Source organism: Dermacentor silvarum, chromosome 4 (assembly GCF_013339745.2).
Source record: "Dermacentor silvarum isolate Dsil-2018 chromosome 4, BIME_Dsil_1.4, whole genome shotgun sequence".
NCBI lineage: Eukaryota > Metazoa > Arthropoda > Arachnida > Ixodida > Ixodidae > Dermacentor > Dermacentor silvarum.
In genome coordinates, this window is record NC_051157.2 from 12,668,422 (window position 1) to 12,721,083 (window position 52,662).

Consider the following 52,662-nt stretch of genomic DNA (forward strand, 5'->3'; position numbering starts at 1 on the left):
ATAATAAAATTTGATACGGCCGTTAACTCCTCAAAATTCACACGGCATCCAATACGTACAAAAGTGTCGCAACAAGCACCGAGATGGAGCAAGACACGCATGTATACACGCCGCCAAACCACGTGAACAGCCGCGGACAGTGCTTCGCCGCCCCGTCCCCGCCGTGCTCACCAAGCAAAGTGCGACAGCAGCGCCTCGAGATGCGAGAATCGGTGGCGGGTCTACGCAGTCACAAGGCAGGAGAGGCCTCGCCCAAATGACCGAAGCGTGGCAGCCGATTGCATCCGCGACCTAAAGAAATAATCGCCGCTGACGCGACTCGGCTCAGCTCGCAGCGCGGGCTGCATGTTCTCGGTCGGCAGGGTCACCGGCCGTCCGACTCATGATGGCAGTCTAGAGTGCGCGCCCATTGAAAATTTTTATCCTCATGCAAGCAGTTTACTTGGGTTAATAACAGTTCGTCTTCGTTATCTGACGTTACTTCTGGTGTTCCTCAAGGCAACGTCCTGGGTCCTTTATTATTTCCCATCTACATTAATGACCTTCCATCTCATATAACATCCAGCATCCGTTTGTTTGCCGACGTTTGCATAATATACCGTAAAATTGTGATACACGCCGATCATCTGGTACTACAACAGGATCTTGACAAAATCACATTCTAGTGCTCGATAGTGGAAAATGACCGTTAATACTGATAAATGCAATGTAATGACGTTCAGCCGAAAGCAGTCAAACTCAACTTACACGTACTCTCTGAACAATAATTCTATATTGGTAACGCCCCAACTACAAGTACCTTGGCATTAACTTCACGTTCCTGGTCAACATACATTGAAAAAATTATTGCCACGTCATCACGCACATTATGATACCTGAAACGTAATCTTCATGCGCACCTTCCATAATACGTAAACTAGCATACCAGACATTTGTTCGTCCACAACTCGAATATGCATCATCCATCTGGTCACCTCACCAAGTCAATCTAATCAACTTACTGGAATCTGTGCAAAACCGCGCTGCAAGTTTCATCGTTGTGGACAGGAAGCCGAGCATTTAGGCCTGAAATTTAGCGTTAAAAATTGTGGTTATGGTATTCAATGAAACAGTGATCAGACAGTGTCATTACAGGGCCAGAAAATACCTCGGGTAGAAGAATATAAATACCTTGGTATATGAATAAACGAAGGCAATAGATATATGAAAACACAGGAAAAAGACAACAGCAAAGGGGAAAAGAAATGCGGCCATAACGAAACACAGAGCGCTATGGGGATACAATAGGTATGAGGCCCTCCGAGGTATGTGGAAAGGTGTAATGGTTCCAGCACTTACATTTGGAAATACGGTTGTTTGCTCGAAGTCAGGGTTAAAATCAGGACTCGATGGCAACCAAAGGTCAGTAGGACGCCTCGCATCGGGCACTCACGGGAAGACTACATATGAAGCTGTGAAGGGTGATATGGGCCGGACAAATTTTGAAGGGAGGGAAGCTCATAGTAAAATTGATTGTGACGAACGACTGAGAAATATGGAAGAAAGTAAACGGGCTGGGAGAGTGTTCAGATATTTATACAGGATAACATTGATTCACAGTGGAGGAAAAGAACTAGCAAGCTTACCAGCAAGTATGCGACCGGTATGGTGAGCAATAGGGCAACAAAGAACGTCAAGCGTAAAGTCAGAGAGACTGAGATAATCTCATGGGTGGCGGCAATGGAAAATAAACCTGCTATGAGTAGCTACTTAAGAGGAAAAAAAAAAACGAAATCAGGAAAGAAACAATTTATGAAAACTCAAAGGGGAAGCTCTTTAGTTTTCGAAGCGAGATCAGCATGCCTTAGAACATGCACTTATAAAGCGAGAAATAACAAGGAAGAACCATGTGCTTGCTGCGGTAAAGCTAGAGAAACCATGGTGCATGTTTTATTAGAATGTGAATATATCTGCCCAGTGGTCGATTTAGGCTCTTCTGGCCTCCTTGAAGCTCTTGGGCTCATCGATAGAAGAGGGAAAGTAAACATGGCCGCAATAGGGACTATAGAGGAGATTGGAAGATTGGTGGAAGAAAAGTAGGGAAACGACAAACAACGGAGGCTCCCAATAGGAGTTCCCAAACAAGGTTCCAAATAGGAGTTCAGAAAGTTTGGTGTGGACATTAGCCAATATAATAACAAGAGCTTGGTGGGGAGAACCACCACCCCGTTCCAAAGGGGACGCTCCTAGCATCCATCCATCCTAAGCGCGAGAGAGGCGCGGCTGCAGTACACGGCTCATACATGGCACGTTTCGGCGGTGGCAATACGGTGTTTTGTTACAGTGCCTGAATGCTAATCGCATTGATGTCGATAGCCACCGTGAGATTTTTTTCTTCGCACTATGTGGAGGATGAAAGTGAGGGGAAGGAGGTTGACAACGAACGACGACGCGACAACGATGGCGACGGCGTAACGGAAAGGACGGACTACAATGTAATCCCACTTTTGAACTTTCAAATGCTGCCGTAGTGCAAATGGAATGAATGCCTTTCTGAGTCGATATCGAACTTTCAAATGCTGCCGTAGTGCAAACGGAATGAATGCCTTTCTAAGTCGATTTCTAGAAGTGCATTCTTAAGGGTATTTTTTGTTAGCCATAGTGCTACACATTTTACAGAATACCATGCCGAATAAAGACATTTATATCTGCACCTGACGCCATCCTTCGAACTTTTATGCTGACAGTGCCACTAAATGCCAACAGAGTTCGCCAAAGACAGACTTCAACGAGCCCCGGTATTCTGCCCTTGGTCATCTACTGCATCAATAACTTTGCATTTTGCTTGGGAAAAGCAATACAAAAGAATATTTTATGCAAAGGCCTGCACATATGTGGATGTCTGATGGTGTGTGTCTTTTGCTGAGACCAAAACGTCGCCTCATGTACTGATGTAGTTTAACGAAACCTTAGAGTGCGAGAATTTGTGCCTCGTGATAGCTTAACCTCTGAGTATTGAAAGAATGTTTGGCGACAAAATTTGCTGCTCCTGCAGGGAGGTATATTCACTACAATTTGAGCGAGGTGCGAATGTGGATTTTTAAGGAGCATAATTAAAGTAGTAGAACTACAAATTTTTAAGGTCTTGTCTAAATTCTGTAATTATAAAACGATTATAAATGTAAAATGACATTTTTGGTCTCAATGGTGGTCTCAATCATACTGCATTAAACATAATTTTGTAGTTGTCAGACTGAGATTCTGCGATTTGATATTGCGTCTTACAAAGCAGTTTCTTGCAGGATGTGTATTTTACAATTGTGGATTATTTTCAGTTCCTTCATTATAGTGACTGCTTAAATAACTTTCGTTGGAATTTTAAAATAAATTATTCTCTGTGCTGCTGAATAGTAATTTTTGATTGTGCGGAATGCTAATGTAATGTTATAGTAATAAAGGTTAGGAGGAAGCGGTATGAATTTTTTTTAGCACAACTTATCAGCGCCCAATGTGGATAGTTGCGCTACAGTTTGTGATGAGCTGTAGCGGTTAACGTTCAAGGACACCCGTGAAATGCACGAAGCGTCATGCCCATCACGGGCCACCTGTATTTACAAGCAATATGCATGTATGGAGATGTGAACATTATCGAAATTGGAAAACGCCATGCTGAAAATGTTATCCTCACTAATTCAAGTGTTGTTGCACAACAGCTGTACACCTTCTGAGTAATATTGTGCACTTTGAGCACATCCGACAGAAAATCTGCTTATTTCCTTTACTGAACACACGTTGTCTAGAATTTTCGTAAGGCTCCATAAATACCGCGCTTTACATAATATGCCCAACTTTGTCTGTAATGTTGTTCGCTACATATTTACTCCCACATACATTGCTTATCACTTGTATTTGTAAAGAACATACGGGACTTTCGTCACACTTCGTTGTCGTGCTGCGCGATGAGAAAACGAAGGCAAGGAAAACAGTCGAACTCATGAAGAAAACCAAACTGCATTTATGAAAACTAAAAAAAAAAAAAAAAAAAAAAACTACAACCGTAAAACACGTTAAGGCACATGATATGATACACATACTAGGCTAGAAATACTAAAGTTGTCGTGAGTCCAAGAAACAAACAGTTCGAAACAGCTCACGGTACAGCGGACAGGAGACGATAGTTTGCCGAAATGAGGGGCGATGACGTCATGACGTAGAGCATGCCTCGATGTTGGACGGTATGAAGGAGAAGATGTCTCTTGACAAACCGGGGACGACCGCTGAGCAGTCAGCCTGCATTCGAGCCGCAATGCACGTTGCAGGAATGGTCAGCCTGACCAGCGGACGGCTTTTCCCGTGAGCCGTCGGTTGCGCACAGCGCGCTCTGCGTTCCTACATTTAGTGCCTTCTACTGTTCATACTTGCTCATTATCCTTCAAGACACATATATTTATTCTACACTGAGCAACGTGCTCCACGTTGACCCCTATACAGTATACCTTTTCGTGTCCATACCTTTGATATTCCAATTTTGTTTAAGCACAAAATCTGTTTGTACCAATTATATTCTTTCTTATCATCGTGTTCGGAACACAACTGTGTAGCATCCTGCACACAACCTGCAGGCAAGATTTTCCCGGGCTCGCTGGCACCATTTCCGCATGACTGTAGGCATTTGCTTGAGCCTACACGGAAGCTCGTAAACTTCTCATAACCACTCCTTCGGAGGTGTTACCTTGTGCAATGACCTTAAGTTCCGAGGCATGATTCTTGGCTCTAAGTCAATCTTCTGTGCTGTTTGATGCTCGAAACAGCACCAGCCAGAACAATCAGTGTTAAGGCTATCAGCGCAGCATATACGCTCACGTTTATGGTAGAGAACCTGACTACAGTCCGCTTTGGATATCATCCTACTATGGGTTTAGCTACCTTCCTTAAGTCTTCAGCGAGGCTAACTTTAGCAAGACCGGTTGACTTGATAGCATTTTACCGGTAAGCATTGTGCAATGGTGCCGACGCGAACTCTATCTTCATATTGCACGTTTTCAAAACGTCCCCAGCAGCCATCCACGTGACTACATCTGTGTAGCGCGGACTTTAAATTGTCAAGCCCCGTTTGGTTGACGACGTCACAACGGCTGACACCGCAATCGAGCAGCCCAACTGTCGGCATTTTTCCGAGCCCCGCGTAGTCATCGTCCTCCTCCGCTAATCCAGCATTGCCTATAGCTCTTGTGAAGCGAGTGTGCGTGATTGCTGCTGTACTAATCGCAGCGAGAGCTCACGTACTGAATCCCCAGTCTTATTCAATCTTTGTGCACGGGCGTGCTGCTCTCGCGCTACATTTTTACCATGCTCAAGTGAACGCGACTCTCGCAACGCTTTGTCTCCAGTTATTTGTCGTAGCTTAGCTCATCTTGAAACCAATTCAGAAATTCATCAAGAGGCATGCTAAGCTCCTAGCTCAAAGCTCCTCACTAAGTGAAACTAACTTTTACGGGTTCATTCCTTAGCCACGACACACAAACAAGGTGGAACTCTTAATTATTATAAAGAAGATAGCTTAGTCCTGTCATGGACGCCAGAAATGTAAAGAAATAATGGGACTTTCGTTACACTTGGTTGTTGGGTCGCGCCATTATAAAAGGAGGCAACATGAGCAGTCAAACTCATGATGAAAACCAAACTTCATTTATGAAAACTATAAAACCAAACTACAACCGCACAGAAAGTTAAGGAACGTGACATGGCACACATACTAAGGGTGCCGTGAGTCCGAGAAACAAACATTTCGAAACAGCTCACGGTACAGTGGACAGGAGATGAGGTTGCCGAAGTGAGGGGGATGACGTCACGACGTAGAACACGCCGCCATGCTGGACGGTGTGGAGAAGATGGCGGTTGACGAACCTCAGCAGTCAGCTTGCATCTGAGCCGCAGTGCACGTCGGAGGAATGGTTAGCCTGCCCAGCCGACAGCTTGCGCGCGAGCCGCAGTGCTCGGCGCATATGCGGCGATTAGCCAGGCAATGATCGGTGCTCCGCTGCACAGAAAACCGAGGAGATACCTTGCCCGCGATCCGCAGTGCTTGCGGCAAGTGGTTGCACAGCAGGCCAAACCACGCTCTGAGCTGCGGTACTCGTGCTGGCGAACGCCTTGGCCAAGGGCAACGGTCGGGTAGCAGGTCCATGGACGGCCGCGTGACCTGGAGCCTTGATCGCCGGCGTCCGACACTTCGGCCTGCTGTCTTCCGTCTCCCGCTGACTATGCGCGTGTCTCGCCACGAAGCATTTCGCCACCCTGTGTTATTTGGCATTTCGCCAAATAACACAGGGTCATCGCTGATATCACGTGCATGCGTGGTCCGATGGCGAAGGAACCTGTGCGCACTTCGTCGTTGTCGGCATCCCTTTCTTTCACTTATCACGCTATTCCAATAAATTCACATCGAACTTGGTGTATTTAAATGTGATGTTTCATTTGAGGTATACAGTAAGTATTGCAACTATACCGCGTCTTCAGTGAAGGCTATGCAATTTTGAAATCAGTGGAGTGCTGGGCCGCGATTTTGTAGCGATGCCTTATGACTTATTCTATACTAGTCTTATCATCCCCCGCTCACGGCCGGCTGATCCCGTTGATAACACGAGCGGACCGTCGCTCCGACCACTGACAAAGCGCGACAAGCGCGAAAAGGCATTATTACCGGAAAGGCATCGCTACAAAATACGGGCCCTGATGCGTACTTTTTTCAGCAAACCGCAACACAGTTGTCCTCAATTGAGAATAACGAGAAATCTGTTTCGTGAGCAGAATTTACTACATTATACGTAAATAACTTGGCGTACATAATGAAATTTCAGATTCCAAGCCAGTGAGAGCCTATGACACTTGACGAGCAGAATTTACTACATTATACGTAAATAACTTGGCGTACATAATGAAATTTCAACCCGCCGTGGTTGCTCAGTGGCTATGGTGTTGGGCTGCTGAGCACGAGGTCGCGGGATCGAATCCCGGCCACGGCGGCCGCATTTCGATGGGGGTGAAATGCGAAAACACCCGTGTACTAAGATTTAAGTGCACGTTAAAGAACCCCAGGTGGTCAAAATTTCCGGAGTCCCCCACTACGGCGTGCCTCATAATCAGAAAGTGGTTTTGGCACGTAAAACCCCATAATTTAATTTTAATAATGAAATTTCAGATTCCAAGCCAGTGAGAGCCTATGACACTTGACTGGGAGTGCTTTGGTTAAGCACCGAGTTCAAGCTGTGTGGGTCCCCAAATTTTCTTTTGAATCAGTCATTTAGAAGGCATCAATCACTGCGGCACACTATACATAGGTTGCACGGACGTCATCGCGGACGCCTTATTTGGGTACCAGCAGGTCGAGAAGGGGCGTAAGCAAAGAACATGACAGCAATAAAAAGCGCGTCTTGCGTCGAACGTCAGAGTGATAACAATGATAAACCAGTGAAACAGCAACAAAAAGCGCGTCTTGCGTCGAACATCAGAGCGATAACAATGATAAACCGGTGAAGAACAATCGCCGTGAAAAAGCAAAACAGTTTGCGCGTGATAATACGTTGCAATGACGTCATCGTAGTGGCCATCTTAGGGTACCAGTGCGGTGAGATATGGCTGCGTAACGTCACATGAATACTATCTATTGATAGTGTTCATGTGACGTCACGCAGCCATATCTCACATATAGATAGTATTCATGCGACGCCACGCAGCCATATCTCACCGCGCTGGTACCCTAAGATGGCCACTACGATGACGTCAGTGCAACGTATTATCACGCGCAAACTGTTTTGCTTTTTCACGGTGATTGTTCTTCACCGGTTTATCATTGTTATCGCTCTGACGTTCGACGCAAGACACGCTTTTTGTTGCTGTTTCACCGGTTTATCATTGTTATCGCTCTGACGTTCGACGCAAGACGGGATTTTTGTTGCTGTCATACTGTCATGTTCCTTGCTTACGCCCATGGAGGAAGGAAACAAAACAGGAGAGGCCCTGACGTCACTTTTTTGAAGCCGGAAGTGCAGCCATCTTGGTGTGCCACCTCTCTTCGCGCCTCCAATCAGAGGTTCTGCAGCTCGCTGGAGCAGATGGGCGCGAACTTTGAACTTGCATCGTTACGAGCCGCCGGAAGTGTGTGCTGCCGACGCGCGTCAAAACAAAGCCTACAAAACTTCTGTAGCAGTTTTAGTGAAGCAGACGCGCTCCTGTGTTTTTTCGTGGCACGTTGAAGAAGACGACGAAGACCCGCGCCGTGATTGCTTCAGTGTATCTGTTGCTGGCCGACACTCACACTCACGGACCCAAAACACAACTTTCAAGCTTACACACAACACTCCAAAGTCAGCTTTTCTCGCGAACAAAATGTGCTGCGGGAAAGACACCGGCGGAAAAATCTTATCTCACTTTTCAGAGACCGAGAGCAGCAGCGAAGCTTCAGGAGCGCGGTTGTCATGACAACGTTGACACTTGGGGTACCCGTCCCAGTGCTCCTTTGCGAAAAACAGCACGTGACTTCCGCCACACCTTCTCCAATACGCTCTTGCTGGCCAGGGCCTCTCCTGGGGTTTCCTTCCTCCATGCTTACGCCCCTTCTCGACCTGCTGGTACCCCAATATGGCGTCCGCGATGACGTCCGTGCAACCTATGTATAATGTGCAAGCTCAGTGTATTTCATGTTTCTTGGCCATGCAATTAAACTGGTGAGGCTCTCTGGATTATGGCTAATGAATACATTTCGAATGCTGAAAAGCTTGAATTCTCTAAACAAACCTCGTGAGCCATTGCACGTGTGGAGGTAGCACTCCACATTATTTGTTATGCTTTATTTGCAGGCATGGCGAGTACGTGTACAGCAAGTAACATCACCAGAACTGAAATGTTACTTGTAGATTTCCAGCAATTCTCAGATAATTGTATACATCTATTAAACGGTATGTATAGACCTTTTCATCAGGCGAGGAGGAAAGGGCGCGCGACGAGCCTTTCTTCCTCTCTGACTTGTGCGAGCCGGCGCGGCGCGGCTTGAATGTGTTGCCGGTCGCGAGCCGCGGAACGATTCGGAGGTGTTTTAGCTAGTCCTGAGTGCAAGTTACGGGATGTCAGTTCTTCGAACAACCACTGTGTAGCCTTTAGGTGCAGCAGTAGCTACAGTATCTGGAAATTTCTCTTGGATGTGCAAAAATGCGATGCGCATCAACAGCCGCGGTGTGTGTATCTGTTGTTATGTTGGATGTATCGGTTTTCACTCGACGAAGATTTATAAAATATTTGCATCAGCCACTGGCATCGTTCTCACGCCTTTTAAGTCTAGTAGACTTCAAATCACTATGTCTACGTTTGCCTCCTGCAAGAGGCCGAAGGTTTTGCTCAACACAGTGAGCACTGCGGTTGGCAAAACAACATGATACACACAATGCTTTGTGCTTAGATCGACATTGCCTTTTTGCCCTGTAAGGCAGAATATACAAAGGGGATCGCATAATGAGCATCCAACAGCTATTTGTAAGGCCAATTTCCGTAACATGGGTGAATGCGTCGTAAATGACTCAACTTACGAGACTGAAAAAAAAAAATCATTCATATCTCCTCCTCTTGCGACAAAATAAACCAGAACACGGGATAACGACGCAATAAGACTCCGCATGGACATGCCGCATGCTTGGACCACTTGGACCATACGCTATATAGAACAAACAGATCTATACCACAGTATTTAGTACTGCCTCGGGTGCTCGCACAGTCTGCAGCTGGTCGTTCGACCACTCGAAAAGTGTGATTCACACTGTACGGTATGCGGTTATTACAGTATTAACCAAACCATTTTATTTGTGGGCGGCAACCTTGCCCAGCAAACAAGGCAGTCGCCCAGTGTACGCATCTACACTTAACAACTTGAACGCTTGTCCAAGTAAACAGCACGAATTATTCTCCAGCAGAACGGTACCCACGCTGTTAGGATCGTCAAATGTTTCGTAACTACTCGTTGCACCTAAACCGGAGCTTAGAATTACAGTGCTGAGAATGCTGCAGTAAGGTAACATTCGTGAAATGAATTTTCAGAAATACTAACTGATATCCGAGGCTGATTGTAAGCTCAAACAAACGCGCACACCTCGCGCTGGGTGCTCCGTCCGCCTTAACACCAGCAATTACTCCAGCCGCTTAATTACTTCAGACTTAAATTCCTTCACTACGCCTCACAGGACTATTCCCCACGTAGAAGACGCCATTTCATGCTAAATACACCGAGCGAGTGCGAAAAAATCCACCAGAAACTGCCATCGAGCGTATACCACAGCATACAACACAGGCGTTTGCCCAAGCCAGCATGCCAACTGCCCATAGATGGCGCCACTGCCTACGCAATGGCGGCGCCCATGAAAAAACGGTCTATACGTATACAAAATTGTGAAAATGCGCACTTCTATTATAAGATAGTCTGTTAGAGTATACTTCTAAATTATTAGCGCTTATCTGAGGGAAATATGTACTTCTATAAACCGCACATTCCTTAAGGATGTGCGGGTCCCGGAACAGGGCTAGTTTTTCGCCAACTTCGAGCTTTTCTTCCTGAGAAAACTGCATGGGTTTCCTTTGTAGCTTCATGCTACAATTCTGGTGGATAACAACTTTTCACTTTCATTCTTTAAGGATGCAACTTCTATTTATATGTATACAAATTTGTGAAAATGCGCACATATTATAAGTCACCGTGTACCATGAAGTGTGCCATATACACTAGAGCCAGAGTTCCGTCTAGTGATTTTTCCAAGAAGCTCTATGTTCTGTGCACAGCCTCCGAGATCGCGCTCACTCGCAAGGTGCGAGCGCGTGCAGTCTCGGAGGCTATGTTCCGTGGCGTCCGTTGAAGCTAGTAACGGTACAGGCGTTCTTGCACTTCCACAGGTCAGTGTGTGGAGTTGCAGCTCTCACCGTGTGCAGTATGAGGACGTACTGGAGGAGCGCGGCGATGATGAAGCAACGGCAGATGAGGTACCAGACGTCGATGGAGCGCAGCTGGTGGTCCTGCGCCCTGCTGGCAAAGTGGCTCACCTGCTGGTGCTCGAGAATCACGAACGAGAGCGCCATGAGCGCCGCGCGAGGCACGGGGCGCCTCGGGTCGAGCCAGAAGCCAGTCCATGACAGGAGCACTGGAAACAGGCTCGGCCCCAGCGGGTCGATCAGCACCGCGAGGAGCTGGCGACGGAACGCGGCGCGCAACACGAGCCGCGTGCGCCTGCGGCCTGCGCAATTTGATCGGCTGTTTTGATTGATTGATTGAGCTTAACATTTCAAAGCAACGCCTGGGCTATGGGAGATGCCTTAGTGGAAGGCCTCGGAATAATTTTGTATCCTATGCTGACGAGCGTTTTTTGAATTCTCGTCCCATTGGTCGCATCCAGCGGGCATACCGGATCATTGGCATTGGGGCTCCGGCAGCCAGCATCACTTGTCAGGGAAGCTGATGCCAAGCCTTTCTACAGGCCCGTTACCACGACGCCGAGGTGCCATGGGGCTGGCGTGCGCGGAAGGTGGTGGCCTCTTTTCGCTTCGCCCTCGTTTTTCGCTTTTTGTGCCTGTGCCTGTACTGCTTTTTTTCCAGACGCAAAACTGTATAGATCCATAACTAGCCGTTCGCTAAGACTGTAGACGTTAATTACTAAAATATTGTATGATGTGACCCACACCCCCCCCCCCCCCCCAAAAAAAAAAAAAGACATGCCGCCCCCATCGGAATACGGTCACTGCGGTCGGGAATCGAACACATGACCACGCACTCACCAGCTCCTTGAACACTATAGCCGCGAACGATGCACCGTCTGGGGGTAGACATTAACAGGTACTCCTTCGGCAACCTGAACGTTTATGACAATGTCCCGTTAAAGTGACCCCGGAGACTTATTAGAAGAGATCCAGGACATATGTACCGGCATATTTTCAACTTGAAGGCTGGGAAGCCAACCAACTATCATTCAATATACTGACGAAGAAACTAGTATTCACCATTGGTAACCAGCTAATGGTTATAAATAGAGTACCTAACACATTCATTTAGGCAAGATAGTAATGAGGGAGGGGGTGTTATTGAGAAGGAAATCGGAAGATTGAAAAAAAAAAAATGTTCGAATGCATTTGGCCGACGCTCCTTAGTCACGAACGGCAGCTTACCAATATCATTGGAAATAAATATATTTAGTCATGATAATCTGCCAGTAAAATTAATGACCATGCATATAAAACTGGACAAAGAAAACTGACGCAAGCAAAGGACTCTGCAAAGAGCGATGAAAAAGAAGGTAATAAGTATAGCATGATCATAATCCAGAGATGGGAGCTCTGCCCAAGCCGCGATACAGTGACTTTTTCCCCCATCTCCTCAGCCATGTGACGCAGCACATGTCTGCAACAAATAAAATACTAAAAAAATATGGATAAAAGATCAAATGCGAGTTAGTTGGGCAAGTTGTGTTATGCATATATCAAATGACCATAGGGATATTATAGTGATATATTAAGCGCCATGGTAAGTGTAGCGTTGTCGATGGCGACGGTAGATTAAGTGACAAGGTTAGGAAATGAGCCTGTTTAATGTGCTGCGTTGACGCTAGCAGAGGATAATTGGTGAACTCTGGGAGAAGCCTGTGTCCTACAATGGGCCTAATTAAATTGATGATAATCCCTGTTGTCTCTTTTTTTTTCGTTGGAGAAGATCGATATGTCAATGACACTTGAACTATGTCTTTTCTCCGTCATTAGTTAATACGTAGACGGTAGTGAAAATTAAGAACACTAACATGCTAATGAAATTGTAGAAGACACTAACGACCAGCATAGAGAAATGGCGTAGACATCGCGCACGCGCGCACGCGCGCACGTACCCACCCACCCAACTACACCCCCCCCCCCCCACACACACACAGAGAGAGAGAGAGAGAGAAAGAGAGAGAACGGGTGCCAATTACCAAACATAATATTGCAATAGCAATTATATGAGCACTCCAGGTGAATTTCCGTCGCCGGCGTCGTCGTAGCCGTGATATTCTGTATAAAGCGCAAGTGCGATAACATCGCGGCTGCGGGTCGTATGCTGTAGCTGCGAGCGAAAACTTGCAAGGGTGAGCCGATATGTATAGTGACTTGATGCGGCGTTTTCCTCTCGCCTTCGCAAGGGAGGAAGGAGGGCAGGATGCGCGCCGTCTTCTCACGCGCGCAAGAGGGGAAGCGGGGAGACGTGCCAAGGCCTATGCACTTTCCTCCTTCCCGACTCTGACGTCACCTCACTTTTACCGATGGAGTTGTCCGGGGCATTGATCAGCAGGCCACGCTTGGTTAGGGCCGGCTTGGCCGAGCCTGCTTAGAGCTGTTTTGGGCCAGTGTGGGGTGCCACTTCAGACAGGAATGTGGAGACAGGCCTCGTGCGTGCGCTTTTGCAGATTGCGCACGATGTCTCGCTGTTTTCTCGTTTGCGTGCTGTGCTGGAAGTGAAGCTTTGTGACGCGAAACTACCAGCAACACATGATATGTCACTGCGGCGTGCCGAACTGTTGTGGCAACTACAACAAAGGGACAGAAGTCCGAGTTTTAGAGCACAGCTCTTATGTGCCCGTTCCTGCGGCGAGCGTCGGCGTTCCCGCCGTAACCGTGCGAACGAGCAAAGCGAAAGAGGAGAGCGAACGGCGGCGCGCAGCGGGCGATTAAAGAAAGACGGCGAGAGCGAAGAGGCGCAAGGAGGAAAGCGGAGAGGAGGGTGCAGCGGGGCCATGAGGTGGAAAGCGGAGAAAGCGTGAGAAAAAAACCTAGTGCGGCGACTATGGCTACGAGATGGCGCCGGAGTGGCGCGCGTCGTCGGGGTGGTCCGTCGGCGGTGGCTCCTGTGAATCGCGCCCACGCGCTATCTCTCGCGATCTCCAGATTAGCGAGGTAGTCGAGCCACACTTCGCTCCGTTTGCAACGTGCCGCACGAGACCGATCGATCCGCGCCAGCCAATATATCGCGAAATGAAAACACGCATGGAGCAGAGCCTCAAATTTCGCATTAGGGAGTATCGTAATCGTCGGTGAATTGTTTTTCTTTCCAAATGACGATGACCATAGAACGAAGTGGGAACGATCAATCCGCCGAGATGACACAGGCATCCGTATGCTACGGGATCGCAAGGCTTGTCATCGCAGTCTTCTCGCTATTCACGATTCTCACAAGACGCGCACCTTGCGATCGGCTCCGGTAGCTGGGCTGTGGCGTGAACGACGCGTCGATATTGCAATTCTGTATCGTCCACAAATTATTGTTTGGGTGCTACTAATAGCAGTGAATTTGATGATGTGGGATCACGAAATATGATTCGGACGATGGAGACCCGCAAAACCAGCCTGCACAGTCGTCAGTTGTTTGGTCTTAAATTTTTCCATGGTGAGAAACGAGTTTACGACCCAGACGCCCTGTTACATGCCGCAGCTGGAAATGACCTAATCCCAGCTTAGCTACTGCACATTTTGGTGAAGTTTACACTTCTGTCATAACATGCAAAACACGTGGATGTTGACAGCTTCGTACGTTTAACTTCGCATTGATTTTTGTATTCTGTGATCACATCGTAGTACCTAACTTTTGATATAATCGAACCTTGCGGCCTACTATCTGTTCATGATTGTTCCGATACTTCTTATGCTGTTGCAGGTGTGCGAGCTTCACTTCAAGCTGATATATCTAGGAACCACCAGTACATACACTAATGTTACCTACAAAATTGCTAACCTCCTTAGAAATAAACCAGTCGTTATGAATATGATTGTTGATAACATGTAGATTCACAATTTCAAAAAATAAAATATGGCCATGTATTTATTTTCTGTCCCTCCGCATTTGAGCATCAGTAGGAGCCGTTTTGTGCCAATGTCAAGTGTTTTATTGATTTTTCTGCTTTTTAAAATATATATTTGAATATTTGAATTTTATTGTATGAACAGTATTCCTTCTGCGTATTGCTATCTTGAGTTTATTTGATAATGTGGTTAAAAATGAAATACATGTATGTGAAACTCATTTTTATAGTTGCACCCTGTTGCATATTGTATGTATACATCTATATGTGTCTTTTTCATTTCTGTGTTGTTGTTTTTTTGCCCCTAGAAAAAAAAAACGTATTTGTGTTCAAATTAAACTTGTAGTGCAACTGAGCAAAACATCTGCAAACGAACATTCTCACATCAATAAAATAACCATTGTGTTTATTATAATAATCTCTAGTGCTAATTTTGACTGTTAAGAAATGACTGCTGTAAGAAAAGTCGGGCACATTTAAGCCCTGGTATATTGGTTTTGTCTAACTATATACGCGTATGAATACTCTCTAGTACAAGTGCTGCATCTTTCCACATTAAACGTTGGTAAACGATACCGCACTCCTAATAATGTGCCAGTGTGCCATACTCATAGGTCAAAGGCGCACCTCGAATATATTTGTCGTGAGCTACCCCGCCCTTTTTTTTCTGTAGTCTTAAACAAAGCTAAAAAAAAAAAAAAAAACGGAATAAGAAAACATACACCGTCGGTTACATACTCAGTAATGCGAAATTTGAGCGCAGCTCTATACGTGTTTTCATTTCGCGATATATTTATTGGCTGGCGCGGACAATCTGTTTCGTGCGGCACATTGCAAACGGAGCGAAGTGTGGCGCGACTACTTCGCTAATCTGGAGATACCGAGAGCCAGCACGTGGAGCCAGCGCGTGGGCGATGCGTGGGCGCGATTGACAGTAGCATGCTACAGACAGACCTCCCAGACGACGCGCGCTACTCTGGCGCCATCTCGTAGCCATCGTCGCCGCACTGCGCTTTTCTTCTCGAGCTTTCGCCACACCCTCCTCCGCTTTCCGCCTCTTTGTTCAGCTGCACTCATCTCTCCGCTTTCTCCTCGCGTCTTTCCCTCCCCTGCTGCGCTGCGCGTTCGCTTTCATCTCTCGCTGTGGTCGTTCGCTCGGTTACAAGCGACGACGCCAACGCCGACGTTCGAGTTGCGCTCTAAAGAAATTGTCGGTCACACACTGCAGGCGAAGCTTCCGCTCTCCGAAGCCGTGATTGAGTGCCTCCGTCGCAACGTCGGGCAAGGTCTGTGACGTCAGCGGTGGAGTGAACACGCCTTACTTTGTTGTAGGGGGACGTGCGCGCGCTGAGAGACGGGGGGAGGGAGCGGGGCAGGTTAGTGCCCATCTCTTCTACTCCAGCTGCGGCCCCTGAGCGTGGCCGCGCGCGTTCTATCTCGGAGGCAATCTGCGCTGGGGTCTAAGGCTAGCTAGCCGGATATATATCTGACGGCTTCATGTGCGCTGCGTTCTCGGGCTCATAGTTTGCGTTGAAGCGAGAGAGAGCACGAAGGGGAATTCGCTGGCCGCTGCCGCCGCTTTTCACCACGCCAGCGTTCTGACAGAGCCTGTCCGCGATCATTAAGTGAGATTTGTTCGTGTTTGCCTGTGCGCGTGTGGCAGCGTGCTTGTTAATTTAGTTTGTAAGCGAATGTTTAGAGCCCTTTATTCAGCTGATAAAACAACGAACCTTATTTCGTATAGCTGTATAATAATTTGCTATCGCAATCAATGTTCCGCCTGTCGGGCGAAACTGACTTCTTTTTTCTATTAGGAAATTCAATTCAATTCAAGTTTATTTGTCCTGAATTCTTACAGGATCTTACGAATTCTTACGAAATGATCATGTATAACGACAATCATTATAATTACTACATGCGACACTAACAACACTAGAAAAATATACCTCTCGGTAATGCGCACGTCAAAATGTCGGTAAATGACTTATCAAAAACCATACCTTGTCGAAAAGTGACAGCGACAAAGGCAATCAGAACAATGTAGTGCCGAAAAATCATTCCTGCTCTTCTGAACTTTTTGATTCTCGTCTTGAAGGCGCACGCTAGGTCACCGACCTGTTTGCACCACACACTGTTGACTACATGAGAGGGGTACGTTATACACAACATTCTTACAGCAGTCAACGAAGGCGTTCCTATGTTTGACGTAGCAAAATCGCGTGCTTTTTTACTAGATTTTTTTTTTGCTTGGACAACTCATTCGGAGCACGAAAGGGAAGGTTAACAGCCGCTCACTGGCCTATCTTTCTTAATCGATGCGATACATGGTGCAGGTACGGTATCACAACAACTTTCCTGCATGGTTCGGCACCGCTTCTTACCTCCGGGCAAGTCGTCCACCACGAATAACGGCAGGAGGCCGAGAAAATTGAAGGTGCCCTCGCCGAAGTCGCTCGCAAAGTGGATGCTCTTCTCGGAAACGCGGAATGGGCTCTGCTCGTCTCCTATCCAACGCAGAATCGATTGATGGTCATCGCTGTCCACTGCGAGCCGACATGGGGGCGGTGAACGTACGTTTGATAGCAAAGCCCAATACCTTTTTACAGCTGCGACACCGTGCGGTCAAGTTCTTGACAAAATACCGTCCGGTGTTCGAGCAGCATTTTAAACAAAGATAACTATTAGGAAAATTAGCCGCTCCTCCACCAGGAGACGCCCCGTGAGCTTTATTTACGAAATTCCCCGCGATGACGCAGGCATTGACGCAAGCTAAGTCGAGTTAAAGTATAAAGAGTTGACAGTCAGTTTAGCATACGCTAAAGAGGATGAAGGCTAGAGCCTGCGCGCTCGCGAGACATTCAATAAATTACTTTGACATTCACCAACGCCTCCTATAAAGACTTTTATAGGAGGCGTTGCATTCACATTCGAATGCGTTGTTACTTCCTATTACTTGTTTTCTCTTTACTTGTTTTCTCTTTACTTATTTACCTCTTTTTCGGTCGCCTAGACATCACCACTGGTTCTGCGTGGTAACTGCACGTTAGAACGGTCATGGCTTTCTCTTTCTTTTTTGTTCATCTACTTTCTTGTAGCGCAGGCAGAATGACAGGGACACGGAAAGGCACATTAGACAAACACACATCGCTAACTTTCAATCGCAGATTTATTTACAATTCTCGCAGGCGTAATTATGCTCCTCAAAACGTCATGAGTACACCCGTGAGCAAAAGTACCTACGGACCGTAGGGTCGCCGAAAAAACTGAATTTCTTCGTAATTAACACGTATAAACTGAAATTGACGAGTGCACTGCAAAGTTTGCGATGCCAAGTTCGTGCTGCAGTCGTCAATTTCAAGTTGCATTCGCAGGCGGTTGAAAAAATCAGGCTTCATCACGCAATCCCTGGTCTGTATACTTTTGCTCACGGGTGTACATTGCTCGGCAAATATGAACAAAACCGGAAATCCACACGCAGGCATTTTTGTGGCCAAACTTATTACTTAGTAGGGTGTCCGTGCAACGCGAACAGAGGTAATCGAGCACTTTTATTGATAAAGAAATTGATGGCTTACTGGCGCATGCGTCACCAAATGTGGCTATGTTCGTAGCTTCCGTAGTCATTTCTAACTTGCTTCTACTCATGATAAAAGTTTCTTTGATTTGTCTGAGACGTCACCTGAGACGTCAGATCCATGTGTACTGACCATGATTCTCCTAATGGCTGAACGATCGCCGTGCCGGAGTTCCCGCCACGCGTAAAATATACAGGAGATGACAGCGTTCCCTTTTTGAGCCCGCATCGCGCTGGTTCGCCACTTCTTGCACAGACGGCGACACTCCTAGGTACTGCGCCAGAGCCGCTAGATTTGGCACGTTTAGGTGCGAAGCAGGTTATGCGCTCGGGCTGTCGGCGTCTCCTGTAGTCGTCGTCACGGTAAATCACGCGCAATCACGTGGTGGGAGGCGCAATCATGCGCTCTGCGCTCGGGATGTCGGCGTCTACTGTCGTCGTCGTCACGGTAAAGCAAGCGTGAGCAAACGGCTCGTGCTCGCGCTCGGCACGCGCTCGTGCCACTGCTCCCACGTTCGTCGTCGTCGTCGTCGTCGTCTTCCATAGCTGGATGCGTTGCCGCTCATCATTCCAGCGTAGAATTTCACTTCTCTTCTGTCGTCGTAATGGGAAGGCCGCGTTTACGGGGTTATGAGCAATTGTTTAAGGCAGTATGGACCCATTAACGGTGCATAACTGCATGCTTCGCACCTCCCCAGGTTTCACGTCAGTGGATCTGCATTTCGCTCAATGGGTCATTTTGCACTTACACATAAAATTTAATTCACCGCTCAAACCGAGCCTATGACTTTACTGCGCTAACTGTAATAACTAATAAAAACTAAAACAGTGCACCAAAGTGCAGCGTCGTGGCAATGAAGCGCTAACGAGGCACTTGCTTGCTTGCTTTTTATTTTGCTGCTGTGTCGGCACCTGTGGTCGCCGCGTTTATAAAAGAAAAGCTCCATATCTTGTAATATAGGATGCGTTGAAGGCGTATAAATAGCTATTTAATTGCAATGTTTGCTTCCCCAAGACAACCGCAGCAAATGACCACTACCAACTCTCGTCCTCATCCGTTCCTTTCTGCCGTCTGCACCCGCTCCGATACAAACGCTTGCGCTTTATGTCACTTTCCGAATGGCAGCATGCATCAATGTTTGTCGTCTGCCTCGGCTGCGCTGCAGGCGCCCACGGGTTGACGCTCGCTTGCCCCCATCACCCATTACATTTTAATCCATGCAAACTACTCACATAAATATTATCTCCACCCTACGGCCCGTTTACACTATTAGTAGCAAACAAGCCATCGCGGATATCAAAGACCTAGGCATTTTCTCGAATTTGCGCGTGCATATCAGGACACAAAGCTTATTTGATGAAAAAAAAAAGATGAACGATTAACGTCACAGGAACCATCAATAAAATAGATAACAAACGGGTCCACAAGAACGCTAAGAACGAAAACCAAACCTTCAACAACTGCACTCTGTTTCGCAGCTATATTACGATCTTTTCTATTTACTGAAAGGATTCGCATTGCTCACTGGTTAGGGGACTTAAGCTTATGCAGTATGCTCCATGGCGTGTTCTTAATCGAAAGACAAGAGTACGTCGAGTTACGCACCAGCCGGCGAACACCTGTGTTGGTATATATTGTTAGATCACGCTGGACCTGCGAGGATAGGAGCTCGAGGCATGAGACGTGTACGAGGCTTTGTTTCAGTTCTCTCGTACGTGCGTGGTTGGATTTCTAAATTCAGATAAATTATCATAGTTAATGTAATACGCAGCCAAGCGGGCGTTTATTTTAAGTTATGAAGTGATTGGCTGATTTTTTCTTTGGTCTAGACTTCTTCTGTGCAGTGCTGATTTCTTGTAGGAAAAACTCCTCCATTCGCATGCGTATACGCAGTATACAGGGTGTCTCAACTATCATGCACCAATACTTAAATATCTGAAAATGCCACGTAGCTGGACAGAACCAAGGTAATGTTTGCTGTCGCTTGGAGACAGTCAGATTATTTCTTGCATTCCGCATAATTACATAATTAGTCTTAATAATTAATCAGCGTCTCAAATATCACAACTAGATGAAAAATGTCAATGAGAAAATTGTAGAGCAACGTGAAAAACTCTCGATATAGCTTTCTGTTGCTCAATACATGCTACATAAAAGTGTTTTTTTTTTTTTGAGCGTGAAAGAAGCCCGCGAATACACGCAAACTGCCTCGAGCGGTCAGTCGCGCGATAATTCTGCATACATTCGCAGGCTAATCAGGTTTATTGGCGCAAAAGCAACTTAGGCTAGGCTGCGCCAGCCACAAGGTGACAAATAACAGTAAAATACATATGTGAATATATTTATATATATATTTATTTCATACATATACATATATGAAATAAATATAAATAGTTCAGTATTGTCTCCCTGGTTATCACAAGTGCTTGCTGCAAGAATACCGATGCCTTAAACCGGTGTTAACGATGAATAAAGTTTTACCATTTACGATGGACATGTCGCAGACGTGAACGTCGAAGGGATAATAGATGAAGTCAATGTTGCAGCACAAAGCAAAGTTCAGTCTGAAATGCAAACAAAATCGGAAGCAGAGTATAAGTATTTGTCGTTGTCGAATTCGCCTGGAATGTGAGTTCCCATCTGTGCGAGAACGATCAGTCAAAAGCGGTAACTTGAACTCCTCGCGGAAGTCCGAGACTGGTGGTCACCTAAACAAACAAAATGCATGGTTCCACAACGCAACATTTCTAGGAAGACGTGACAGTCCTCGTCACTTGCTTATCACTCGTTTATCGCTACCCCTGTCATTAGAATTTTGATTGGTTTGTGAGGCTCAAGTTGCACGTTTAGAACTCTTAAAAGCTCGCTGTCACACTCTTCTGATGTGGAAGGTATCTGCGTAAAAGAATGCACACTTCGTCAGCCTGTGATGTGTTAGCCATGCTCTTTGTTTCGTAGTTTTACGTTTATGTTGAACTGTTTATGTCTACTTGAGCATGTGCGTGCTTAGTCTCATTTTTTTTAATAGAAAGCTTTAATTCGCACTGTCCGCGTCAACCTTGAAGCGGCCGTTTACTCAGAAATTCATCGAAGAATTTTGTGTCTTACTCTATGCTTTTGTTTCACGGGATGGCTCTCGAGAGGAATATAAATGCGTTGCTTTTGTCGTCTCGTATAAGTCGATTCCACACTCTTTAAGTTTGAGGCATAACTTGCTGCTGTAAACGGTGCTGTGACATTTACGTGATCAAACTGCCCCAGTTTTTTTTTTTTTTTTTTTTTTTGTGAATAGACGCAATAACACTACATGTGGTACAATATAGCAGCATTCTGCGGAACTGAGCTTCCCTCAGTGCGGAAGCCCCTCCTAATTGATGATTTGCAAAAAAGTTGCTGCGCGTGCGTGAGCAATGACATTTCTAGCCAAGTGACCTCCACCACAGACTAGCAGAACGAACTGTGTTGTTCCCGTTCAACCACCGGCGAACCGTGCACTCGCATCTACTCTGCCAGAGCTTGTGGGTGTGGGGTGACTTTGAGAACCTGGAATTTTCGCAGTTATTTTTGGAAATACTTTGTGCTCGCTCTTCGCTCCTGGAAGAGAAGGTAAGGGGGAGGGAGGGGCGCACTTAGAGGGAGAAATGTAGTCTGTGAACGATAAGGTGGTTAGAAAACACCAGGTGGAGCTCACAATTTTACAAATCGTCAATTAGAAGCGAACTTTCTCAAATGAATGAGCTTGCTTGACGAAAGTCACGGTTCAGGATGGTGATATGTACATAGATAGCACTAGGAAGTATGAGATACGCTTGATGAGAAATCTGGCAAAGCGATTTTTTTTTGTGCTTTTGGTTTTGATACTCCACGATAGCTGAAGATGCGGATCACGAACAGCCACTGATGTGCGAATCGAAAAAACTAGTGTTAAATTGGGTTTCACGCGAAAGATGTAGAATCTCCGCGTGCGATTAACGGGAGAGATCATATAGGCGCCTTCTTCGATAGCACAAGTTTAATAAAATCAAGAGTTTGATTTGATGACACTTGGTTTGATCCCTCGTCCATCTTTCGTCCTTTCCTAGAGCACAGAGCTCCCGTGGAGCGGTAGCCGAGACGTCTTTGTATTTTCTTTTACGTGGTTGGTGTCTTGCTTTTTGGCAGATAGACTACAAGTTTATTATAAGGCAAAATCGACATTTGGAAAGCGTCGTGTTAAAATTGGTTTTGTTGCCTTACAATACACTAGGATTGGAGGAACCTGATCAGTAAGGGCACGACGTTTTATATATTGTTCGAGGCGTGCGTGAGAAGTGATGGTTGTTTTCGTTCTCTTCAGTGCCGCCGTAGTTCAGCAGGGTGATAAATGCGCATAATGTTATGGTGGTGTAATGAGCAGAAAAAAAAAAACGCGCAGAAAAAAATTCAGTTACTTGTACCAGAATGACCTAGAATTGGTTTACTTTTACGGTCACTTGTAATTACTTTTGTGCACAGTCATAAGTGCACAATATCTACGAGCAGTGAAAAAGACACGGAGAATTGCCAAGAAATACGAGGATAAAATTTTAGATTTCAAAGTGCTAGCCTGCAATGCTTGTTGTTCGATAACAAGTTTTGTTCCTTGTCCATTGAGCGCCCTTTTCGCTTATGGTAGCATTTCTTGGCCATCTATATCAGCGTTCGAATGACGATATCATCATCATCATCATCATCATCATCATCATCATCATCATCATCATCAGCCTATATTTATGTCATCATCATCATCATCAGCCTATATTTATGTCATCATCATCATCATCATCAGCCTATATTTATGTCCACTGCAGGATGAAGGCCTCTCCCTGACATCTCCAATTACCCCTGTCTTGCGCTAGCATATTCCCATAGCATAGGTATACCCAAACGCAATAGATATACGAGGCGCATGTAATCTCTCAATGACACGATTTTTTTAACGTTGTCCGAGTGACACCTGCTCTAAGGCCACGTGCTCTAATACCACGATCGGTGTGGTATACTGGCTGGGCACCGACTGACAAGGTCCTTATGTCAGGTCGTTCACAGCGAAGCAGACAACCATGTTTATATAACGTGTCATGTCCCTGCAGACGCAGGTGAGCGAGTCGATTTGTTTGTATGCGTGTGCGTTACGTTCATGGAGGCCAACATATGTCTGCGCAGCGAAGCATCGGTTCTTTCTTTCTTTCTTTCTTTCTTCTTTCTTTCTTCTTTCTTTCTTTCTTCTTTCTTTCTTTCTTTCTTTCTTTCTTTCTTTCTTTCTTTCTTGTAATGCTCGCGAAACAAGAAGTCAAACAGAACCGCAAGTCGTTCCTGATCACTGGAGACATTAAGAATGGAAAGCTGCCCATAAAGGTTATACGACCCCTGCAGCCGCCGTCGCTTGGGTTAGCTTTGCCTTTCCGGAAAATCTCGCTGTCAAGCTGCCTGGGCTGACTGCCGTAATGTTTACTGTGTAGCTGACACTCACATCGCTTTGAAGGGCGAATGAGCAGTCGGTGGCCAAGAAAGAGCATTGACATTTTGTTATATTGGCGTTCTGGGAAGGCGCCGCCCCACGCTTATATGCTCGCTCGTTATAAATACCGCGCTGAAAACCCCGCCAGAGCAAGCAGGGTATAGGGAACGGAGTGCTCGCTTTATTTATCGAGGTGGCCGTAGCTTACCATTCAAGATACAATGCCGCACGTCACGCGATCATCGAAAGCGGACTGTGTTAGTATACGGAGAAGTTAACATGCAGATGAATGCGTAGAACAAAATTAAAGTTGCGGGATTTTCAAGGCCCACCATGGTTCCAGCTCTACGGCTGGATCAAGTTTAAAACTGGGCTGTGAAAATAAAAATGAATAAATTGTGGTGTTTAACGTTCCGTAACTGCACAGTCAGTGGGGATGGACGCCGCAGTGGAGGGCTATTAATTTTTGACCACCTGCAGTTATTTAACGTGTGCCCAGATCTAAGTACACGAGCGTTCTTGCATTTAGCGCCCATCGAAATGCGGTCGCCACCGCGTCCGGGAGTCGAGCCCGCGATCTCGTGCTCAGCAGGAGAGCGCCATGGCCACTGAGCGTCCGCGGTGGACGAAATGCTGTGCAAAAGGAACAAGCCGACATAATTAATGAGGGCAAAGAACAAACACGTCACGAAAGAAAAAGGAGCTGGATACGGGACAAGCGCTACTAGTCTAACTTTTCGAATAGTCTGACTTTTCTATTTCTGTTCTTTCATTAACGCATCTGCGCATGCGCGTATGTGTACTATACAGGGTGTTTGACTTAAGTTGGGCCAAACTTTAAAGATACGCAAATAACTACATAGCTGGTAAGATTGCTTGCCGTCGCTTGAAGATACTCAGACTATTTTCTGCATTACGCCTAATATGATAACTAGTCTTAATCATTTATTCAACTTCTCAAATATTATAATTTGATGAAAAGTGTGAATGAGAAAATTGTAGAACATGAAAAACGTCCGATACAGCTTTCTGTTGCTCAATATGTGCTACACAAAAGTATTTATCCGAGCGTGAAAGAAGCCCGCGAATTCACGCAAAGTGCCTCGAGCAGCCAGTCACTCGAGGCACTTTGCGTGTATTCGCGGGCTTCTTTTACGCTCGAAAAAAACACTTTTATATGTATACGCATACGTCGCGTCGTATGCGTGGAGATTAGCAAGTGGAACAATGCATACGCATACGTAGAAGACTCTAGTGGAGTTCCTGCATAATTTTTTTGCACTCATTGTGTCAAGTATCCTCCAACTAGGCCTTCAGCAAGTACTTTTAAGCAAAGAGTTCGTTGTACTGAAATAGGCTGAAGGGAGCAGGCACGCGATGCTCTGGAAGACGTCGACCACAAGAAAGAAAGTTCTAATCTAATCTTTTAATGAAGGACAGCGTAAGCTGTGAAGAGCGAGCTCCGAAGTACCCTCGGCGATTCAGGAGTGTTTAGCTAATGCTGTAGTTTTCACAGCGATCACTCAAGTGTTGGAAAGTTTACGTGAGGATCACGGGAAATTTTGAGAAGGTTTTCTGCCAACTGACATTGTGTTCACACGCTCACCCAAGCTTCATTGTATTGTTGTTAGTTAATTAAACGCCTTAGAATTTTACCAGACACGCTTTAACGAACTCACTAAGTATCCACACGTTGGTATACGCACTATCCGCTAAGTTTCACCTCGATACCCCTATACTTTCTTGCCTCTGAGGATCAGGCGTGAATCCAGGGTATCCTCAAGAAAGTTGGCGAGAGGGGTGGGGCGGGGGGCAGTGTTTAGTAAAGAAGCTTACGAACGCAACCTCCCTTGACGCTTGCAGTAAGACGTCACAGAGTGATGCACGTATGTTCGTCCGGGCCGAGCGTGCACCAGAGAGAAAAAGAACAGGACGGACGCGGCAAGGTGCACTGGAGTGGTCTCGTACACACTGAACGCTGTAGAAGGAAGAAGTCTCTGGTGCTGTAAAAAAGTCGTTACCTCCGGCTGGCCACGATCCGGTTGTCAGGTGCGACGCGGAACCTCAAGTGCTGATCGGCTTGCGAGTCGAGCGGATCAAGCGTTGTGACTGGCGAGAAGGCGAGCCGGGGCCTCCAGAGGCGGTCCGGCAGGCCTTCGGGCAGGGGCGCCGTCCGCTGGCCGTCCACCAGGAGACTCAGGTTGAGACGCGCGTCCAGCCACGAGTATTCCATCTGGCTCGCGAACGTCAGCTGCTGCGTGGTCCGTACGCGAGTTGTGCCGTATGGGAGAGGTCGGCACAAAGACGTCCATATTGCAGAGTTCACTTGAAAGTGAACAACGGCGAAAACTCGATTGACAGAATGCTTCGCCTGAGCAGTGTATTTGGCATTTCGGGATAGCAGGCCCTAAAGAAGCCTACCTTACCATTTCCTTATGTATTTAAAAGAAATAAATAGAATGCGTTGACGATGACAGCGACGACGTTGACAGTGAAGACAACACCAACACACACGGCTTCCCATGAATGTTAAAAAATTCGGACAGTCTGAATCATCCTGCTATATGCTTGTATTTTAACATTGCTTCAAGAATTAGTTGTTGACAATGGGATGAAAGACAATTAGGGTTTGCGTTCGACAGGCGCCGGAGCCATAGCATGTTCAAGTGCCCCCTTCTGGCGCCTTCACTAGATCAAACTCTTTCTGCAATGCAGGTTGTTTCATGAGGTTTAACACTCCATAGCAACAGTGTAGCTATGAGAGACGCCGTGGTGGTTGGGCTCTGGATTAATTTTAACCATGTCAGCTGCTCCAAAGTGTACCCATAACCAAGTACCCGAGCGTTTTCTTCCCCTTTAAGATGCAGCCTCCACGGTCCTGAATCGAACCCACCACCTCGTGCTTAGCAGCAGAACCCGGCACCCACCGATCCCCGACGGCGGGTCTACATTGCATCCGCTTCAATAGGATAGAATGACTCCTTCAACCCTTGGGAGTGCAGGCGTAGCGCGGGCGGCCTTGCTCGCTCATCGGGAGTGATGAAAGGTACATTGTCGTGCTTACCTGATTTACGGGACAGACGTCAAATGGGCTTTGGATGAATAGTTGGAAATATACGACTGTTGGTTCGCCTGCAAGGTACACAGCAAGTACGTGTCCAGTATTACTAAACGCAAAACACTCTAAGTGCGCACCTAATAAATGACATATCTCCAGAACTATCTTTCAAGTAAACTTTCTTCAGTGTTTAATTTTATGTCAACCACTTTACTGTGCTTTTATATTTTCGGTATAGTAGCACTTGCGCGTGGGAAACAGTTATTTCTCGTCCACCGACCGACAGGGCTATATTACAGGGCTCAAGGAAAGTGAAGCTTCGCAGTTATGGTGGCTTTCAAACAAGTTTCCACGCTATAATCTAACCGACGCTGAGTACCAGCTATGGTTGGATGAAGCAGATGTAATAGATACCACTTCAGCTTCCTTGTATTCTCATTTCTTGAAGATGGCTGCGCCTTAGCTTCTACAAAATAGCCCCCCCCCCCCCCCCTCACACACACACACACACACACACACATGCGCATACATGGCGCAATGCACTTGTGAGATATAACAGCGTAAATCTTCACATTCGGAAAATAGCCCACGTTAGTTAAGTGGGCGTAGCTGATGACTTGACGTAGCCCATTAGTTGCCGTTGAAGCCCGTAGCCAGAATAAAGTTACAAACACTGAACGTTGTGTGGCACTCCTGTTGCAAAGCAATGGTGTGCTGCTTCCACCATATTGCGAAAGCTAGGAATTCAGTTAGGAGACGGCGTGTATGGCGCTGAGAGGCAACGAAGTGGGCATTGCGTTATACGCTTCTGCCGAGCGGAAACAGGCCAGTATAGGGTAAGCGGGTGTTTTCTTCTCGTTCGTTCGTTTTGCGGGCCCTTCGTAACGTCCAGCACTTTCCCAACTTCGTTTCTTTTCCCCGCTACTTTGGATGTAGCGAGCATTTTTCTGCGATGGTTTGATAAAAAACGGCCTTCAATTAAAAAACCAAGGAGCTCCACCATGTAGAAACAGACGGCAAGATTGCGCACACAGCGGGGGAAAAAAAAAGAGAAGAACTCGCGTTTTAACTAAAAGCATGCCCGTGATTCGAGAGTTGTCAAAGTAAAGTTAGAAGAAATGAATAGGGAATCAAACTTTTTTGGAATTATTCAGGTGAAGAAAAGAGGAATTGCTGAAAGAGAGAAACTGGCTTCGGGAAAACAGGCTTATTTGTTAACTCTACTCTACTGCGTGCGCGTCTACGCACAGAAGCACAGACGCACACGTCTGGTTTCTGTTGAATGGCTCTTTCTTTAGTCGTCAAACATGTGTGCATGCGTGTGCGCGTGTGTTGTCTAACACCACCACGCCGTGTGTGTTCGCATGCGGTGTGTACGCGCACATACTAGAGTGACGGCTTTAAGTGTCCGTCCAATTACCCCTGTCTTACGCTAGCTCATCCCAACTTGTGCCTGCAGATTTCCTAACTTCATCACCCCACCTAGTTTTTTGCCATCCTCGACTGCGCTTGCCTTCTCTTGGTGTCCATTCTGTAACTCTAATGGTCCACCGGTTTTCCATCCTACAGATTACAGGGCCTGCCCAGCTCCGTTTTTTCTTCTTAATGTCAACTAGAATATCGACTCTCCCCATTTGCTATCTGATCCACACCGCTCTCTTCCTGCCTCTTAAGATTAGGCCTAACACTTTTCGTCCCATCGCTCTTTGTGCCGTCCTTAACTTATTCTCGAGCTTCTTTGTCAACCTTCAAGTTTCTGCCCCATATGTTAGCACTGGTAGAATGCAATGATTGTACACTTTTCTTTTCAACCGCAGTGGTAAGCTCTCAGTCAGGATTTGGTAATGCCTGCCGTATGCACTCCAACCCAATTTTATTCTTCTGTAAATTTATTTTTCATGATCTGGGACACCTGTGAGTAATTGGCCTACATAAACGTACTCCTTTACACTCTAGAGGCTGACTGGCGATCCTGAATTCTTGTTCTCTTGCCAGGCTATTTAACATTATCTTTGTCTTCTGCATATTAATCTTCAACCCCACTCTTACACTTTTTCAGTTAAGGTATTCAATCATTTGCCGTAATTCGTCCCCGTTGTTGCTGAATAGAACAATGTCATCTACAAACCGAAGGTTGCTGAGATATTCGCCGTTGATACTCACTCCTAAGCCTTCCCAGTATAAGAGCTTGAATACTTCTAAGCATGCAGTGAATAGCATTGTAGAGAATGCGTCTCCTTGCCTGATCCCTTTCTTGATAGGCAACTTTCTACTTTTCTTGTGGAGAACCAAGGTAGCTGAGAAATCCTTGTAGATATTTGCCAAGATATTCACGTATGCCTCCTGTACTCCTTGATTACGCAATGCCTCTATGACTGCTGGTATCTCTGCTGAATCAAATGCCTTTTCATAATCTATGAAAGCCATATAGAGATGTTGATTGTACTCCGCAGATTTCTCAATTACCTGATTGATGACATAGATATGATCCATCGTAGAATATCCCTTCCCGAAGCCAGCCTGTTCTCTTGGTTGACTGAAGTGTTGCCCTGATTCTATTGGAAATTATCTTGGTGAATATTTTAATACTGAAATTAAGCTAACGGGTCTATAATTCTTCAATTCTTTAACGTCTCCATTCTTATGAATTAGAATAATGTTGGCGTTCTTCCAGCTCTCTGGTACAGTTGAATTCGTGAGGCATTGCGTATAAAGGGCCGCAAGCTGTTCAAGCATGATATCTCCTCCATCTTTGATTAAATCAACTATTATTCCATCTTCCCCAACAGCTTTTCGCCTGGTCATGTCTTGCAAGGCACTTCTAACTACATCGCTAATTATAGAAGAAGCCTGTGTATCCTGTTCATCACTACTTCGAATGATTTCGAATTAAAGTAGCCTTGCTTCTCTGGTTACTGTAAAGGTCAGTATAGAATTCTTCCGCTGCTTTTACTATGTCATCGAAATTGTTGATGATATTACCCTGCTTATCTTTCAGTGCATACATCTTACCTTGTCCTATGCCAAGTTTTCTTCTCACTGATTTCATGCTGTGTCCATATTTTACTGCTTCCTCAATCTTTTGCCCGTTATAATTTGGAATATCCCTTACTTTCTTCTTGTTGATCAGTTTTGACAGTTCAGCGAATTCGATCTGATCTCTCGAGGTTGCGACTTTCATGTTTTGTCGTTTCTTTATTAGGTCCTTTGTTACTTGGGAGAGCTTGCCTACTGATTGCCTTGGTGCCTTGCCTCCCACTTCAATTGCTGCTTCTGATATCAGCCTAGTTACGGTTTCATTCATGACCTCTATGTTGTCTTCATTTTCCTGTTCTAAAGCTGGGTATTTGTTTGCGAGCACCAGCCTGAATTCGTCTGCTTTTACCCTTACTGCGTCTAGGTTGGCCTGTTTCTCCTTCACAAATTTTACTCTTTCTGTCTTCAAATTGAGAGAAATCGCAGACCTCTCTAACCTATGGTCACTGCACTTTACCCTACGTAACACTTCTACATCCTGCACTATGCTGGGATCGGCAGAGAGTATGAAATCTATTTCATTCATTGTTTCTCTATTAGTGCTTTACCAGGTCCACTTCATGTTGCTGCGCTTCCTGAAGAAGGCATTCATTATTCGGAGCCTATTCCTTTTCTCGAATTCTACCAACATCTCTCCTCTAGTGTTGCTAGAATCGATGCCATAGTTGCCAAGTGCTTGCTCACCAGCCTGCTTTTTCCCCACTTTTGCACTGAAGTCGCCCATTACTACAGTTTATTGATTTTGCATCTTCTCATCGCTAATTCATCATCTTTATGAAACTGTTCTATTTCATCATCGTGACTGGAGGTTGGGGCGTAGGCTTGTACTACCTTCATTATATACCTCCTATTCAGCTTTATTACGACGACCACTACCCTCTCATTAATGCTGTAGAATTCACGAATGTTGCCTGCTATGTCCTTATGAATTAGGGAATGCTACCCCGAATTCTCTCTTATCTGGAATACTTCTGTAGCAGAGGACGTGGCCGTTAGTCAGCACTGTGTAAGCCTCACCAGTTCTTCTAACCTCACTAAGGCCAATAATATCTCACGCAATGCCTAATAATTCCTCAAATAGCCCTGCTAAGCTAGCCTCACTCGAGAGGGTGCGCGTGTTGAACGTTACCAGGTTCAGATTCCATACATACATATACATGCACACAAACACGCAAATGTGATTGGGAAATGGGAAATTATAGAAGTGCTCCTGAAATACTTTAAGAACGCTCTTTGTTACAGTGGGAGTGATCCATTTGTGGTTGTACTAAAACGAGTAGCACTGGGAATTGAAGAGGTTCAGGTTGAAGCCTGAAATGAAGAGAGAAATTTGAACTGGTCAAATAGCGGTGGTCGTCAACAATCACATTTCCTTGTTGTTAGTAGCAGGGACCTAATGAGGTGAAGCAGCGGACTTTCGCATATTCCCTACCTTCGGCATCCGTGTACACGGAGGGGGGTCTGTAACGGTTATATTGCACATCAGTGAAGAAATGCGCATGCAGGTCGCAGGCCGGATCGAGCAGGTAGCAGGATCCGTTGCCTGCACCTGACTCTGTGCTGGACGCGCCGCACAAATTGGACGCCGCGTGAATAGTTCTGGAGAAAAAAAAAAAAAAAACAGGAAGTGTACTTCACATACTAGTCCGTTGTATTCGTTCATTGTCTAGCATTTGCGCTTCCAAGTCGCTTTTCAAAAATCCCATATAAGTACATCTCAGTACATCTCCAGGACACCAGAATGGGCAAATGTGCTTTAGTTTGCAAGTTTTATTTCTTCTATGTTTTTTTTATTGTAAAGTCGGTGCCCACCAGCTGCCTCGAAAATTGACTCACAAATTGGTGAACCTACAGAAATGGATACATGCGAAAGAGCAAAACCAACAATTCCTGTTAGCGCCACCTGTCGCGGTAGCTTAGTGGCTAATAGCGTTGCGTTGCTGAGCTCGAAGCTACGGGGCCGATGCCGGTCGAGGTGGTCGCATTTCGATAGAGTCCCAAGTGGTCGAAATTAATCCGGAGTCTGCCACTACGGCGTGCCATGTAACCGCGTTCAAACGGGGCTTCTGGTTCCTACAGCCGTCTGCAACGATTCTATTTCATGGGTCTTATCGTTACGATCAGGTTGCACCACACAGTCCTTGTCTTTGCCTTCTCCAAGTACCATTGCCGCTGTTGGCGCATAAGAATGCTGACGTTTCAGTGGTCCCGCTCAAGTCGGAGCGCTGATTTGTCCGACGTTTACATACGCGCAGCAAATGGGTCGGGCTGGGTCAACCTACGCCATGCCACCAGGCTGACTCAGCCCGACTCGACGGTCGCTCATGACGCCTTCGTATAGTATTATCGGAATTAATTGAGGAAAGTTACTCGTCACCAAATATGCCTTCCACTGTCTTTCCATTTACATGAGCCTCAGTTTCATAATATTGGCAATCGTGCGTTCCTGTCCTTGCGCAATTTACAACATGATTGATGAGAAGGAAGGAATGGACGAGGAAGCCTGCGAAACTCATCATTGCGAACAAACTAGGCCATCAGACAGTTGCTCTGTCTCTTTTCCAGCAGTGAAATTGTCAGTTATTCATTTGCACTTCTGCCTTATTGATTGATTGATTGAGTCCCAACGTCCCAAGGCAACACTTAGGGCCCATTCACACTTTCCACTAGGCGAGGTCGCGTGACCGATTGCGACTGGCGACCAGAAAACTACTCAAGACGAACGATGTTCACACTTACAAATGCGACCGACGAGTCGCTAAACTGAAATGTCTCACGATATGCCGTTTACGTCTGCTTGAAATGTCATCGCCGCATAAAATAAGCGTCAGCGTATACGGACGTCCTGTTCCTTCGTATCTGATTGGTTCAGCTGTTCTGCGACTGCGGTCGCGCGACTGAAAAATCGAGCAGTGAGCGACTGGCCCGGAACGGTCGCATTTCGAGAAAAGCGACCATTTGCGACTACTTGCGACTGGTCGCTTTGCGACTAACTTGGTCGCGCGACCTCGCCTAGTCACAAGTGTGAATGGGCCCTTAGGCTGCGAAAGAGGCTGTAGTGGTAGGATTCGGATTAATTTGGACGATCTTTGTTTTTTGCTTTTAATGCGCAGCCAAAGCTTGGTACACGGGCATTTTCGTACTTCGCCGCCATCGGAACGCGGCCGTCGCAGCCCGGAATCGAACCCGCATCCCCGCGCTCCACAGGACAACGCCAAAGCCATTGGGCCACAACGGCTGATGTCTTTGCCTTACGAAAGCGTCTTGGAAACCTCTAGTAAGTTGCTTAGGACGAGCTTAGAAACGAGGAACAATATTAGTAAATGATAACTCTAGTAAATACTCTCTCTCTCTCTAACTGATTCGTAAAATTCGTCACCTTGTGTCTTGTTCTCCCACGCCTCATCTACAAATCGCGATTGCACAAAATCGCGACGAAGGTTCGAGCAAACGGGAAAACGCGTTTATTTCGGACAGCGGAGCTCTAGCGCAAAGTAACTACATATGTCCGCATTAGGGGTAGGTTATATTAAAATCGTAATCCGAAACCCTCCACTACGGCATGTCTTGTGGGCTCTACATGTGTTGCTTTCAGACCTTACACTCAATGATTCAAATGCGACATAATGTCACAACAATACTTAATAGAGCGATATACTCGAAAACGGATTTACAGACATCAAGATAAGTTGGAACGAGAGAACCACGGTACGCAAGACAAGGTATGTGAAAATTGAGAAAAGGTGCTGCGGGCGGTGTCAGATCGTTGTTACGGCGAGGAAAATATAGTATTACGTCCTGCAAATAGCTGCCCAGCATAGCAGAAAATAAAATAAAGAGAAGGTGACACGGTGAACATGCCTGCATTTCGTCACTCATGTGTGGAACTTCCTGCAGTAGCGTGCTCGTTCTCCGTTTTGCAAGCAAAGAATATTGTTCGATGATCGATAAACGACGACAAACGCTCGTATGCACATACTCACAGGATTAGAAGCCCAGCAGCTCTGCAGTTTGTGTGCATCGAGCCCCATCGAGGTAAACACATGATGGTGATGATAATGATGAACATTTATCATGGCTCGTACCCACTAAGGGGGATATGTAAAAAAATTGGACAGCAGTAGGTAGCTCTAAAGAAAATTGTAGGCTAATACCTAGAAGCTTCTCCTGCGCACTTTGCTGCGCGAGGTCCCTTTCTCCTGTTTGGTGATGATGATGTTTAAGAAAACAAAATAAATGCCGATCAAGAAGTGCACGTGCCGTCCGGATCAGGTCCGGATGTACCCGAAGCCAACCAACAAAATGAATGCATCAAAATGCCCTTCGCGGTCATACAGCGGCTGTGTAATTGTATTCTTCTTAACACGAGATTGGGTTCCGACCGCAAAAGTCCCATCTCAATGTTTGAAGAACGCACAATGGTCCCTGTGTCTTATAGCGCAGGCGGAGCTTTGAGACGCAGTACAATAAATCAATAAATCAATCGATCGATCGATCAATGAATGAATGAATGAATGAATCAATCAATCAATCGCGGCATCATGACACCCTGTTAGGCCTTCTTATGAAAACTAGACAATGTGCGAGAGGTGTAAGCGAGTTGTTCGAAGGAGAATTTTTGAATGTAACTTTGACATTACATGCGACGTTTCGAGTAACTTGGGAGCTGCACGCACAAATTACACCCGGTGACACCGACCAACTCGCGAAGGCACAGAGGAATGTTTGGCCAAACAGAACGATGGCTCCAGAATTTGATGCGATTGTGTGTAAAAAGAAACCTTACGACGGAAATTGGCAGCAATACCAGTTTATTCACTTTAATCACAATGTGCAGCAATGATATTGGTCGTTAAATAAATGCGCTTATCATCAACGCAACTTAGTTGACACAGTACATTAACGATGGAGGTCTTCTGCGGGCCACAACAACATTGAAAGTAATTGGGTAACGGCTATGACCACATGATGCGAGAAAAGTATGATAAAATTGTGCGTTTTCGCAGAATCCGATAACGTAGTGCTAAGAGCTCGAAGAATATCGGGTGTGATAAAGTTAAGACTGAGGCAAAGGTCAAGAAAATATACATTACAGTTTTCACCTGGCTTTTAGACTCTCTTCTACAATGACAGCATACAAACTCGCTACAAGATGTTGAAGAGATATTAACATGTATTTTACCCAATAGGCACGGTGCACAGAAACTATTTGATGCTGTATATGTTTGAAAAAAAAAGAAAAGAACAAGTGAAAAAAATAACTAAGCGCACAACCAGACGAGGACAGTCAAATATGATGGGAGACACACGCGCGCTATGTGTGTCTCCCGTCTTCTTTCACTTCCTGGTCTGGTTGTGTGCTTAAAGTTTTTGTCATGTCTTACCAACAGGCCCAAACTTCCACATAATTGAAAAGAAGAAAGCTACGCTCATATTACGAAAAAAGAAGCACCGGTTTTTGCTGCCGTGCGTTACCTAACATCTAAACTCTACACGAGATTGAGTGTAAGCATGCGCCATCGACCTGATACGCGCTATTTTGCAGAATATATTCTAAAATGTGAATGTTCAGCTTCAGCCCATCAAGTTCAGCTTCAGCCCATCAGGATCAGCTTGTCATGAAATTCTGGAAAAGAAAGAAGACAAACAATAAGTTTGGCCAACGGAATTATTCGGTGTTATTAGCAATAGCGTGTAGTGTGGGATAATGTCATGAGAGGTATCAACACAATCCGTTCTTACCAAGATCGTCTTCGGCAATTATGGATCAAGAAAGGAGATGCGCACAATTACAAAAAAAAAGCAATCTAAATGATAATGTAAAATAAGCGGGAAGGTAGCTCGTCCTAAATGCATGCTTACTGTGCGATGAAGTTGCGTTTAGGTCTGAAAGAAAAAAAAAGCGAGTTAATATGTTGTAACTGGCACGTAAACAAGTAGTTGTTCTTCACAAATACGAGATTTCATATTCCCTATTGTCGCAAAGGCAATCCTTAGAACTGGCGCAATTTGATTTAGCGGGAGGCTTTAAGGAAAAAAGCGAAATAAGAAAAGGAAACTTACTACAAGCTTATGCATTTGATAAGAGCCCATGAGACCCAGGTGGCGGACTAAAAAATTTTTACGCCTTTCGAATGTTATCTTGCGCTGAACTATAATCTTCATACGTCTTGCATGCTCTTCCTTTATTTGACACATTGTGCTCTTTACTTTCCTGTCAGGATTGCTATGTCTCGCTGCTATACCCGCATGCCGTTCGTGGTCGGAAAGTACCAATAACGCAGCGTTAAACAACGTAAATACGTGAAAAATAGAGCACCTTCGTTGTTGGGGGACTACACAAGATCCAAAGGATGCAAATTGTTCTCAAGTGTGTACGTGAAAAGTGCGAATGAAATAAGCAGAATGAACGATAGTTCTCTTTTACTGTTCACCTTGAGCTTGCGGTGTTAATCACTAGCTATAACTGGGGCATGAATTCACGAAGCAATCCCGACAGTAATCACGGCGCTATCTTCGCAGCAATCCCGTCTGACGTTTCGTTTTATCAGCACCTTAGATACGGTAACGCTTAAGTACTGCGGTATTTTTAGGCGCGCGTTAGCTGAACCTGAACATCATGGGCTAAGACAATCTTAGCCCACGATGAACAGCGAAGCAAACTTATCGTGGCTGAAGCAATTGAAATAGCAAAAAAAAAAAAAAATAGCGCTTCCTGCATGGGCGACCGGAGGTAGCAGGTTTGAGCGGTGTTCTCGACGCCAGCTGCCAGTAAGTTCATTTGGAACCTACCGAGGCCGCAGTATCAGTACGAAACACTATGACCTCAGCTGTCGTGCGCATGCGGGACAGTGCACAATGCGCTCGCGCGTGGCAACGACAGCACCCCTGAGTTGAGGGGTTTATCAAGCGCATGGAAAGAGCGAGATAGGTTCATTTATGTGAAGACCAATTTTGATGAAACTGCAGTGGATGGCGCCTGTAAATGTGAGCAGAAGACCGGAACCTTCTCAGAGGCTTGTTGTCGCTGCTGATTCCTTATTCGTGGTTGATATGACGAATAAGTGTTATAGCGCTATGCGTACTTGACAGATACTTTTGAGGAGATACTCTCTTACAGAGTGCTGCGGCGCCTATAGCATATGCACATGCCGTACGTAATCAGTAGGCGGCTTCCGTAAACAACCCTGAATCCCAATTGAAATGTCGTACCCAATGTGGCTCACAGCTTACTTCGAGGCGACTGCCCTACGGAAAAAAAAAAAAAAAACGCCGGCAGATCCCACGCCCTGTGGGAGTCTTTGTTATGCGAAGCAGTGTGCGGGCAGCCTACCAAGTTAACGAAACGACCATGAGAGCACCAAGACGTAGGGGGCTCTTTCATGACCTACATGACACGCATGTCACGACATTCATGTCATGAGTCCTCAGGAGTCCCTTTAGCTACACCTAAGAGACCTTAGGGCGAAAGCCTTAGTCACACTCGTGACTATGACTTCTACCAACATCCTATAGTGTTTCCTTCACTTAGTACCCACGTCCGAACCCATTTCAGTGTTTTTCAGTGTTAACGATTTTTTTCGCTGAGTCATTGACGTTTTTTTCTGAGTCATGCTCATGACTATGACTTCTACCAGCATCCTGTATCCTGCATCCTTCACTTAGGACCCACGTGAGAACCCATTTGAGTGGTTTTTCAGTGTTAATCTTCTTCCGCTGAGTCATTGTCATTTTGCTGAGTCATGCTCATGACTATGACTTCTACCAGCATCCTGTATTGTTTCCTTGACTTAGTACCCACGTGCAAACCCATTTGAGTGGTTTTTGAGTGTTAAACTTTTTCGATGGGTCACTGTCATGACCTACATGACACGCATGTCATGACATTTTTGTCATGACCTATCACTGATGTTCGTCATGCCCTCCTGTCATGATATATCAATTTTGGTACCTACCAAGTTAACGAAACAGCCATGAGGGCAGACGTAGGCGGCTGTTTGACGACCTACATTACACGCATGTCATGATATTCATGTCATGACATATCATTTATGTTCGTCATACACTCTTGTCATAGTATGCCGATTTTGGCACATAACAAGTTAAAGAAACGACCATGAGAGCTGAGAGCACAAAGTCGTAGGTGGCTACATAGATAGATACGGTCAAAGTAGCAAATGTTCGCCAAGAAATGCTTCGCACGAAAAAAAAAAAAATCCGAGGATACCTGAGCACTTCTTATGAGTTGTGAATTCAAACACACGACAACCGCGTGGGCACTCGGACAGCATTTATTACGCCTGCAAGTAACATTTCGAGCAGGCCACGTACCTATATTGACATCATTAAGGGTTCGCACGAAGAAAAAATTACTCCATCTCCCGCTAAAGGGAACCATGTGTGGATGCGAAGCAGCGGGGAGATGGTTAGATTGAGCGGGAGATGGTTTCGCGGCAGCGGCCCGAGCGCTCATCGCCGCGCTGCACAGGAGAAAGAATGAAGCGCGTGCGCTCCGTCATTTTCATACCGCGGAACTACCGTGGCACCCCCAGCGGAGTATGCAACTGTCGCACCACCTGTCGTGCGCGCCGCTCCGGATTCCTAAAGGAGAGAAAGGGGGAGCGTAGGAGAGGAGAGAGAGGGGGAGGGGACGCGCATGGGCTGTGGGGATGTGGGACGCCGCGGGACGGACAAAGCCCCCGCCATAAGCTGCTTCGCATCTAAAACAATAATGTGCAACTGAACGCCGCTGAGCGGTCCTTCGAGTTTTGCGCTGGGAGTAATCTACCATAGCGTTTCATACTTTCAGAGCCAACAAGCAGCAGTAGCCTGCGGTGCCAGCGCCGCATGCCACCGACGTTCTGAGCAACGAGAGACCGAGGAGCACCAGCGGCCACCGAGGCCGGCAGGTGCACGCAGCAGCTAAGCCCAGTGGGAATGAGAGAGAGGGAGAGAGAGATACGGACCGCGCGCCGGGTTTCGAAAGCGAGACGGCGGCACCAGCACGCGCGCGACTGCCTCGCCTGCGACAACTCACATCCCCCCGTGGCGTCGCGTCACCGTATCTGCTCCATCTAGGCGCGCTGGTGAGGTGGTGCCGAGACGATCCCCTCTCCCCTCACCCAACACCGTTTCACCCGATCCACTTCGTCGAGGCGCGCACGTGACGTGGCGTTGCAGCCAATGGGAATTTGCCGACGCCTGCCGCCGAATCTGCTGCCGACGCCGTCTTTCTCGGTCGATGGGCCATTTGATGCTTTCGCATCGAAAAGTCGTTTCACTGCGGCTGCGATGGACGAACCAAGGCACCTCCGTAAACACTTATTAGCGAGACCACGGCAGGCATGGATCGCGGGAACAGGCGGTGGCACATGTTTACACCACAAGCTATATCAGCGCCATGTTTGCAGTGGATTCCACGGGTCTAATAATCTGCCAACTACGCATATCGTGGCGGTGCTTGTTTACAGTTCGGACGAGCGACCCATGTTTATGACGTGACGCCGAGTTTTGAGGGTGTTGCAGTTGGAGCGTACACGGCAATATTATAACCCGCCGTGGTGGCTGTGGCGTTGCGCTGCGCCCGAGGCCCCGGCGGCCGCTTTTCGATGGAGTCGGAATGCAAACTGCCTGTGTACCATACATTAGGTGCACGTTAAACAACCTCAGGTAGTCCAAACAGATCCGGAGTCCTCCACTTCGGCGTGCCTCAACGTTATCGTGGTTTTGGCACGTAAAAGCGCAGAATTGAATTAATTAATGACCTTATCAGTATGTTGTTCTTCGAATGATGATTTACATCAACGCGTAGCTTTTCAAAAATATCAATTTAAGGCTCAAGGGGACTTTGGGACGTTTGATAAAACAGGGGCGCCAATGAAATCGAACGCAAAAGTTCCCGTAATTCGTAGAAAGGGAGACACCACGACGGACAAGTCTCAAAATGGTGGTGAAAAATAACCTGCTTGCGCCGAGTAAGCATGCAAATGAATGAATAAATTTCACTTAAGGAGGAATGAATCCAAAGAAAGATTTGCGAAAGAATTATCGCGTTTACCCGAGTCTAAGCCGACTTCGAGTAACTCGCTATTTCGGAATCGAAGGCCTAAAAATAAATCTAGAGACTTTCTCAGATGTAACCCAATAAGCAGATGCTCCAGCAAATGAAATAAGTAGTTAATGCATCACATATAAAACCCACATGCTCGCGTCATGTAGTCGCTCGTCGACCATTATCGAATTCGTTAACTCACTCGATTCCTCTTTTTTTTTGACAGATTGCATTGTTCTCGGTTTAGTCTAGCGCCATTGAAATGAAGTTCTTTAAACAAAATCGCGAAGTGAGTTTAAAATGAATGTATATGCGCGCCCGCCATCCATGCATGTCGCTGGCTTTATTATACCTCTGTTCGGCTGGTTCTCTTCCTCAAATTGGCGCAGTGCTTTTGTATCCACCCCTGAAGCGCCTTGTTAAATGTAATAGGAAGTAATTGCAAGTGTCTTTCTAATACTATGTAGCGCATACAGACGAGGGCGCAAGAAGGCACATGCCCGTTTCTTTCATGCGCCTTCTTGGGGCGTCGTCTGTACGTGCTGCATTAGTATTACAAGATGCCATACCAACAAGCCCACATTACAACACTAGTTGTCTTCGTAAATTATATATGAAACGGCATTCTTAAACCTGGCTACTCCAACTGCATTCTCGAATTTAGGGCCACACGATAGTTCCGTTTTCAAAATTTTGCAAAGTAATAAACATTGACTAAAGTTCCAGTGTGTACGGTATATACCAGATTATTGTGATTGAGGTAGCGGGATCAAATTCCGGCCGCCACGGCTGCATTTCGATGGCGGCAAAATGTGATTGTGCATTGGGTTCACGTTAAAGAACCCCAGGTGGTCAAAATTAATCCGGAGACTCGAATAATCATATCTATGGCGTGCTTCATAATCATATCTTGGTTTTGGCCTGTAAAACCCCAAAACTAAAAAAAAAGGTCTTGTGGCTTGGCGTTTGACCTTAGTGCACGTACAAGAGATATAAACCAGCACTACGACAGCGATATCATGAATGCTGAATGATACTGACCGGAAGTCGATTGTGGAGGTTCTGGTGATGACATTGTTTCCTCTGTACGCGAGAACAGAAGATAGCTTGGTTATAGAGTACACTTTCGAGCTCCCCAACAGCACCGTTTTCGACCCAGGAAAGTGATAAGAGTATCAAGACATGAACAGTTGTACTAGACCTGCAGCCAGTCTACTCTGTAAGTGCGAGTATGATTTGCATTACTACTGTTAACTCCGAAGGGTCACAAGGGGCACGGGAGAAAGGTTGAGTAACTTTAGACTTGTATATTGGATTTCTACAACCGTCTCTCTTTTATTTAGGTTTAGAAGGATGGCATGAATTAATGGCCAAACATTAAAATTTTCTCCGAAATCGATCTTCCCACGACGTCATGGTCGCGTTGAATGTTTCTTCCTTGAGCTTCCTTTTGTTTCTTTTTGTTTCCCTCTTCTTCTCTCTGATAACCACCGGCCTGTATAGAAAGGGCCTAAACATGTGGTTCTAAACTAACTGCTTCATGCGTGTAGTTTAAATAAGCGCTCAGCGTTAATGAAAGCCGAACAGTGCATGTCCATTGTTTTTCTCTTTGTCACCGTTCTGAAGTTTTAAACCTGCAAAAGAATGGGCTACGCTTAGTCTCCAAAACTCCTTGCAGTCCATAGCAAACTAACGCCTGTGTCAACCAATCAGCTAAAGAGAGCCGTCTGAATCTTGCAGAAATGGAAATGAAGGCTTGCCCATGCATCGTGCGCTACAAATCGTTCCTTGAAGCGTCCCTTCAGTCACAGTTGCGTGAAGGACGATCACGCGAGGACATTGGGCAAGCTGTCTTCCGGTTTTCTTTTCTGTTGCGCAGTTAATATGAATTAGTACCAACTCGCCCAGCTGTCAATACTTCTGTTATATATTTATTTTCTGGTTGGCTGACAAAGAAACGATATAGCTCTTGCTGGACCGCAATGAGTTAGTGACAACAGCGCAATAGACAACACACGAAAGACGAGGAAAGGCCGCGGGAAAAGCGCAGTCTTCGTCTTTATGTGTTGTCTATCTGCGCTGTTGTTATAAAATGCAGTTATACCAACTCACGCCAACTTTCCTTCATACTGAGTAGGCGAGATGAGAGTACACACTCGAGCACGAAAAGTCGAAAGGAGCACATGGGAACGAACGGGCACGATACCTTCCGCGACGGCTCGGGCCCCCTTGGAGGTAACAGCCAGGTAGATGACCGGGCTGAGGACGACCACGCTGAGGATGACGATCGTGATGCAGTACACGCACTTCGGCAAGTGCCGGTACGCGCGGCTGCGTGTGCATGAAACGTCCAGTTACGTGTACCCGCCGCGGTGGCTTAGCGGCTATGGTGTTAATTGCGCTGCTAAGCACGAGGTCGCGGGATCAAATCCCGGCAGCGGCGGCCGCATTTCGATGGGGGCGAAATGCAAAGAACGCCTGTGTCCCGTGAATTGGGGGCACGTTAAGGATACCCTGGTGGTCAAAATTAATCCAGAGTCCCCCACTACGGCGTACCTCATGATCAAATCGTGGTTTTTGGCACGTAAAACCCCGGAATCCAATTCAAGTCAGTTACGTGCTTCACTGTCCTACTATTATACTAGCATAGCACTACATTGGCTGTATTTTTCTGATTAGCTATATACACCACATTTCCAGCTTTTAACAACAGAATCCCAAGAAAAGTATTTTGTGACGTTCCGTTTCATGTTACATTCTTTTTTTTTTCTTACCGCGCTCTGATCTAAGTGGCCGATCCCAGCAATAACGATGGATAGGTGGCGTGCGGGTCATGTCAGGAGCAATGACGAATGACGAAAATAGTAGAAACGGTCCTGGTATGGCGTTTAAAAGGGAGAATAAAACCGCAGCTTCCTACGCAAATTACGTTTATTGTTTCCAGGACATGGAAATGTCCTGGACATTTGTTTGTCAAAATAAAATATCACGTGAATTAAATTGAAATGGAATTAAATTTTGCAGCCGGTATGTTTTGCTGGCCATCAGTTCGGGAATGAGACATGGGCCAGGGTATCGAACTTGAACGAACTCGACCGTCATCGGGTGCTCGGTCAACGTCAGCCGCAAAATCACTTGTTAACTGCAAATTCGATTGACAGTTACCTTGAATGCAGGAACTTGTAATAAAGAAGACATGAAGGAGTAAAGAAGGAAAGGAGGTAGCCTAAGTCCGGTGCCAACTTTTCGATAAGAGGTGAGTAAATCGATTAATGAATGGGGCTAGTTGATGACATTGTAACTTCAGTGCAAGCTGCGTACGACAAAAGGAAGAACACGTACGCGTACTTCGCTAATTTGAGTCGCTCTTATCTGCAAGACAAAAACATGAAAGCTGCATAGACAAGAACAATTGTCTAGTCCCAGGAAGCGGAAGTCCCCGTAGCCAGATAAGGCCGGTAGCGGCCTCTTCTCACTAAAATTAGTGAGACCGATAGGGTTCACGTTATTTAGCCTATGCTCGTTAGATAACGGGCAACTAACAGCCACCAAGGCAATAAAAGGTTAGAATGAATCATAATTCAGGGTACAATACACAAATTTTAGAAGATGCTGTTAGCTACAAAAACAAATAAAATAAAAATAAAACATAGCATAAAAAATTAATAACCAGAGATCAGGCAGTCGAATGAGTGCGTTCTCTAGGGCTGGTTGGTTCATGACTTATTGGAAAAAAACAATGACTGAACTCATTTTACGATGACTGCCGACGGTAATGCTTTTAACATTGAACCAATATAGCGACAGAACTTATATTGCCACCGTCAAAACGGGTTATGAGGCCTGTACTGCAGCGATACACTCTTCTTTCGCGCTTCCCTAAGAACACTTGGCGCCATCTAGCACCACCGCCGTGAAGCCTGCGCGTGGGATCCGAAATGCATGACGCGCCGGTGCGTGCAAACACTTAGAAACGGGTAATGCGGCAACCGAGGTTCTCTCTCTCGATCTTCTTTCTGGACACGCTGCACCATCTGGTGGCGCTGCCGAGAAGTCCGCACGTAGCTTCCGAGACGAGAAGCAGTGCGGTGCAGTGCCCGCAAACGCTGAGAATTGATCCCTCACTTGCCGCACAAACAGTGGCACATACGCAGTGACCCAAGTTGGCGAGAGATTCACTGAACAGCGACACATGCCCAGTGCATTTGTGGTGTAGTCTGCAAAAGCGCCGGGTTGCTGTCCTTGAGGAACCCTTGTGACGGGGGTTCAATTCCGTTCAGCGTGGAATATATTTGAGGGATCTTTTTCACGATTGAAGAGCGGCGCACACCTACTGGCACGTACCCAAGTTGGCATCAAATAGGTTCGTTGAAGACCAGCACAGACTGAATGGCACAGACCCAGTGCTTCGAGTCGGCGTCGAATATTTTCTGCGGACAGCGATACGTACCCAGACTCGCATCTACTGCGAAATGAAAGGGGCTCATTGAAGAGCGGCACATATATACACATTACCACATACTCAGAGACCCAAGTTGCTCCGATGGTTGGTTCCGAACCCTGTTTCCTCAGCAGCTGCCCGATGAGCTACCCATTCGACCATAAACTACCCAGTGACTCAGTCAGGTAGGCGGGAAAACGGTTAGATATATACATACATTGAAACTTACATAGATAGCCTCCGGAAAGTCCGTGAAGTACCCTAAAAATGATTACAAAATTTCGAAGATGGGACACAGAGGGCCATAAACAGACACAACGAAGCATTGTTGTGTTTTGTTGTGTCTGTTTCTTAACCTCTGTGTCTCATCTACGCACTGTTTTTTCACGATAAACCGTCTAGCGAGTCCGTGGTGACTTACATGCTGAAAGAGACAGATTTTTTGCTCGAACTGCCCGACTCCGGCGATGCACTGGTGCTGTAAGCGAGCGGAAAGAGAGAAAAAAAAAGGAAAAGGAATGAAGTCGCTGTGGTCTATAAACAGTACGCAATACTAAAACAATTTTTTTTTGCTCACGCTTTGTTACCCCTTTACTGCTGTGTTGACGACTGCCTCGTGAGGTTCCTTGGGGTTAATGTCAAATTCAGTAAAATTCAGCGACTGCTTTTTTCAAAAAAACCAGCTCACGGAAAGGTGGTGTAAGTGTGCTTCTTTGCGAGTGGTGAAGTTCTTGCGGAGAAATTCGAAGATTTACTCCCACTATTATTGTATTTGCGTCTCGGAAGCGCTGTTCGACATTTTACGAACGGGATTTGAGGTCGACATCGTGCCACAGTATGTTTTCTTGCTTTTTTAAAAATGTGATCGTGCGCTGAAAATTTGAAATCGTACAGTCGAAAGTTGTGGAGCCCTTTTTTACTACCGTGTCACTTGTAACCCCACGTGTGGCCTTGGAACGTAAACACAGGACGTAGCACACGTGCTCGCGGATTGTATTGAAGCAGGTGCGACATAAAGAAAGAAAAAAACTGTCAGCGCTTTCACTGGGGTGGAGATGGAAGACGAGCGAAGCTGTACTTTGGTGGGAATTATGCATTTCCAATTATGACAATTAAGATGTGATGGTGTGATTGGTTATTTGAACTATTAAAAAATTAGAAATACATATGATCCGGTGGTTTTCACTTATTTAGTCACCACAGGTACCGTGGCCTTATAGTCGCTACGGTACACCGCCATAGGGTGTACGGCAAATGTTGGCGCGTTCTTCATAAACACGTCGCCAACGCCGCGCGCGTTCGGTGCGAACGCGGGCAAAACGCTGCCGCCGTCGACAACAGTTGTGCGCGTTGTTTGTGTGACCGCACACAACCGCTGTCAAAACGCTGGCAACGTGACGGAACGGCTAAACGCCGTTGTCGACTGTTAGAGGAGAGGCGGGCGAGAGCCCAGAGAGAGTCCGCGGCGCAGGCGGCAGAGGCCGGCAGGGCTACGCGCATGCGCAGCAGTGGGAGAGCGGGCACGCACACGCACGGTCTAGGGTGCCTCGATGCACTCCTCCCCCACCGCTCCCCTTCCACTGGGAAGTTGCGTTTGCTCTCCGCCGTGCGTTCGCTCCCAGTGAAAGCACGCGTCCCTCTCCCTCGCGCGCTTTCACTCGCACATACAGCATACGGCCAATGAGAGTTTTTTCTCTATTTCCGAACGCGACCATCGAAGAGTCAGCCCTTAACAGCTTCGCTGTAAAATTCACCGACGATTACAATACTCACTAATGCGAACTTTGAGTGCAGCTGTTTAGGTGCTTTGAATTCGCGATATATTGTGGCAAAGAATTTTATTCTTAAGGACAGGGTCCTCTCGGCAGCGGCTCTGAGCCTATGCTCGGGCAGCTCGTTTAGTAGCAGCGGCAGACGAAGCATTTCCACCGGTTGCGTCGCTTATTGTTCAGAAAGAAAGCGTGAACACAGGAAAGGGTGGCTCGTGAAGAGCGCATTCTCTAGCTACGGCCGCTGGATAAAAAAAAAAATGTCACAGTTTCGCCCTAAGGGCGAAGCAATGAATGCGATAGCAACACAGCAATGTCATACGAAGTAAGGTGAGCGGCCTTGGTAGCAATATGAATTGTAGTAAACATGAGCTGATTAAGTAAGCAGGTGTGCTGCGGCGTAAGTATACCGACATGAAGAGAGACTCGATGACCACGAGAAGGCGCGTGTGAAACGGTGGTGTTGATGAGAAGCGCTTACCGTGGGCAGCGCGTGCGAAGGGACACATCTGTAGTGCTGCACTGCCGATCTGGGCAGCATTGCATGTGTAGCGTGCGTTGGAAAATGTGGCCCGACTATTACTAACTGAATGAACAAGCGTGGTGTGAGCGCGCACAAACAAACAGGAATAGATCACACTGAATGACTGCAGCCAACAACTCTCAAAACGCTGGCAGCGAGCGCATACGCCGCGCAGCGGGCGAAGGTACGTGCGGTCTATCGCTTCAACGGAAACTGAGCGGCGAATGCACGGCGCATAAAGGTCAGAGCCGTGTGGAGATAAGAGACAGTGCGGTCGAACGAACGACGAGCGCGGTTGTTGGCAGCGTAGAAGTGCGCCCCCCCCCCCCCCCCCCCGCTCCTTCCGGCGCTGGCTTCCCGCTTCCTTGCTTGCGCGTGGGAGAGATAAGAGACTGTGCGGACGAGCGACGAGCGCGGTTGTTGGCAGAGAAATGCCTCCCCCCCCCCCCCCCCCCTGCCCCCTCCGGCGCTGGCTTTCCGCTTCCTTGCTTGCGCGTGGGAGATTGAGTGCGTTCGCTCTCCATGATAGCGCGCGTCCCCGCACGCTTCCGCTGGGGCATACGGCGCGCGACGAAGATTTTATCTATACGGAACCTCACGGCGACGGCGACGGCGACGGCAGAAATCCGGTTGAAGTGTCCATATAATTGCTATCGCAATAAAAGGTGCGGCCTGCCGCGTCGGGCGCGCTGCAATGGGAGCGAACGTGACGGCCGTAGTTGCATTGTCGGCCGCTTGGCTGGGCCGAACAGCGCTAGTCATCGGCGATGGAACGCTTTGTCTTGCAAGCGTGACGGCGTTTCAAGCGCGTTCCTGACGCATTTGCTATGCCGATGCCAGACAACTGCAGCCCCCGACGTGTGGCGCCGCGACGGATCACACCGTTTTCGATGCACGTGGCAGGCCGCACCTTTTTTTTTTATCCAGCAGCCGTGCTCTAGCGGTGGCAGCGCAGGTGAAGTAGCGTATGAGCAGTGGGTCCGAAGCCGACGCCAGCGCTTTGTTTCCATATATGGTAGCGGTGGGCACGCTCGCCGCCTGCCTGGTCGCTGCAGTGAAGCACGTCTCGTGCGGCGCTTCGCTTTCCTCCTCACCCTTTCGCCATACCCTCCTCCTCTGCTTCCCTCCTCGCGCTCTCTTCGCTACCGCCGTCTTTCAGCACCCGCTGCGCTACGATTTCGCTTTCATCCTTCGCTCTGCTCATTCACTCGGTTACGCCGAGGGACGCCGACGCTCAACGTAGGACCGGGCGCCTAAGAGCTGCGCTCTAAAAGTGGACACGGGAAATCCGCTGCCATACCAACCTTGCTAAGCCTCAGAAGAAGCAATTCTCATGTATAAATTTAAGGCCAACGAAAGACACTGCGAATGATGTCAAGTTGAAAACTATCTATGTGTAGAACCGCAGAACACGTCTTGCGCGTCACTACGCTTCCGTTCTCACGCTTTCGCCATACCATCTTCCTCCGCTTTCCTCCTCGCGCTATCTTCGCAATTGCCGTCTTTCATCTCCCGCTGCGCTCCACGCTCGCCCTTTCATCCTTAGCTGTGCTGATTCGCTCGGTTACGCCGAGGATGCCGACGCTCACCGCAGGAACGGGCGCCTAAGAGCTGAGCTCTAAAAAAAAAAGCTTATTTTCACATGACAAGTTTCGGCACACAGTAAGGGTAAACGGCCAGTTCTTCGTACAGAAAATTTTCTACTCCTCTTTCTCGTTCAGCGAAATGAAGAAATAAAGACACACGTTCTGCGCTCTGAAGTCATTTGTCGTGTAAGCCAGTTAACTGGGTATAATTGTTATCGTTCGTTTTCCGCAAAGATAAGCGAAGGAGAACATGCACATCTCACGGGTACCATGGATATTGATTTCTGACGAAAGGTACGATGAGAACAACGATGAATGCGGCATGACGATGACAGATGGAATGACAGCGATGACGACGGCGTGATGACGAATACCACAAAGTCACGACTTCGACACTGCGGCAACAGCGACGACGACGACATGGTGACAACGGTTGCAGAACTACGACAACCACGACAATGACGACGACAGTTCGTTTGACTGACATCCGGGACAGCGAAGAGCTGTCTTAGCGAGAGGAACACCGAGATTGACTGCTGCGCTGGAAGTCGCGCTACGACACCCGCGCTTTACATAGTCAAAGATGAGTGATTATGTGACCTTTTTATCAATGATGATTATGGCAATTACATCACAATGTTGATACATTGCAAATCATATTTGCAGTTTACGGACCCTATATGAGTAAAATATTACCTTCATACCTCTTTTTTGAGCTTACTGATAAGAACTTGAAGCGTGCACTTAGAGCGTGGCACATTTACATCGCGGCGTTACACAAGCAAGCAAGCAAGCTCGAGCCTGTTAAACCATGACTTGCAAAGACTTTTGAATGGAGATTACGCCTAAGTAATTACGCCTAAGCTTAGCCAGCAGTTCTATCCCGTTAGAGTTTCATTACGGCCCACGAGCCTCCTCAGGTCCCGTGTTCACCCTCGTGGACATCGGCTTTCATAATTTTCGAAATCGAGCCTGAAAAGGTAACATAACATATTCTGGCGTAACATAAAGCAAGACGTATAGGCGGCAGTATATGCCAAGCATTTCATAATTTTGATGTCACCGCCTTTGAGAAAATTTATACTTTGTGTGAGACGTACTGCTGCATCGTCACCGACAAAAAAAAGTATGTGTAGTACATTTCAAATGGCAACAGATGACGCAATTCAGGATGAAAAGTGAAGGCAACGAACTGCCACATGATGTTGAGTCTGTAATTAAGTTTTCAGGCAAGCAAAAATGCTCTTTTATCACACCAAACTGGAGAAATGGACTCTGTATACATACACGGAGGTGCTACTGTGAGTACGTACACGTGGCATCTGATAAAAAAAAGTTTTTTATGTTGGTAAAAGACCAGTTGTTAATAAGAACAGACTTTAGATCAACATGCTGAACAAACAGTGCAGAGAACTGGACTACACGTGAAAACTACAACACTGGCGTCTTCCAGTCCAGTTTCCTGCGCTGTTCAGTACGTTCAGCCAACAAGCCCAAATTAGAACTCTTGTGACTTTAAATGTTGTTGAGTCACTAGAATTTTCTCGGACCTGAAGAGAATACTACTCTAATACTCTTTCACATATACATGAACATGCACAGGAGTCTATGTACCTATCCGAGCTGCGCAGACTGGACCTCCTGACCGGTTCGACACCTTCGACGATGATGTGCGGGCGTCGAATGATCTCGGGAAGCGGGTCGCACACCACGCAACCCGCCTGCACGCTCTTATTGGCCACCTTGGTCGTCGCGCTGCCTGCTGGGGCGCCGTCGCTGCCGGGACTGCGGGAACAGCAATGCAGAGATTGAGTAGTCGAGACGACGGACATCGTAGTTGGAGCCGGTATATGTGTACATATACCGGTTTCGTTAACGGTACAAGTTGGCCTTCCCGCTGGATACGCAATGCTCAGTGCTATGCGACCAACACAAGTGCGACGGACATGATTATCACTGACGTCTTGATTATAGAATGGTGACTATAGCACCCACTTACTGTACGCTTCTCTGCCAATAAGAAAACACCTAACCTCCAATGTGTATCGAGACCAGCCTCGCCGCTTCCGCCAAGATATTTAGGGAAACAAGGATGATTTAACTATGACAACACCGAAACAATTAGGCACCGAACAAATCGTTAAACAGGCAATTACTTGCGTAGACCAGGCGCTTTTACGTCAGCAGTTCATAAGCGCATACAGCACTCGAAACTGCTCGGCACGCAGCAACTGAAGCAGCTAATGCAGCCAACAACGCATAGGTCGCGTAGAGAACACATTTGACGACGCTGCTGCCAAGACTTACGTAGAGTGGGATACATCAACTAAAATTGCATGACGATTGAAAGTGATCGTCCGTTCCCTCGACGACTTCGTTTTTTTTTTCGTGAGAGGCTCCAGAACTACACCCTAAACATCAGCGTTTGCTCTCCCGCCAATGATCCCATTCCATCACCCCTACCTGCAGATGCTCCACAACCAAAAGAACCGCGCCCAATTCCTAGACAATAATAAATACATATCTTTTTTCTTTCTCTCATTCCTGTGGGAAGATTTGTCGCTGTATAATTAGCACCCGACTAGGCTAAAATGTCAACCTAATTTTTAGGAGAAGGGTTTGTACTGAATAATTTCGGACTTGGTTGCCGTAAGTCGCCATAGAAGAAGTACAGGTGACAGCTGAACGTGATACTCTTTTTTACAGTATTGCTGTGTCGATCCTTATTTGTGTGCTTAGTATCTTTTCCCGTCGCACAGTCATCATCGTTAAGAGTGCGGCGCGCACCACAGGCTGCTTCGCGAGGAACTAGTCTACCTTAGCAGAACGACAGATTTGAATTATAACATGAATTCTAACTTACAAACCAACTGCACCTTTCTAGTTTTTTTAAAATTATCAGCACTAAATCTGGATTCACTAACTTTATCTTGGCTTCGCAATTTTCTTTCTAACCCGCAGCAATTGACCACCGTTAACAATTTTTCTTCACCCCATTCTAAAGTTTCCTCAGGTGTACCACAGGGGAGCATTCCGATTCCCCTACTGTTTCTTATCTATATTAATGACCTACCCAATAACATATCATGCATGCGCAAATATGCATCATATATTGCCCCATTAACAGTTTTCCTTACCATCATACTCTTCAAAAAGACCTCGACCTAATTAGTGATTGGTGTGACACCTGGCTAATGAAATTAAACTCAACTAAATACAAAGTAATGTCTTTCAGCCGAAAACGTCCTAGTTCTAACTTTTCTGCACGGCATAAAAAAGCCCAACGTTATCTCAAGCTTCATTCCTTAAATATCTCGGCCGTCACCCTTGCTAATAATCTCTCCTGAACTCTTCAAATTACCACCATGTGTGCCGAATGCAGCGAGTTCATGGGGGTATTGACGTCGCAGCCTTCGAAACTTGCCTTCTCTTGTCCACAAGCTAGCTTTGCAAACATTCTTCCGCCCACAACTTGACTTTTCCTCTCCGATCTGGTCCCTCTATCAAAAGTACCTCACCCGCCGTGGTTGCTCAGTGGATATATGAGGTACGTTCGATTCACCATGCACCGCCTGAACCAGTTCACGAGGTGCTGCACCTTGCCATTCGTTTCAGCGGTGCAGCAATGGCGCCCGCTGAACCACGCCATTCGTTTCAAAAGGTGCAGGAAAGGTGCAAGGCTGGTTCATGGTTTTCCTGCACCCACTCCACTGTCGGTGCCGCCTTGGTGCAGGCGTACAGGTGCGCGGCAGCAGCGCAGCAGACGACACAGCACATGGGCGCGAGCGCCGTTAAAACCCCGCTTATGCACGTCTGATGTGTCTACGCAAGTGTGGTGTGTATTTACGCCCCAGCATTCGATCATATCTGCAGTTCAGGACCTCTCAAACTTACGCACTCCGTGCACATTAGTCGGACATAACATAACGCCTGCACCGCGTCTGCACCTTGGCATTCGTTTCGAGTGTCGCGCTGTGCCTGCACCACAGAAATCGAGCTGCACAATTTCTGAACTTCTCGTGAACCACCGTGAACTGGTTCACAGTGGTGCAGGCGAATCGAACGGACCTATGGTGTTGGGCTGCTGAGCACGAGGTCGCGGGATCTTATACCGGCCACGGCGGCCGCATTTCGGTGGGGGTGAAATGCGAAAACACTCGTGTACTTAGATTTAGGTACACGTTAAAGAACCCCAGGTGGTCCAAATTTCCGGAGTCCCCCACTACAGCGTGCCTCATAATCAGATCGTGGTTTTGGCACGTAAAACCCCATAATTTTTTTTAAAGTACCTAACTACCATGTTAGAAGCAATTAGA

At 46.7% G+C, this 52,662-nt stretch overlaps 2 protein-coding genes across 4 annotated transcripts; both read right to left on the bottom strand.

Annotated features, from left to right (window-relative positions):
- Nucleotides 1–10,851: 10,851 nt before the first annotated feature.
- LOC125944624 (gamma-aminobutyric acid receptor subunit rho-2-like) lies at nucleotides 10,852–26,115 on the bottom strand. The gene is made up of 5 exons (XM_049665132.1): nucleotides 25,904–26,115; nucleotides 21,978–21,997; nucleotides 20,885–21,100; nucleotides 17,210–17,371; nucleotides 10,852–11,249 (listed from the first exon to the last, which is right to left on the bottom strand). The coding sequence occupies exons 1-5, from the start codon at nucleotides 26,113–26,115 to the stop codon at nucleotides 10,852–10,854; spliced, it is 1,008 nt and encodes a 335-aa protein (XP_049521089.1).
- A 9,135-nt stretch (nucleotides 26,116–35,250) lies between these two features.
- On the bottom strand, nucleotides 35,251–50,238 carry LOC125945171 (uncharacterized). 3 transcript variants are annotated; one of them, XM_049666780.1, is made up of 5 exons: nucleotides 49,961–50,238; nucleotides 44,890–44,946; nucleotides 41,069–41,110; nucleotides 35,839–35,862; nucleotides 35,251–35,602 (listed from the first exon to the last, which is right to left on the bottom strand). In XM_049666780.1, exons 1-5 carry the CDS (start codon nucleotides 50,176–50,178, stop codon nucleotides 35,593–35,595), a joined length of 351 nt encoding a protein of 116 aa, XP_049522737.1. In that variant the 5' UTR covers nucleotides 50,179–50,238; the 3' UTR covers nucleotides 35,251–35,592. The 3 variants fall into 3 exon arrangements, 2 of the variants coding, with proteins under 2 accessions (XP_049522737.1, XP_049522738.1); XR_007466671.1 differs by lacking the exons at nucleotides 44,890–44,946; nucleotides 49,961–50,238 and adding an exon at nucleotides 42,234–42,330; XM_049666781.1 differs by lacking the exon at nucleotides 35,839–35,862.
- Between the last annotated feature and the right edge of the window lie 2,424 nt (nucleotides 50,239–52,662).

What these genes read in the sequence shown, in the direction of transcription:
- LOC125944624 (XM_049665132.1), bottom strand. Translation starts at nt 26,115, where the DNA reads ATGGAATACTCGTGGCTGGACGCGCGTCTCAACCTGAGTCTCCTGGTG. An exon ending in GAGCGAAGAGCGAGCACAAA is followed by an intron (nt 21,101 to 21,977) that starts GTATTTCCAAAA and finishes GGTGACCACCAG; the next exon opens with TCTCGGACTTCCGCGAGGAG. An exon ending in GGTGGACGACTTGCCCGGAG is followed by an intron (nt 11,250 to 17,209) that starts GTAAGAAGCGGT and finishes CAAATTGCGCAG; the next exon opens with GCCGCAGGCGCACGCGGCTC.
- LOC125945171 (XM_049666780.1), bottom strand. Translation starts at nt 50,178, where the DNA reads ATGTCCGTCGTCTCGACTACTCAATCTCTGCATTGCTGTTCCCGCAGT. An exon ending in AGTCTGCGCAGCTCGGATAG is followed by an intron (nt 44,947 to 49,960) that starts GTACATAGACTC and finishes GCTCGCTTACAG; the next exon opens with CACCAGTGCATCGCCGGAGT. An exon ending in ACCTCCACAATCGACTTCCG is followed by an intron (nt 35,863 to 41,068) that starts GTCAGTATCATT and finishes TTTTTCTTTCAG; the next exon opens with ACCTAAACGCAACTTCATCG.